The following is a 72089-nucleotide window of genomic DNA, read 5'->3' on the forward strand; positions in this document are numbered from 1 at the left end:
TTAGTTTGAATTGCTTAAGCTTGTTTTTTAGATTGATGGATGGTTAGATTATGATGGAATGTGTGTTGTTGAGGTACATCGATCTCAATTTACTGTTAGTGTTGACGTGTTGTTGGTTTCTGTTACGAAGTGTTCACTTATTGGGGAAAGAGTTGAAACTAGAGAGAATTTGAAGAATAGTTGGTATTTGTTCTAATTTTCAGCTCATTGATGTTAGTGCAATTGAGTTTTTTTCTCTTTAGTTGATTAGTTGGTCCTAGACTCCTAGAGTTTGTGTCCACTATTAATACTTGAATGGATGGACCATTTCTACTTTTCGAGAGATGGGGACTCTGGCTAGTGAATATCATTGCTCATTGGAATGGTTGAAAATACTAAGTTTATTTTGAGTACTAAACTTTTTTAAGTTAATTTTTTAAAAAAAATCTTTTTGAGTGAACTGTAATAAAGCAAGACGTTGGACTTGTATCTAGGCTTGGTATGAATCTGCATAGCAAAGTGAACTAGTTAATTCTAACGTGGTAGGTAGTCGTTTGGCATCTATGCTAATGTCAGGCACCAGTCAGGCCAAGGTGCTTAAGATGCCAATTTAGTGAAAGTTGGTGTGGCTTGTCGTCAGATGCATTGCCTTGGTGCTCCAAGTTTTATTGTGTAATGTTTGTTGTGTTTGTGGAACCGACAGAAGTTTCTTGTGCTTTTACAAGGTAATGTATAACCAAATACTGATTTTCCTAAGGGTCTAAGCTGTCATCTTTTATTATTTTATAGAATTCATCATTTAAAAACTTGGATATCCTATGGCTGAGTTGGATAAGTGTGGTAATTCTATGAAGAAGGCAATGAAAATCTGGTTTCATTTGGTGCTAGGGAGAGGATAATTCTTGATAAATGTGGTTGGCTACTTAATTAGGATAATGGTGGGATGAGAAATGTCCTTTGGTGTGGAACATTGAAAGCATTGTATGACTGCTGAACCCCTGGTAGGATAGAGTGTAATCATTAGAAATACAACAAGGAATATTAGATTCAGCTTAGTTAAACTCTCTTCCCCATCTAGCTAGGACATCATCTTTTGTAGTATGTATTTATCCAACAATACTTAAGCTTGTAGTTAAATTGGTATACTCTTCCTTGAATTGTGTTTAAACAAATTTTCAGGCAAGAAGGGCATTGAGAGCCTTGGAAGGAGTCATGCGGCTGCAGGCTCTTGTTCGTGGCCGCCAAGTGAGAAAACAAACAGCTGTGACATTGAGGTGCATGCAGGCACTTGTTCGTGTTCAGGCCCGTGTAAAAGCAGGCGTGCTCACATGTTTGTAGAGGGTTAGGCTGTACAGAAATTGCTGAGTGATTGTCGCAACAAGGAAGATATGTTGAAACAAGTTGAGGTATGGTCGCTGACTTCTGTAATGTGGAACGATGTATTCTCTTTCCAATGTGCTTGCTACTATGCAAATTTCTTAGAGTTGCATTCAAATTTGTAATAATAACATTGTTATCTTCAGGAAGGATGGTGTGATAGTCAAGGAACTTTGCATGAAATTAGAACAAAGGTACAAATGAGGCAAGAAGGAGCTGTTAAGAATTTCTATGTAAATCATTTTGTTGCCGAATGCCTCTCCAACAAGAATGGGGCGGTTCTTGATTAATTTTCCACTTATTACAAGCACATGTCCATATTTGAAAAACATATGAATTGTTTAAAACTTATTTTCTGGAACATTTCTTGGGACCTGCTGAAGACATGATTCTTAATTTCTTATTCTATTCAAAATTCCTGACATTGACATGGTGCGAATTATTAGTGGACAGGTACGTGTATTTAGTTGGATCTTGCATATGATGTACACAGCTTGCATAATGGAAGAACTTTACTCAAATGAGCTTGTTGAAGCGGAAAAAGATTGCAAGCGCCTACTGTGATCGAACTCGTATAACGTGTGCCAACAGTAATAAGTGCTCATATTAAATCGAAAAGACTATCTTGGCTGTTGTACATGCAAAAAGGTAAAGTAAAGTTAGGTGAGCTTCATAGGTCCTTACACTTTGTGATTTTCTACATATAATCAATTACTTTGTGATGCTTCGAACCTTGGGATATTATTCTATTGGTTATTATTGTTTTAGTGGTTCTGAAAAAAGAAATTTATGTGGATGACTTGTTATTATGTGTTTCTTTTTTGGCATTAAAGAACAACTCAAATGATTTTTGATAATGAATATGGAAATAAATTGTTGAATGGGGAAATAAATCAGGCAACTTGATATCTGCTTATGAATAAACTTATAAGTCCGGAGATGATTAAATTGTTTTTATGTAGCTTGTAAGTATTAGCATACTCATAAATGCATTTATAAGACCTAAAATGAAAAAAAAGAGGGAGGTGGCATTTATTGATAAGTATTGGCCTATTCTATCTCTTAGATGTTTCTGAATTGATTCGAGTTTACAATACTCTATAGTCTATCCTTCCAGTACATATATTTATATGTTGTTTCAATTGATTTTTAATATAGGATAGCCAAGTGGATAGATTGAAGTCTTAGATTTTTATCTTAAGCTGCACTCAAAGAAGGTACTACGGTCTTCATTTTTCCCAGCCATGGATTTTGTATTCCCAAGGCTTATCGGTTATCAATTTAGTAATGTACATATGATTAAGATCAAGTAAGTTGACTATTTCTTGTGATATTTTATCGCTCATATGGCTCATATTTCCTAAAGTTAATTATTTGTGTTTTAAGTTCATAATCTGGTGAGGGGCAATGCTGATTTTATTGGCAAGACTGAATACTATCATAGATTGTAGTCAATGGTGTGTAGACATTAATTAATGGTTTTACGGGTCAGAAAGAGAATTTTTTCCTGACGTAGAAGAAGACTTAAATGCGTCAAACATGGATGTGATACCTTCTACAACTATCATTAAGCAATTGGCAACACAATTGAGTAAGTGTTTCTCCCTCTTTAGACGTCAAGTCATGTGTCCGTTTAATTATATGTAGGAGATTTTGCATTGTGTCTTATTGTATGTTCCGTGTAAAAGTATACTATGCTGCCTTGGTACTCGATCTCTATCAAGAAAAGAAAAGAGGGTGTCTCTAAGATCTGGCGATTCTATAAGTTAATAGTTTTGTTTTTCCGTTTCGTTTGTTTGATGATCCGCAAAGTCTAATTCAATGAAAGATCTCCTGGCATCATCTAGAAATTCTTCACCTGTCAGAGAGAGGGCAAGGTTAAGTTTTTCTGCAGTGAAATCTCTAGTGCTTCGTGAGAAGGAGGATAAGTCAACATCTGACTTTCGTGATGATGACAAGCTCCTGCTATTAAACTAGTCTTTATTTGATCCTGGTAAGCATAATGTAATGTAAGCATAAACCAGTCTTTCTAGCTAGTTGTAAGCATAATGTAATGTACTTTTTTGCTTGAAAAATTGAAGTACTTGGTGTTTACAAGTGATTTGTATTGTATTTTTCGCTTAGAAAATTGAAGTACTTGGTGTTTACAAGTGACTTGATAATTTTGAGTGATGGAATGAATGTTTTATTCTTAAATGGGATTGACGGCGTGATTGTGTATTTTATGGAATGAATTGTTTTTTAAAAGAGTTGTATCTTGAATAATAATAATTGGTTGCTATACATTCACCGGGATCGGTGGATGTATAGCAAATTTTTTTTTTTTTCTAAAATATATTTTGTGACGCCAAAACGACGTCACAAAATTTGTGACGCTTTAACATTTTGTGGCGTCATTTTGGCGTGCCACAAATATTAAATGATGCCATTTTGGCGTTACTAATTTGTGACGTCAAAATGGCGTCACAAAATTAATTGACGCCAAATTGTGACACCATATTTGTGACGCCAAAATGGTGTCACTAAAATTATTTGTGACGCCATTTTGGCGTCACAAAAAAGCTGTTTTGGTGTAGTGTTAGGCAGTGAAACACTTCATTGTACACACTATATTTAAACATAGTGGCTTTTTAAGGCAGTTCATTAACCAGTAAAGAAATATTTTTTCTCATCTCTGAAACCTGTGATGACCTTCATAATTGGCAATATTGCGGGTTGTTCTTGTTGGTATACGTGGGGTTTTCCAAATTCATATTGGAAAGAGGCACCACCACTTTAGTTTAGGAATTAATTTCCACACGGTTAAGGTTTTGGTTTCCTATTCTAAATAAGATTCCAATTTGATACCCACAACCTCTATAAATATGAGACCGATTTGTGGGATTTTTTATGCTCAAGTTTGTGAATTCTTCGGGATTCGTTTGTGAGTGATTATACTCTATTTGTTTATCTCTTTATTAGTAAAGTTCTTCTCTTTTGCTTCGTGGATTAAGCTAGCGCCAAACCACATAAATCTAGTTTTCACTTCTATTGGTTATTTGCTTTGCATTGGTAAGTATTTTAATTAATTTATTTTTGTCGATTTCTATCACCACATTCAATCTTCTTTGTCTAATTGTCACGCTTCCATATTTGTTTACGTAACAAATTGGTATCAGAGCCAAGGTTCTACCTAGGGCTTCTTTTGTTGGTTTATTGATTGTTTTGTGGTATATGAAAGTTTGATGAAGTATGGTGACGGATCCTCCATCGGGTACTACTTTTACGACGTCTAAAGAGAAATCACCTCCTACGACTTTGAATATTAACCATGCAAGAATTGATGTGGAGAAATTTGATGGATCTAACATTTTTAGTATGTCACGTTGTGAAGTTATAGATGCACTATGCCAACAAGACTTGGATGATGTGTTAGACGAAAAACCATCGGATATAGAGGAGAGTGTTTGGGCTAAGAAAAATAGGCGAGCTTGTGGTATCATAAGATCGTGTTTGGCTAGGGATGTGAAGTACCTTGTTCTCAATGAGACTTCGGCCAAGGAAAACTGGAGAATCCTTGAAGAGAAGTACTTAGATAAGACAATAGAAGGTCATGTCTTTATGAAATCAAAGTTGTATGATATGAGAAAGAAAGAAGGTGTTTCATTGTCCCAACATATGAACGAGTTTAACAAGTTACTTACCAACTTGTTGAACATTGAAGAAGAAACGAAGGATGAAGACAAAGCTTTCCATTTGTTGAGATCTCTTCCCAAGGAGGAGTATGGGCATATAAAAACCAGCATTATGTTCGGGAAGAAAGCTTTGAACTATTCTGAGGTGCAATCTGCGTTGACAAGTTGGGATGTGATGATCAACAATGAAAAGGAGTCAAGAGAGTCGACAAGCACTACTTTTGTGGTAAGAGGGAGGTCTAATGACCGCCCAAACTCTGGTGGTGGAATAAGTAAATCTCGTTCCAAGTCAAGAGGGCGAAATCTAGCCCGTGATGAGTGTGCTTTTTGTCATGAGGTTGGACATTGGAAAAAGGACTGCAAGAAGTTGAAATACAAGCAGAAAGATACTGAGCAGAAACAGTCCAATGTCAACATTGCTCAAGAAGGTAATGATTCTGAAAGTTCAAATTTCTCTTTTCCTGTTACAACGAGTATTTGTTTCATTGATTCCAATCATTGGATTTTGGATACGGGTGCTACCTATCATGTTTGTCCCGTAATGGAGTGGTTTACAAGTTTCAAGGAGCTTGAAAGTGGTGATGTGTTGATGGGGAATGATGAACCCTATCGCATTATGGGGATGGGTAATATTCATCTCAAGATGTATGATGAAACGGTTAAGGAAATAAAGGATGTTCGATATGTTCCCGCTTTGAAGAAGAATCTTATCTCTGTTGGTACTTTAGAAGCTAAGGGCTACAAGGTAGTCATTGATAGGGGTGTTCTAAAGATAGTTTCTAGAGCAATGGTTATCATGAAAGGCATATGTCAGAATAACTTGTACTATTTGAAGGGTGGTACAGTTAGTGGAGAAGTAAAGCATTCTTGAGCATCTCGTGAGCAGTTGCTAAGGAGGCCACCAGATTATGGCATATGCGTCTTGCACATACAGGTGAGAAATCCATGCAAACATTAATGAAGTAAGGACTATTGAAAGGTGCTAAGACCTGTAAGTTGGATTTTTGTGAGCATTGTGTTCTGGGCAAGCATACAAGGGTAAAGTTTGGCACCGTTATCCACCGTATGCGTGGAACCCTTGATTATGTTCATTCGGATGTTTGGGGTCCTTCTAGGAATGCATCTCTTGGAGGGAACAAACATTATTATGTGACCTTTGTTAATGATTACTCTAGGCGTTTGTGGGTATATACCATGAGAAACAAGGATGACGTCCTAGATATCTTTGTGAAGTGGAAGAAGTTGATTGAAACTCAAACTGGCAGAAAGATCAAATGACTCTGAACTGATAATGGTGGTGAATATACGAGTGATCCGTTCTTGCAAGTATGTCAGAATGAGGGAATAGAGAGGCACTTTACAGTGAAAGGTACGCCGCAATAGAATGGGGTAGTTGAGCGCATGAATCGTACTATAATGGAGAAAGTGCGGTGTATGTTGTCCAATGCTGGATTGGGCAAAGCGTGTTGGGCTGAGGCTGTGAGTTATGCATGCCACCTTATTAACAGGTTACCTTCGGCTGCAATTGGAGATAAAACTCTTATGGAGGTTTGGTCTGGTAAACCTACTCAGGATTATGATTCCCTTCACGTGTTTGGGTGTCCTACTTACTTTCATGTCAAAGATGGTAAGTTGGATCCTAGAGAAAAAAAAGTTATCTTTGTGGGTCTGAAAAGTGGAGTTAAAGGTTATAAGCTATGGGATCCGAAAGATAAGAAATCTGTTTTGAGCAAAGATGTGAGATTTGATGAGGCTTCTATGTTGAAGTCTACTGACTCTCAGCAGGTAGAGAGTATGGCCAAAGAGGTATTGCAGCAGGTGGAGATTGATGCGTCTTCACCTAGTCCAGATGGTTCTGTATCTAGTAGATTGGCAACAATGGGTAGTCAGTCAGTTGATGTTCTAGTTGAAGACACAGAAATAGTGAATACAGGTGATGGAACAAATGATGATGCAGAGAATATAGCTCCATTAGAGGAGAGATTAATGTTGGTCCTTTGGCTCCGGTTCATGAGCTTATTGCAACTGGTAAATCTAAAAGGAATGTTCCCCCATTGTATTGGCTAAACGATTATGTTACATATGCACTTCCCTTTATTGAAAGTCTTGATGAAGATGTTCTTTCCTCATATTATGGAGCAATCCAGTACTCAAAGTCAGAAAGGTGGAAGACAACTATGGATGAGGAGATGCAAGACTAAGATTGATAAGCTTAAACAGCTTTTGTCCTTAGAATTTGAGATGAAAGACTTGATTGAAGCTAAGAAGATTATTGGCATGGAGATTCAGAGAGATAGAGCAAAAGGCAGGGTTTGTTTGTCTCAAAAGACATATTTGAAGAAGGTACTACAAAAGTTTGGTATTGATGGGAACACTAAGTCTATGAGTACACCTCTTGTCCCTCATTTTAAACTTAGTGCTACTATGTCTCCGAGTTCCAATGAGGAGCGTGAGTACATGACTCATGTTCCATATGCGACTGTTGTTGGTAGTTTGATATATGCGATGGTGTGTACTAGGCCAGACATTTCACAAGTTGTTAGTGTTGTTAGTAAATATATGCATAACCCTGGGAAGAAACACTGGCAAGCTGTGAAATGGATTCTACGGTACATTATTGGTACTGTAGATATTGGTTTGATGTTTGAGAGGGATACTAGTTAGCTTTGTGTGGGTTATGTGGACTTTGACTATGCAGGTGATTTAGATAAGCGTCGGTCTACTACTGGGTATGTATTTACTTTAGCTGGTGCTCCGGTAAGTTGGAGGTCTATTTTGCAGTCTACAGTTGCATTGTCTACGACAGAGACAAAATATATGGCGGTGACTGAGGCTATGAAAGAGGTTATTTGGTTGCAGGGTTTGTTAGATGACTTGGGTATTGTGCAAGGTCAGCTCGAGATTCACTGTGATAGCATGAGTGCTATATATTTGGCCAAGAACCAAGTTCATCATGCCCGTACGAAGCACATTGATGTGCGTTTTAACTTTGTCAGAGAAATTTTAGAGGAGGGTGATATCTTACTCACTAAGATAGACACCAAGGAGAACCCAGTTGATATATTAACCAAAATGGTTTCTGGAATCAAATTTCAACATTGTTTGAATTTGATTCATATCCTTCATTTGAGATGATTTGGCTCTTAGGGGCATTGGTGAATTACGGTCGGCTTGATCCTTTAACGAGGGTACGTAGGTAGCCACTATGTAGTATAGTTGTGTTTAGTCCTTTGGGACATTTGTTATTTGTTTGGTCCTTCGAACATTTGTACATTGAAAAGGGGATTTGTTATTCGGTTCCAGCTGATATATTAACCAAAATGGTTTCTGGAATCAAATTTTAACATTGTTTGAATTTGATTCATATCCTTCATTTGAGATGATTTGGCTCTTAGGGGCATTGGTGAACTACGGTCGGCTTGATCCTTTAACGAGGGTACGTAGGCAGCCACTATGTAGTACAGTTGTGTTTGGTCCTTTGGGACATTTGTTATTTGTTTGGTCCTTCAAACATTTGTACATTGAAAAGGGGATTTGTTATTCGGTTGATCGGCTCAGATTTGGATAAATCTTCACCGAGGTGGAGAATTGTTGGTATACGCGAGGTTTTCCAAATTCATATTGGAAAGAGGCACTACCACTTTAGTTTAGGAATTAATTTCCATATTGGAATACCACACCACACCACACGGTTAAGGTTTTGGTTTCCTATTCTAAATAGGATTCCAATTTGATACCCACGACCTCTATAAATACGAGACCGGTTTGTGGGATTTGTTATGCTCAAGTTTGTGAGAGAGAGTTTGTGAATTCTTCGGGATTCGTTTGTAAGTGATTGTACTATATTTGTTTATCTCTTGATTAGTAAAGTTCTTATCTTTTGCTTGGTGGATTAGGCTAACGCCAAACTACGTAAATCTCGTCTCCATTTCTATTGGTTATTTGCTTTGTATTGGTAAATATTTTAATTAAATTGTTTTTGTCGATTTCTATCACCACATTCAATCTTCTTTGTCCAATTGTCACGCTTCCACATTCGTTTACGTAACAGTTCTAACATAACAACATCAAGAAATCACACAAGTATTCTTTATAGAAAACACAATTAAATACTACTAGATAACAACTACTCTAGAATTGCTAAGATTGTGCAATACCATGACCAGTACATTTTAGAAAGATAAACATGACCCGAGGTTTGTGTTTGTAGAGGTCCATAATTATGCATGTGGAATTCGTACTGATTTGAAAAGAAGTGATTGATGTCTATCGTGTGAATTGTTTTAGAACATTGTAAGCTTTTGCAGTACGTGTTTAACCATCCCTCTTTCTTGATCTTTTATTACAATGAAATATGTACTCATCGCTTATAGGGCATTTCCCATTTAATTTGTCAATGCAAAGCTACGGCCTCTCTGATGCATATTTTTAAGGTATTCCTTTTAAATGCCTTAGTAATCTTAGAACAACCGGCAGACCTTGAGTTACAAAGGCATGATTTCTATTAAGGTCATAAAGAGGAGATTGATGCTTGGTACTTGAAAGATCTATTGAACTTCAAGGTTTTTCATGGATTTGATAGGCAATAGCAGGTAAAGTCTCTAGCTAAAGTTTGTTCCAATATATACACAATGCAAGTTGTCGAACAAGGATTTCAGGAACTTTGTGCCTCCTCTACTGAATCAGCTCCTAATTTTTTAAGCTTGAGTAGAGTAGTATGTTCTACTGTTAGATGGGGCTGATTAAGAATGCAATTGCAATGTTGAAATGTAACGGGCGCAAAGGAATATATGCTGTTGTTTTTCCGTTCCGGTATTCTTGGTTAGAGCTGTACTACATGTGATCCTATTTACATGAATGAAAATGTTTAAAATTTATTTTTTGAAACATGATAATGCTATAGCTTAATTACAAATAATTACAAGTCTTCTAACAAAAAAAATTATTTCATTTAACGGCACCCGTTTAGTGAACAGGTACGAAATCTAGAAAATACATGAAATCTTGAGACATTATGGAATATCAGCACCCATTGAAAGGGAGGGAGATGATTCTAACCGATAGAGCTAACGAAGGAGTAAGGGTCAGGGGGAATTAAAACTTCTACATCTCCTTCTAGCATCCTAATCACCTTTTTCATGGAAGGTCTTAAAGATGGGTCCTCCTGAATACACCATAGAGCAACCATGACAAGCCTCTCCCAACTCTTACCATCATATTTGCTTCTTCGTCATTCAACACCAAAAAATGTAGTTCTTTATGTACATAACATTCATATGCCAATTCTGACAATACATCTATATCTTCATCCCCAACTTCTACTTCGACATTTTTTCTACAACATATGATCTCTAGTGACATGATCCCAAAACTATAAACATCCACCTTAGCTGTGATTGGCATGGTCTTGAACCACTCAGGAGCAACATACCCTCTGGCTCCCCGGATACCTGTCACAGCCCGAATTTCTAAACAATAACAAAGTGAATATTTGAAATATAAATATCTCAAACATCACTAGGTTCACTTGTTTAAAAACTCAGACTATGACGGAGGATACTACACATACAAACCCTAATAGCCATGTCATAAAAGAAACAACTTAAAATAAAATAATCCCGATAATTATCCGCAACTTCTTTATTAAGATAACATCCTTCCAATAGGAATCAGACCTAAAAGAAAACTAACGGACTGCTCCAGGCAAAAATCCCAATCACACGCCGCGGTTCCACTGTCTTCCACCTATGTTCCCAAGAACACACCCACGTTGCCAAAACAAAGCAAACATGGGTCAGCAAAATGGAATTTGCTGGTATGAGTAGACTAACTACATATAAACATTTAGAACTTTACTTATCCAACTAACACTTTAAATCTATCATAACCTAATCATTCTCAGCTTGGAAGACAGGTAGTTCCGTCATCTCAACCGGCATAGTTTCTTCCCAAGCAAAACTTCCATTTTATTAACTTATTCTAATAACTCCTTTTAATATCTAAATAATTGAATTACACTTACCGATGTCCCACATATAAGGGTAGGGACGGCGTCCTCCTACAAAATATTATTAAGTCCTACCCTCCCCAGCAAAAGAAAGTTAGAACTTGTATATAACATATGTAGATATCCTATATGGATTCAAAAGTAAGCCCAAACACACTCGCATAATCAAATCAATTTCTCTTGTCAATTAATCAATTACTTTTCTTATACACCCACCCTTTAGTACCTACTCCACGATTTGCACTCCACACATTTGCCAAATCACACATTCATGTGTGCCTCTCTCCCACCAAATACCACAATATCATAGCCATCTCTGGGCTTTCATACACATATTTCACAGCCTCTTTGGGCACAAAAACTCAGGTCATTCATGGCACATTCAATGAACACCTTAGGTCATTCCCGCCACATTCAAAGAATACCTATCATATTACTAACGGGCCATTCATGGCACATTCAATGAATGCCCTGGGTCATTCCTGCCACATTCAAGGAATACCCAATCCTACATTCTCGTACACTCAAGGAATATAACTAACCCAAGGCTTAATACCTTAGTTCCTCTTTAGTAGCGGTCCAAACCATCGGTCATTCATGGCACATTCAATGAATACCGTGTCATTCATGGCAGACATTCAATGAATCCCCTTATACAACGCTTAACGGGCCATTTATGGCACATTCAATAAATGCCCACCTAACATATGACTTCATCGGTCATAAACTCAATTCTAAAACTTGGTGTGGAGAGTTCTAAAAGGGTGCGGTAAGTTTTGTTTACGCATTATTGTACTTTATTGCATAGATTATTTCAGAGAACGTAGGAATATCTTGATTCAATTAATTTTGGTTTACGCATTATTAATTTCATGGATGTATAAGTGTCGTAACGTTGTGTATCGTAAAAGACTGAAAAATCACAAAGCAGTAAATACATGTACACAAGTATATTTAGGAAGGTCTTAGCCTAAAGTCAAACACGTTAATAGTCCTAGACTTATCCTATTAAACCGAATCATAATTTTAGGTAAAAGTCAAATTTTGGGTCAACTGGTCAAAATCAACAGTCAACTCTGGTCAACAGTCAACATTGGTCAACCCGGCCTAAACTCCAAAAATCCAAAAGCCCAAAGCCTAAGGCCCATAGTCTAAAGTTAAGTCCAAAAAATAAATAAAAACCAAACAAAACATATAAGCCCATCACGATTTGGCCCAAGCCCAAATCGTGGTTCACTGTTCATCTCCTTCCTCATCCAACTTCCAGCCACCACCGACCACCACAACAGCCACCACCGGCCACCTCTAAACAAAAGGAACCCAGCGGTTTTCATCCCCACAAAAACCCCCACCTACCTATACCATCAAATCATGATTCTATTATACTGTAAAAATTCGAATCGACGCCATTAAAGGTTTATTCACGCTTCAATCATCCTCTCTCCAGCACCCAATCCACCACCAACACATCCCCAACCCAACAACACAACATAACCTCACAACAAAACTAATCAAAACCTTAGTCCCAACAATCAAGACGCAGGGACGGTTTGGTGCTTATTTGTCGCCATTGAAGCTCCTCCGGGCTTCAAGAGCTCCCCGCGACACCAACAACCCATCTAACACCAATTAGAACACTAATAGTTCCAACATCACCACAAATCAAAAAAATAAAATATAATTCAAACACAAAACAGGAAGGACGATTTGGTGCTTTGGTGCTGATGGCGACGCCATTAACCACCGGTGTCAAGATGTCAAGGCTTCGACAGTTTAACTTTTCAACTTTACCCGTGTTTTACATACTGTGGTACTGCGACATTCGTATTTATCAGTCGACACCATTAACGGGGTTTACACTATCTCAATTCTGGAAAACAGTATTACTGGGATGAATAGCATAAACAAATATAACAAAAAAAAAACTTCAGACTACTCACCGTTTTAAAACCGAACAACTTCCCGAAAGCAAAAAATCCCCAAAGACTGAAGTCGACTGTCGCGCGAAACTGGAAGATCTTTCTTGTTCAAACCCTTTTTTCTTCTTTTTGTAAAACTCTTCCTCTTTTTTTTTTTTTATAAACCCTTGCTGTGTTTTTCTCCCAGAACTCTCGTGAGAAAACTCTATTTTTTCTAGTTGTTTAAAACCTCCTCGAAAAACAAGGGTTTTAAACCTATCTACTTACTTACGGACTTTTATCCGAAACTACTAGATATCCTATCTTTGTTTTATCTATTTACATTATTATTATTATTATTAATATAAATATTATTAGAGGAAAAGCAATTAAAAGACAGGGTGTTATAATACCTGTATTAGTTCTAGTCTGATTACTCTTCAAAAGCTTGGCCAATCCAAAGTCAGATATTCTTGCCGCATAAGAGTCATCTAGAAGTATGTTTTGAGGTTTTATGTCACAATGGATAATTTGGGTGACGCATGCTTCATGTAGGTATTCCAATCCTCTAGCAATCCCAAGTGCAATTTGAGTTCTTTGGAACCAGCTGAGCCTTGAACTTTCGAATAGGAAGCTTTCTAAGGATCCATTTTTCATGAACTCGTATACTAGAATCTGGTGCGCCTCCTCATCACAGAAGCCTAGTAGTTGGACTAGGTTCTTGTGATTGGTTTTCCCAATTGCACTCACTTCTGATTTGAATTCCTTGTCGTTTCTTTCTACTACCTTCTCCAACCTCTTAACAGCAACAAAATTTCTAGAATCTGATTTTAGCTTTCCTTTATAAACTGTGGAGAAGGCGCCTTTACCTAGTTCTTCATTGTACCCGTTCGTTACTTCTTCTAGCTCTTTGTAAGTAAATGATCGTAGGTTTACTCCAAGTGTACAGGGATCTTGCAGTCTTATATTTTGCTTTTTTTGTCGTGAACAATAGAAAACCAGCAAAAGAAATAGTAGGTTGAGAAGAGCAGAACCGCCCAAAACTATTATCACCGGCGGGAACCATTTGTTTTCTTTTTCCATTCTTTTCATCCGAGACTACTGAAGGAACCTGCTGTTTGGAAGAATTACCTACTTTAATAAGAGCCCTTCCACTAGAACCGGGAATCTTCTACCATGTGAAAGTGGGAACTTCTTCAACCAGCAAGTCCCCTCACCGATAATTGCCGCAGCACAGAAACAGTCATTCAGGCAAGTTTCTCTGCACCAATCTTCACTGGCGCCAATTAACCTTTCGTAATCACTGAATGGCCAATTTGTGTTAGGAACACTTTGCATTTCGAAACCATCGGTTCTCGTCCTTATATCATTTTTCTCACAACTCTGTGACACGAAGTTTTGCTTGCATCCTGCGAATTTATTTTGCGGATCTATGTAGTCATACCCAGGTGGGCATGCACTGGTTTATTCTGCAATAACTGTTAAACCCGCAAAGTCCACTGCCAAACTCCCCAAAGTCAGCTGCACAAATGTTTTCTGGTAGCGACCATGCTGATGAATACCAAGACTCAGGCCATCTTTGCTTGGGGATGTTCTTGGGTAGGTGTATTGCCTTATAACCCCATCAAAATCGAAGGTGGCTCTTTGGTAGTAGTCTCTTGTTGAATCTTGTATCTCAGATGACAGATTAATGATGGTCCCATTTGTTTGAGCTTGATATATGTACCCAGATTGGTTGAATACCAATCGCTGACCTTTATTTACAGTGTCACTTACCCAATAAGCACCATTTCTACCTTCCGTAAGACGAGCAATAGTGTACATAACAAGTTTCCCATCAACTTGTTGGCTAAACTTAGGATGTCCATTCTGCCCCAAACCCGGAGTGATTAATGAACAAGTCTTTGTTAGGAATTTTTCTCGCCCTCTCGAATCACGAGCATGGACCTCCGCCGCCATTACGGGAAGATTCCTTTCGTCTTTGCAAGTCTTGAATCTCTACCCATGGGGCATACTTTCTAGAGAATTGTGGCGTACGAGCAGAAGCCGGCAAGCAGAAAGGAAGAATGGAAAAGGGCGAAGTAAGATGGGAAGCGGGGAAATACACGGGACAAGGGTAAATAACCCGTGTTCTTGTCTACTGAAGGCACATTTAATATTATTCTCCAGTGCACTCAAAGTTGACCATGATTTTTGAAATGATCCTTCCAGGAAATGAAAAAAGCTTCATCGACTGGATCTTTTATTCAATTTCATCTAGGTGGAGCCGTGGAGGTCATCACTGATGAACCTTCGAAATCCGTCCGAAACCCGAAAAAAAAACCCGCACCGAACCCTGCTCGAGCCCGACAAAACCCGAATCGGAACCCAGACCGAAATACATAGAGTCGTGTTTGGTCACACTATTTAAACCCGGACCGACCCAAACTATACCCGATAATTTGGCCCTAAACCCGTTAAAAAGGTTAGAAAGCCCAAAATCATATCCGGACCGAATCCAAACCCAAAATCCGATTATAGAGGATAAAAATTTCCAACCAAAACCCGAACCCAAACCCAAAATCCGATTATAGAGGGTAAAAATTCCCAACCAAAACCCGAACCCAAACCAGACCATAATTCCTAACAGTTCTAAATTTCATTTATTATCTATTTATCTTCAACAAACTTTGGTCTTTTGCTCATTACTATTTACTTTTGGTCTTCAAGACAAATTACTTTTGACCGTACCCTTACTACTTTTTTCCCTCTTCCCTCCAACACTTTCCCAAAAACAAGACAACCCAATCACACGTTCTTGGTGAAGAGATTAGTGGGTTTGATGGTCTTCTTAAGTTCAGATTCAATTTCGAAAATTTGCAAAGACTTCCTTAAATATCTCTTTCTAAATATGGTCAGCAATTTAAAGAAATCAACAGTCGATTCACACCACCACAAAGTTCTAAACTCCTAAAAGCCATCAATCTTATTGTCAAATCAACATGTTGGATTCACACTACCTGTGAAAGTTTGAAACTCCCAAAAAGCCATCAATCTTATTGAGTTATTGTTTTGGAATTATTGCCTTGTTTGGTCTACTTTTGTCTTTTTCGCTTCAAAAAAATGCAATCACGTGTGTGTCTTTGAATCTTTTGATATTTGTTGGGTGGTTTTACGATGTTAAAGTTAAACAGATCAAATCTAATAAAAGAAGATGGCTTTTGATTAATTGGATGAAAAAGATGTTTTTCTTGAGATCTTGAGATCTAATAGCTGAAAATGACGTTCCTGATGAAGAGATCTAATATTCTTTTATTTCATATATTTCGGGTTTTATCATACCCGAAATCCGAACCCGAGCCCGACAGGTATCCGAAATATAGGGTTAGAATAGGATTTGGTAACATGTATCCAACAAATACCCAAATCCGAACCCGACCTGCAAAAAATAGGGTCGGTCCTGAGTAACCCGATACCCGTTCAAAACCCAAAAAATCGGGTTCAGGCCTGGTCTGGACATCCCTAGCTAAACTCAAATCTCCCAAGTGTGTAGTCATTCTCTGTTAGCCGAGAGGAGAGTTTATAGCCAGGCTCTAGTGTTTGGGTAAAAAGGCAAGAGGGTGTCAGTTGGATTATCAAAGCTTGCCCATACAACCGTGGAATCTGTGGTAGTCAGCACCAAATTTCCTGTGTTGAGTATTGCAGCACTGGCTACTTGGCTGTTATCCGTTAGTTGAGGTTTCCAGATCTCTGTTCCATTTTGGGTGCTCAGGAAAAGCACACCATTTGATGTTAACTGAATTTTAGCTCCTCGCTCCACAGGCTTTCCTTCGTTTGCAGTCCAAACTATGGTTTTGACTGGTACTGGTATTTTGGCATACCATATTGCCAGCAAAAACTGACCTTGTTGGGGATGGAAACCAAAAGCAAATTCACCTGACTGAGACGTCCAGTGTGGATTATCGTCAAGGTTAGATAGAGAAGAGCCCAAGGTTATGTTTTTATAAGGTGATTGAGCTGATGTTAAGAGCGCAAGATGCAGAAATATTATTAGGAAGAAAATACTATGTAGAAAAGAAGCCATGGACCAAAGCCAGCAGGCTATTTGGAAGCTAAACTACTTAAGAGGATAATACAATAAAAATAAATGCGAACAAGTTTAGAAAGGGTTGCTAAATTAGAGTTGAAAATGAGGAGAGACGAGAACAAAGTTTGGGACACTTAATAAGGGAAGGGCCCCCTGCATGGATGCTTTCAAGGACTAGATCTGCTATATATAAGCTGAAGCAGAATCGCAACATTTCTTCAAATGCATGAGGACGAGAATATAAAGGCTTGTTTTTCTTCCTTGAGTTTTCTTAGCGCCAATTCAACGTTTCTATCAAGTCTTTGTACACGTTTCTTTAGAACGGATCAGCTTGTGTTAGAACTGGAAGTAGCTTAGAAATTATTATTGTAAAAAAGTCAGTATGATTTTCCAACCGCCCATGAATTTAGGCCACTTAAGAAGTTTGCTTGGACTGAACTCTCATGAATAAATGCTCAATTGAACCTTCCATTGTCATATATAATAGAAGACTCAGCTAAGCTAATTCTTGAACCAATTTATCATTGTTGACTGAATGGTTCCCCTGCAGTAAATTTTCAACACGTTAACGTCCTTTGCATTGGTGGACTGCTAATGAAAGAACTAGCTACAAGTCTTTCAATATTTTATTGGAGGAAAAAGTTATATCCATGTATTGTCATTCATTTTTGTTCTCCAACTACTTGTGTACTTGTGATGGTACTTAGAATTGATGTTTTAGAACCTAAATCAGGTCTCCAAGTCTTGAGGTCAATAGGGCGGTCATGCCTTTAATTCCAAACATCTTTTGAAATGGATTGATTACATTTCAGAGCGTGTAAACTACCAAATTGAGAAACTAGATGATGCTACAGGTGTTCGTTTGCAGCAAGTTAGGCAATGCTAGGCTTGCGGTACCTTGCAGCTGAGACCCTTGGTTACATGATGCAGTTCAGGTGGAAGTTGTTAAGTTCAATCCAGGGTCATCCTTAAACCCAATTCGCATAGATCCTCACTCTTATTTCATCTTGCATAGGACCTAGGGGCGCAACAAACTAACTTCTACTCTGCCAATGTGTCCAATTCAACTTTAAATTAAAACGGGTTGTGACGACACTCTTAGGAAATCCGAAGGTATACATGTCATTTTAGGATTTTGGTAAACTTTATATTATGTTGCCCTACGCGGCAACGCCCTTAAAGGGATACGATAACTTGCATCCAATAAGAAGGCGACGATCCAGCAATTAGTTTGGCTAGGTTGTGATTGCCATTTTTTGGTCGGTATTAAGTGAGGTGGCATGTTTTCCGCAAGCGTCAACAGTAGTATTTGGTTCTTAATAATGATATGCCTACCCTAAGGATATCTAAGTAATGCTGGATTTCCAAAAATGCATTAGTGTTACGCTTCACGCAGTTTTAGGGTGGGGGTTATTATCTATCTAATAAAACACAACTGTGTGGGGCCCGAAGGCCCAAATTCTTTTTCAGCAATTTATGACTTGGCAGAAACAACGATGCTACTTTCATCCATAGCGTCTGGATCCATGAGATTAGATTTTCTTTTCTAATCTCTCTTCCAACATCTGCCCTGACCGCCGCATCAGTCCCTCCCACTCCCACTCCCACCCCTACAGTCTCCCTCTATAGTCTACCTCCAATACGAGTTCTTGCCATTTTCCTTTCCTGTAAACCCAAGTCCAAAATAAGGGGAATCAACTTATAAGCTCCTTAATATTATATGTTGATCCAGGAACTGAAGTAACTCACTAATGAACTGCGCTCCGATGTATCTTTAACGTCTCCAAGACTGGTAGCTACCTCGGTTCAAGGCTCGGCGTGGTTGAACTCACTGTGGCTCTTCATTATGTCTTCAATGTTCCACAAGACAAGTTTCTTTTTGGAATTTGCTTTGTAGGTGAGATTTCTAGAATTCATTCCGAGCATCCTGAACGTATCAAGGCAATGCCTTGCGAACGGTGAGGAGGATGTTGCTGCAATTGCTTTTGAAATTTTTGATGAGCTAATTGAATCTCTTGCAGTTTGTTCAAGTCAAAATTTGGAATCTAATACACGCCATCAGGTTGGAAATGTCAAATGCATCAATTCTCTTTTATCTATGAATTGATTATTTCAACAGTATTAATTTTATAGCTATGCTCATGTCCCACAATCTCTGTTCTCTGCTTCCACATCAGGCTATTCATATAATCTCATGGCTTGCAAAGTTATGTGCCCTTCACTTGTAGAAGCAACTGAAGGAGTTGAATTGGATGATCTTGCAGCAGATCGAGCCGCTGCTGAAGTCATCGATACAATGGCTATAAACCTTCCCAAGCTTGTCTTTCCACCAGTTTTGGAGTTTGCTTCATTGAGCAGTCAAAATGTGAACCCCGCCGGCGGCTTTAGGTGTTGTTTCAGAAGGTTGTTTTTAACTGATGAAAGAAAAAATGGAACCCATCCTTCATATCATTTTGGGAACTCTAAGGTATCAAGAACAAATGGTAAGAGGAGCAGCATCATTTGCATTAGGCTAATTTCTTCGAGCATTTGTAAACTGAAATTACATCTCACTATGAAATCATTCTTCCATGCATTTTAAATGCCCTTGAGGATGTGTCCGATGAAGTGAAGGTAAGTATTGGATGGAGGTTAAATGCTTCATGGTTTATTTATGTACACCACATGCATAATGGTATTACCCGCTTCTACGGGAAAAATCATATTATGCACTAATTTGCATTTTGTGATAACATGGGTGAGGAAATACTTCCTTTTCTTGATCCCTTGATGGGGAGATTACTCCACAAACACTCTTAATAGCTCGAAATTTACAGGGGAGACATGCATGGTATACTTGCCATCTGATTTTTGCTTTTTTGTGATAAGTTTTAAACTTTTAATTTTTAAATACCGGTTTAGTGTTTTTGATTTTAAGTAATTTTTTCTTCTAAAACGCGATGATGCTTACCACGATCTACAATTGGTTCTCAGCCAGCTGCGCAGTGAGAACAAGCCTTTGTTCCATATGCTGAAAGGGTTTTGGAGCTGATGAAAAATTTTATGGTGCTCACAAATGATGAGGACCTTTGTTCACGAGCTAGGGCTACTGATATTGGATCAACACTTGCAGCGTTCGAGATTGAAGCAATACGAACATGGTGGCATGTGAGGGAAGGGGAGGGAATGTATGAAGATGAGTTTGCTAAGGCGAATAAAGTTGTCGGCATGGTAGGCATGACAACTTGATGAGCTATTCCTGTTTTGATGGTCAATATATTGTGAAAAATGCCACTATTTTTCGTGTTTGAAATATTTTCTTCAAATGGTAGTTGCATCAGGCATCAGCTTTTTCATATTGTTACTATTGGATTTATATAGGGGTTCTGGTTCTAGTCATTTCTCTGAATGAAAGGGGACTAGGAGGTGCTTTTTAAGTGAATACCTTGAAGTGTACTAGGGCAGTATGCGATATTTAGTGCTTTATGTCACAATATCTAATCATCCATGATCTTATTATGAATATTTTCTTGATGTTCTGCACAAAGAATGAATTTGGACTTGATTTGTTTAGGAGTAGTTTTACCCAATAAAAGGCAAGTTTTTCTTGAATGGTTACATTTTAAAGTGCAGGGGATCATGTTTTCTTCGTAAGTGGAAGTTTTTTCTTGTGATTATTCTTTGAAACAAAGGTTGAGTAGGTGCTTCTCTAGAAGTTAAAGTGCAGGGGGATGAAAGTTGCCCATTTATCCAAGATAACATAAGATCATTACTAGCAAATTGGTGGTAACAGAACCATTTCAAGCGATCATTTTTATTGGTGTCTCTGTGATTATACAAGTTTTGATAAGAATTCCAAAACTTATGGTATATTATTGTAGTATATTGATTTCTTACTATGAGTTTGTCTTAATCGGATGTTAAAAGGATGTTAAAAGTGTCATGCCAATTTTGGGGTTGGATTAGAAGGGTTGGATTAATAAGAATGTTTAGTATAATGGTGGTGGTTATTGTATCATGGATTCTATGTTATTTCGACCAATTGAAGAATAAGAATAAAATTGATCTTTAGTGTAAGGGGATGTTTTCAAGAATAAGAAAATTTGTGGATGCAAGTATAATTATTTTTTTGTTGATTTGGGAAATGAAGTAAGTGAAGATAGAATAAAATGGATGGTTGGCTTTGATTATTTGAGAGTGAGAGAGGTAAAATGGGTGGACTATGAATTGATTGGCAAATGGGGAAGGAGAAGGAGAGGGCATAATAGGAAGAAAAACAATGTTCAGTTTTTGAATTACTTTTGTTTATCTTAAATGTAGTTTTAGCAAAAAAATTACAAAGAAAATTAAGATGGAATCGAGAATGTTTAGTATAATGGTGGTGGTTATTGTATCATGGATTCACTTTGATCTTTAGTGAAATGTATGATCAAGAGCATGCGGTACACTGAAAAAGAACCTTAAATATAGAAAAACGAGTTAAGATGGAATCGCGTTCACTTTGCAGGAAATGTATGATCAAGAGCATGTCTGAAAAGAACCCATATAAGACCCGTAGCATGTCGGCCAAGAAGTAGCGCCCTTGGCGACGCCATCGCGGGCCGCAAGGCACGGGCATACCCTAGTCCAAAACAAATTGTATCTCTTGAATTTTGAGGGAGGATGTACATTTTCTAACTCATCGCTGCATCACGGTCTTAAATGAATAACCTCTGGATTGTAGAGTGGACTCTTTATCTAGCATCATTTTAAGCAATTTAAATATGCCAAAAAGTCTGAGCCAAACCTGACACATTGTAACCTGTTTGAGTCAAGTTCGATCATTCCACTTTGCGAAGTTAAATCATGCCTTCCCTCTGCACTCAAATTTTTTGAAACAATAAGAGCATGAAGATTTGATCCAAACCAAAGTGAGCTAGCAAATTCACATCTAAAAGTAGATGTGCTCTTGAGTTTCACCAAGTGAAGTGCGCCAGAAAACTGTATTGCTATACCTGAAACGGCTGAAAGTCTTTGAAATGCCAATAAATCCCCTCCAGAGGATGACAGTATGACAAATTGCAAGCAATATTTCCAAAGGAAGAACCTCATTCTATATGGCAATTGTAATTTCAAGTTCGCTTAAAAGATGATGTGAAGTGAGTGATTCTCCAGTGCGTTTAAAAAAGAGATTAAGACAAGGCCATGCCTATCATTATAGTTAGTTTTAACTTTTGCAGCCACTTTTGCTCAAGCTCCCCAAAATAGTGTCTTCATCAAATCTTCTAGCCAGTACGTTGAACTGAACAAATTATATGAACAAGTTTAAAGGCCGCGTTGTTACAAAGCATTCCAGTTCCATTGTTTTGTAGATTGGTCTATGAAGTCATCAACCTTCGCGGGTGACCAATTTGCATTTCGAGCACTAGCCAGCACAACTGAAATAACGTACTCCAGCCCTCCGGGTATCCACCTATCTTCTCAAGCACTAACAGAGTACTCATTTGCAATCCTCTATAGAAGTCCATTGTAAATGATGTCTATTAGATAGGAGTGTTGCTTCCACATGATAGATGCACAATTTCTGGAAGTAGCTTAATTAGAGAATTTGAACTTAGATAACATCTAGCCTTCATTTGCTTAGTCTAAAGAGAACTCGGAAATTAGAAGTTCCCAAGCTTTCTTCTTAATTACCAAGTAACTTATGTTGGAAATGTGAATGAATTTGTGTCCTCATGGGTTTGAACCCATGACCTTTTGTATCTACTACACTCTAATGTGGGGGGTTTTAGTCTCACATTGGTTACTAAACTTAAGACTCTTAAGTTTATATTGGTTGTGTCCTTATGGAGGGATAGCGTAGAGATATAAGGAGGAGGTGCAAGACACAAGGCCTCCTTGGTTTGGGGGCTCGGGGAGGTGGGAGCTCCAGGAAAACCTTAGTGCACGCCACACGCCGCCAGGTGCAAATCCACCCAATTGGGCTTCGCGTGGGTGCGAGTACTGGGCTTGATTCGAGTCAAACAATAAGGCAATATCCTGGGAGACGTACGCTTGAGGCTAAGGAAATTGTGCCGAGCACAATCCTCAGCTTATTACTGTTTTTCGATACTAGATTCATACAACTTATAGTCAATTATTTATTGTTATAATTTAAGTTCCACCTATACATAGGAACTATAATCCAGTATTTCATGCTCGTCAAAGCATATAGAATTGGATTATCTTTTTGTTCACGAGGAAGTTTCTAACCAAGAGCTTGCCCAGCAATAACATCAGAAACATTCGTTCCATGTTAGCATATAATCTACTACATAAATTTACTCATTTGGGAAAACAGAGTCTCTAACTCTCTATATACTGAATTTCGTGTTATAACCTGACCAACGAAATGAGTTCTTTGCTGAGTTAATTATACTACTCTGAAATTCTGAATCACTGATAGAGTGATAGTACAGTGTTTACATTGACCGTTTGCATTGGACCCCAAAACTCACGGCCAGCCCTGTTGGAGTGCTCCACTGTCCACTGTACCACACCATGGCACTTAAAACGTGTGGAAATCCATAAAATGACACTCTAGAAAATGATTACTGATTTTGAAGTAATTTGCGGGGAAATGAGGGAGAAGAAAATGAGGTTGAAGAAATGTTTAACACGTTGACTAGCGTGGGAACGGGGAAGAGAAACCTAAAAAGGACACTGCCAATGAGCCAATGCCGGTCGTGTACCATAAATGAATAATATAAGTTATTGTGGGACTGTGGGTCCTTTTTTTTTTTGGTGGTTCACTTTCTCCTGCCTTCACCAACACGTATATATGACGATATGATCGTCACTGGTGTCGACACCTACAACAAACATCTTTCATTGGTCCAGCGTGGAGTGCTGTAATGGCGGCGTTCAGCAACATTATTGACGGACTCAAAACTAGCAACTTGGTCAATACCAAACACCACGCTTGATATTTTAGAGAAAAAATAAAAAATTGAAAAAGATGTTTTTTTAATGCAGCCTCATGAGTCATGACTTCGCTAGTTTCCGAACTGGAGTCCACAGTGAAATGAATTTTTTTTTGTTTGTTTGAAGCTAAATTTTTATTAAACCAAACGATAGTTACATATGCCAAGAACATCATAGAACAGTGAAATGATTTTAGTTTTGATCAAGTAGGCCTCTCAACTCTTTTTAGGGGGGAATTAGTGAATTACTATGAAGCAAAGACCAAAATATAGTCGATATTTCTGAATATTGCAATATATTTCAGTTTTTTAGGTATCTGATATGGATATATTATGATATATCGGATGGATATATATATATATATATATTTTGTATATGATATATATCGATTTTTTCTGATATATCGATATATATTTACTGATATATTCGATATATATAGATTGTTGCCTTTGACCAATTTTAGATTATTTTTTATTAATACATTAACGATATTTTTGATGTATCGATATACAAAACAAAATTTTGACCGGTCAACAAAATGATATATCCACCGATACATATCAGGCTCTTGGGGGTCCAATATATTGTCCGACATCAAAATATTTGGCCTTGTTATGAAGTCTTGCTAACTATGGGTCTCTTTAGAAGTTTTCCTTTAAAATTGGAATTGAAAATATAATTCCAATACTTGACAATTTCAAATAGTTAAAATTTATGAATATATGAAAATCTTAAGTTTCTGTCCTCTATAGAAATTTACAATTCCTTAATTTTAGAGATTTTGGGTTTCCCTTTCGGTGCAGAAAAAATTGCCAAACAAAGTGATTTTTTATTTTCGGAAATATATTCTGAATTCCGCTCTAAAATCCTGGTTAAGTTGATGCAAATTTTTTCCAAATTGGTCCTCTTTAATAGTGGCACTTTTCCAATAATTTTGGCGAGCTAAATTTTAAAAAAACTTTTGTTGAAGTTACAACGTTTCTACAAATTTTAATGTCTTCCATTATCTCAAGGCTTGAACAATACTAATTGTTTTGGTTGTTAGTTAGCAGTGACAAACTCACTTGTCCAATTCATCTATTTTTTTTCTTGTCTCCTACAGTCTTATTTTTGTAATATTTAGTTTTGTATAGGTAAAATTTTATATATGTAAATAAAAATTGAAAGAATAGAAAAAATCACCTCTTCTATTAACCTCTCACATCTCACGTTTATATATAGTTCAATTTTGAACAATATTTGAAATTCCTATGAATATTTTGTGTGTTTGTTTTTGTGAAATGAAACGGATATAACATTTCTATCTAAATTGAGACGAAGTTTTCTAGAATTTTAAACGGAAATCTATTTTTTCGAGCTATCATAATTTTGACAATTTTGAAATCTTGAACTGTGTCTACGAATTTCATCTCAATACGGCAATCTATTCACCTTCACAACAACAATAAGTAAATTAATTTCAAAATATCAATATTTATCAGGAAATAAAAAAAAAAAAAAAAGGATCCTACAATTGACACCCCTCAAATTGTGTTGGGCAGACCCTTGTCCAATTTGGGTCTGTACTTATGTTGGGCACTACACAAACTCTCGTACACCTTCCACCCAATTCACCAAGAACCGAGAAACAGGTTCCAACCAATTTTAGCCTTCATGTCTTTCTTTTTTTTTCGACCACTTTCTAACCGCATTCACCAAATTATCACCGAATTTTGTATTGATATTTGTATAAAATTTCAAACATTTGTAGAATTTTTGAGTAAAATTTGAAATTAAAATAGCTATTGAGACCAATTTACATGAAACTTTGGTACGAAATTTGGTAACCCTAAACTAGTTGTTGATTCACAATTACACAAAATAAAATGAAAAATAACAAATTTAAATTTAAAACTAAACATTATTTGAAATTTACAAATGTTTGATTATAATAATTCTTATTTATCTTGTTTATGTAAACCCTAATTTTGGGTTTTAAATGTAGAGAGAGAAGGGCTATAAGAAGTTGCAAACATGTTAACTTGATATATTTGAGGGTGGCCAACATAAAACATGTTTTTTAGGTCAACCACAAATATGTATATATAGGGGAATGATCAATATACCATGGTCTATACTATGACCCACGATTTCACCTACAAGACGAACTAGAATATAATTTTTTGTGTGGATATGTCTAACAAACCATGAAAATCACCTCCACAAAATTTTAGCTCATTTGATGATGTTTAATAATGTCAAAAGATGATTGCAAACTTGAAAAATTTGGGCCGTTAAAAAAAATTTAAAGTTCTCAACAATTTTTAAATAGATTAGAGATTTCTAAATAAGCCGAATTTTTGTAAAAAATATATTCAAAGTTAGGAGATTATATCCACAAAATATTAACTTTTAACTCATTTTGTAAATAAACATGATATAAACCATGGTATAAAAATCCATAGTAAACGGATCTCTCCATATATATATATATTGTCTATCCAACACGAAATGGAAGGTGCCCGTAAGAAAAAATAAAATAAAATAAAGATGCCCTTAATTGTTTAGTTAAAAAACAGTATATCGTTAAAGTAACACGTGCACCACATAAACAAGATTACTAGTGAAAAAAATTAAAGAATTACTCACACCAAGATAATCATGGATTAGTTTAATAGTCATATTCGTAAATCTGATTGATATATTTATAAAAGTCAGCTATGTTCCTAAAACTTGGTCGACCTAATTTTCTTAAACAAAACTAAAATTATTGAATCCCAAAAAAACAAATTAATTATTAAAAAAAAAAAATGAATGAGGTGGGTTCCTTGTAATGAACGTATCTTGTGGGATTAGGTTCGGAAGTAGGTTCGGTTGAGGAGACTTCGAGCAGATAAGAACGACCCGACCCATCTACTCCATTCCATTCAGACCAACACAACAGAACACAGACCCCATCATCCACTCCATTCCACTACAAGTACAAGAGCCCACACCTCATCTCCCTCTTCATACCTCTTTTCCTTCCTCAATCTAGTATACTCCACAATCTCTCAAGCTGGCGATCGATAATCAAGAATCCATTGTTAGAGAAATCAAGCTGCACAAGAATAGAAGAATCATGGTATTTTTTTCATTCTTTATTTTGGTACATTTTTTTTTGTCAGGAAAACTAGTTTGTTCTCTTTTGCTGATGTTGTCCCTATTTGTTATAGGGAGCTGGTGGTCCAGAAGAAGAAGAGCATGATGATATGAGGTGGCCACCATGGTTACTTCCTTTACTGAAAACTCCATTCTTTGTTCAATGCAAGTATCACACTGATTCTCACAAGAGTGAATGCAATATGTATTGCTTGGATTGTATGAATGGTGCTCTTTGTTCACTCTGTCTTGCTTATCACAAAGACCATAGAGCTATTCAGGTTTTTAAAGTAGCACCTTTTTTTTCCCGTGTTTTTTTTCACTAAAATGAAATCTTGTTTCAGTTGTTAATAATGTGTTGTTGATGAAATTTTGCAGATAAGGAGGTCATCATATCATGATGTGATTAGGGTTAATGAGATTCAGAAAGTGCTGGATATAACTCATGTCCAGACGTATGTTATCAATAGTGCAAGAGTTGTTTTCTTGAATGAAAGGCCTCAACCTAGGCCTGGTAAAGGTGTCACCAATACTTGTCAAGTTTGTGAACGTAGTCTTCTTGATTCTTTCAAGTTCTGTTCTCTTGGCTGCAAGGTAACATCTTAAATCTTTTAAGTCTTTTAAGTCATTAAGATTTGTGTCAATGGAAAAAAAAAGACTAAATTTTGACTAACTGTTGTATTTGGAATTTCAGATTGTGGGTACTTCTAAGAATGGCAAAATAAAGAAGATGAAAAGATCAAGAATGAGTGGTTCAGATTCTGAGGAATCATACACTCACAGCAGCAATAGCCATGGATATGAATTGAAGAACAACCTACAAAGCTTCACTCCTTCAACGCCTCCTCCAACTGTGGTAAATTACAGAACAGCCAAAAGAAGAAAGGGAATTCCACATAGGTCCCCAATGGGAGGACTTCTTTTAGAATACTGAAATATACTCTATTTACCATCGTACGCCTTACTGTCAGTCTAATATGACAATGCCCTCCCTTCTCCACTCGTATTTACATTTCAGTCCTTCCTTCTACACTCGAGCTGTTCACGAGGCCGGTGTTTGGAATTTCAAAGCTCTGCCCCAGTGTATATAGAGGGCGTAGAAAAGAAGCAAAGTTAGGTTTTCAAGCTTACTTGAGACTAATATACATCTTTTGATAGTGTTAAATGTAAATACATGTATACATAGTGTATGTACTGGTATTGGTTGAGTAGAGAGTACATTAGCAGAAAACAACAATGTAATAAAGTATGTCTATATACGTGGAAGCAATAAAAGATCCATCTGTAGGGTAAATCTGCAGTGATTATATATTTTCCTAATTTGGTTAATGTTTTGTACTACTTTTCGCATCTAGTTAGAGTTTGGAGCATCCACTTTTTCTTTCTTTCTAGCCAAGTTGCAGGAAAGTTGAGAACAAACTACCGTTGATCAGACTGTACACGTGTAGGAATTGGAATTAGTCTAGAAGGTGGGTGTAGCCGCCATAAACGACGACTTTATGGCGTTTTACTCGTGGGTATGTGAAACAAGTCGTGGCATGATATGAGATGATTGAGGACGGCAAGTGTTGGGCCCACACTGTAGTTGCATTTTTTAGCAGTTCTGACTATATTGAGTGGTTCAAGACGTCCGCGCCGTCTGGGTCACTTTAGACGGTTATGTAAAACATTAAGTGGAACTGTGGAACCAAAACAAAAATGTTTCTTTTGCAAATTTTTTTTTAATGACAAATGAAAGACTGAGCCACTGTGGGTGGTCGGTCGGTCAAACGGAGAAAGGTCAGAAGTCAAAAGCAGATTACTATCCAAATCTGGGAAAATATTGAGACATGAACCTCGGTCCTCGGTAAGGGACTAGCCCACAGGTGTAGCTAACGATAATAATGGGTGTGCTCCTGCCAGGCGGGCCTCCATCACATTAGTGATATGTGGATATGTATATTTAATGAAAATTAGAGTGAATATTGGCCTAAACTCATTTTTATTTAGAAAAGGGTAGATACAGACTCAACTAGGGAGGAGGTATTTGAAGAAGTTTTTTATTTTATTTTCTTGAAAAACTTCGTTACTCTATTAAAAGATAAGGGGAGGACACACGGTCAGTTCACTTAAGGATTGTTGTTTAGCGCAGATGGATAATCCATTGGCTTTTCTATTACATATTTCAGGACAATATCTAGAAATAAAAAAAGCAAAAGAAACTCTCATAATTCTACTATTATCCACCGCTGGTCTCCATTGCCAGTTGGAAGAAGCTTCACTATCCTCCAAAATGTTGTGTAGAGATGTAGAGTCTCCATCTAGGATCATACAATTGTAGCTTTTTGTATCTCATAGTTTGCAGCCAATTCCACCGCCAGCAACTTTACATGTCCTTTGGATAGAGCCTTATGTGCTTGAGAATTACCTCCTCGGCTCCTCCTCGCAACCGCAGCACATACAACATTAGTCATGACTTTGTTGTAAACAGAAGTATAGTTAATCTTAATCCACCCAGGAAGAGGTTTAATCCATTCCTCCTCCGACTAGGTATAGCTAAACAGCTGTCAACAGAGGACTGTTGGCTAACAAGCCAATCGCCCCAACTACTTGCAGCTTGCTCTTACAACAACAGTACTCTATATTATCTCAAATACATGAACCGTACTCGTTGGGGACCAATTTTCTGTCATTTCTATCGATTAATGGAGGCTGCAAAGAAATTAAATGGGCCCAAGACACTCTTGCACTAACATTCTTCTAAGTTTTAACAGAGCTGTTACAAACCGTTGGTGCCTCCAACTTTCTTCAAACGAAATAGTTAACCTATGACAAAAATATACTTTGTTCACCCATAAAAAGGCAGTTTGCTCTTCATCCGGAAGGTACCTTTGTAATCGATTGTACCTAAAGAAGCCATAGCAAAAGAAGAAAATCTAATGTTGAGTAGTTGCGTGGACCAAGCTTAACTTGTCAATCCATGGGAGTCGACAGTACCTAGTTTTAACATGTGGAGAGGCAACTTTTTGGGTGACAGATACTTTTATATCTTTTGCATTTTCATTCAGTCGATACACAAGTTAATGCAAATGCCAAATATATGATATTGACATATATTATTGACTAATTATCGAAAAAAAAGACATATTATTCACCAGTACCACCGGTTCTTTGGAGTCGAACAATACATCCTTGTCAACTTTACGGATTGGTGGTCGTGGCAGTGAGAGCTGGTACAGAAACAAAAGGGGCAGCTCTAGAAGTGGGGGATGAATATAGATCAATGGATGTCACTAATTCTATTTTAAAGGTTAATGTAGTACTCATCACTTTCTTCTCGTCCAGTCACCCTTAAGTTTTGTATTATTATTTCAAAATGTGCTCCATCATTCATATATGCTTTTCTGATACCCATCTATTTGCTTTTGCTACGCACAATTGCACGAACAACAACTCCTCCAAGTAGGTGCAGAATGTATGTACCTTTCGAATCGATAAATAAAACTAATTTCTTATCAAAAAGAAAGGAAAACAAACAGAAACCCAAAAAAAACCTCATCCAAAGCCAATGAAATCCCATGAAAATTTAGTTGCTTCATGATTTGTGCAGGTCCCACACTACCATGAATTGGCTAAGCTCTGACGTCGTTTACTTACTGGGGCTTATCTGATAAAGCCAGTCTCTTTCATGGCCACCATGACTGATGACACCTTACATATACCTTAACGAACCTCTCTACTCATCTAGTCATCTCTCCCAATTGTTTCCCCCACCATGTCATTCAGTCATTGTACCACTTCTAGTCTATATTGATTTAATTTAATATTTTATATTCAATGCTACAGTTCTGTGACTTTCTTTTTCTATCTTTATTTCCTTTCGGGTAGTCACACCTTGACACCTATAGGTTAGTTTTTAGTGTCTCTTTCTAGTGCTTTAGTTTTTTAAAGATCGATCCTCTGTCTCACTGCAATACCAACTGTGCAAGACAAGGTCCTTCTGGACAAAGGCGACAAGGAGTGGTGGTGTTCAAGACCATCATATCTGTTTGTTAAAAGAGTTGAACATCTAGAGCTAACCTACTATTTGACCAAAAAGAATAGCAAACGTACGAAAGGATTACTCCCTGATGTATTCTATGCTCTTAGGATTACACCCTGTTCTACCTTCATTTTGCAATACGATCTTTAAGCAAAAATATCAAGCACATGAACAACAATCTTATTTCCTTAAATTGCATATATAGACCTCCCGATCTCACTAGCCCATTCATCCTTGTCATAGTTTAGTATTGAGAGTTGAGATTTGAGACAGTAAGTAAAACACAGTTCATATTTCCTGCTTCAAAAACTGTTTTACAACCACTTAACCACGGGTAACTATTGCTGGGTATAATGAACTCCGCCATCATCTCCAGGGGAGCTTTCTTGCCCTGTTGTAAATGTCTTCATATCTTCCTGTCAACTCATGACAAAGAGTCACCAATGTACCAGCTCTTTCCCTCTTGATCACTTCATCCACTCCACCTATTAACCCTCTGTTCGCAAACAGTACAAGAACATTTCTATTCCCGAAAACTCCATCAATTCCTTATAGCCTGAATCCAGAATGTTTTGCTCATACATTTAAATTTGATTCGATTGTAAAATTTTGAGGACCAGTCAGAATCTTTAGTGGCAATACTGCTCCCACCAGTAGTTGTGTAAACAATAACATAATTTGCACCTCCAGAGGACACAGGGACACATCTATTTTTTCTGTGTGATCCCGAATTTCTTGCTTTACTAGTTCCTAGTATTGAAGCATCATAAAACTTATCATGTTCTTTATGCCCGTTTGGCAACCATTGTAAATAGAAATAATTATGTTTTTGAAATCAATTCTAACATGAAAGAAATGATACCAAAGTACAGAACAACCATATACAAATCAATTATTGATCTTGTGAACAAATAAAAAATGGAAAGAGAAATTACCAAAAACCAAAAAGAATTAAAATATGATAACTGATTTCGAGCGGAAAGATCCATTATTTTTGTTTCTCATTCTTTAAACTTATTTTTTTTTGTTTATGTTTTAATAGATTATCTCATTTTGAGAATGTAATAATAAAAGAAATTTTACCAAACAACATTTTTTATCCAAAATCAATTATGAAACTCATAATACATTATTTACCATAAATGGATTATCACAATTGTTGCCAAACGATCTTACACAAAATTAGAGAATAGATAGTTTTATTCAGAAAATTTTCATAGTTAGTGAGAAATACCTTTCATCTAAGGCAGGAGAGCAAATTCCTATGGAATCACCTATCATCTCACTTTGTAAAACGGAATCGTATTGGGTGGCTTCTGATGTGGTACTTAAATACAATAGATAATAGTAGGATTTCACATTTTCACAAACATTATATACTCAACATTTAGCCATATACTCAACATGCTCAACATTATTTTGCAGCTACAAGAAAGCGCAGAATCACCTTAGGAAGGATCATTCTAAGATTGTTAAGGAAATCATGACGAGAAAGTAGGACTACTACCTATACTTTTTTAGCTTCGAATGTAGCATGGTCAGTGTGCTATCTTAAGTATGTTAGGGTTAAAGCTTGTAGTTATGGTTGTCTTTGTGTACCTCCTTTTAATGACCTAACTATTAGAGAGGATTCGTAAGGTTTAACTTTTTGCAATATAACATGTGGGGGTCTGCCTTTACCCCAGCTTATTTGGAAAAAAAAACATTTAGCCACAACCAGCTTGAGCATCTAACCATTAATTACTATCTGAAAGAAAAAACTCATAACAAGTAATCGTACATCAATTGCAAGGTGGACTTCCAAGAATGCCAATGAAGAGGATGGTCCACTAGTTTTTGTGGAATCACCTTTCGAGATGCTTGCACTTGAAGATTCAGTAGACAAAGATAAACAGAGTTGGATGCCATAGAAGTAGCTTTTCTCAATAAGAACGTTCACCATAGTGCTCATGGAAGATCTTCTTTTGGCCTTCTCTTGAGTACAACATTATGCAATCTCTCTCTATATATATTATAGCTCTCCCCTCATCAATTGAGGGAGAGTTTTGAGAGTGTCCACGTGGGCAAAACTAATTACGATAAAATAGGGAGAGCTAATTAATTGAAATCAGGAGCCAAAAAATTGATCTACTCTTTTTGTGCCGGTCTTTCTCCACTAACGAAAAGAGGTAAACCCCAACAAAAACCCCAAACTCTCTCACAAAGTCAAAAAAAAAAAAAAAAAACCGGAAAATTGTCGAACTCAATAGACAATCAATTCCCCACCCGACTAATAACATATTACGAGAAAAGATGGCAATTCACATATTCCTTCTCTTTTCTCTAGAAATTGATTTCTATCTCTTCTCAATCCTTAATGTTTAATAGATTTTGAAAGGCAAAGGGTTTTGCTTTAGTGTAGTTGAATCCATACAATTTCTCCAGTCGATGAATGATCTCAAATTAATTGTTACTTTTTCTTCTTCGATATGTGTTTTTAGGACCTGCGTTTGGATAGTGGATTTTTGGTGTTGTATATGGAAGGAGAGAAGAGAAACAAGGAAACACTGAAAAGACAGAAGAGTTTGTCTTTGCAGGTGCACAAGAAGGTCATGTATCGGATAAAGAAAGAGAAGAAGAGTCTGCGAAAACTAAGAAGAGTCAATCAAAATTAAAACGAAAATCCAAGGTCCTCTTTCTTCTCCGCTAACTCATTCAAAACCCCAAAACCTCTTACTTCTCCTCTCACTCATTCACACGCTGAGTCGTTGTTAGACCAATTAATAATGAATTGAAGACGGCCTCCTGGATTGGTCCTTTGATCACATAGTTGTAAGATACAAGGTCTGGTTTCAATTTAGCTTTCTATAGCCCCTTGAGGATCTCTTCTGCTTTCCAACAATCTCCGCCACGTGCATACATGTGAACCCGTATGCTAAGACTGCTAGGAGGATGGCACTTCTTGCCGAGGTGGAGTGTGTTAAGGCTAAGAAGGAGAAGCTTGACAAGAAAAGGAAGGTTATATCCAAGGTATATCACATCTCAGTATTCATTTTAAATATTAAATGTCATGTGTACTAATTTTAAATTGTATATTACACTGTGTGAGTGCTTGGCATGTTTGTTTGGTTTTATAATCTTTTTTCCATTTTATTTTTGATCAAATCACTATCTTAATATGAAGGCACCATTTATGGAGATATTGAAATGTCTTACAGCTAGGTACTCATGCTGATTCATAGCAATATATTGAGAGCTGGCAACGAACAGATGGTTTCTCAACTTTAGAGTTGAGGAAGTGCAGAATACGATACCAACTTATTGAAGTGGTCTGCGTATAGGAGAGAATAAAGCAAACAGTCGAGGTAGGTATGGTCTTTTTTCTCATTTGTCTAAGAAACTTATTAAGGTGTGGTTTTGACTTCTGTTGGATAGTTGGAGTGTTTTGAAGTTTTGTTGTTTTAGGAAATCCATCGTGGATAGAAATTAAAACGTATATTGAAAAATGACATGAAACGAAAAATAAATGATGGACCTCGGTGCTCCAAAGATTTACCTTTATTAGCCGTAGATACCCAAAAAATGTCTTGCATAACTCTTTGAAATGTTAAAAAATAAATTGCATGTATATTCATTACTCATATTGAGAAGGTATTAAGTTGAACATTGATCTAATAAGGATCAACTTTTTATGACAATTGGGATTTTTTTTGGATAAATCCCCTTTACGCGGTTTTTTGTTTCTCTTTTTGGGAAATGGACAACTTAAGCAGTCGTCACACTGTGATCGACATTTTTTTTAGATGCTTCTAACTTGCACTTGGTCTCTTACACTTCAACCAATTTTTTTGATAACTTGGTAACTCTAATTTTGGACTGGTTAAAAACTCAGATTGACTATATAGACCTGTGGCATCTATTGATATCTTCATGTTTTCACTGGTTAAACTAAATTTATAACTTCCTGTGGATTCATCCTGCGACGTGCATGTGAATTTTTATACTGTTTCGGTCTAATCATCCAAATTGACATCCTTAATTTCATATTCCTACGAACCCGTTATATGAGATTGCTACGAACCCGTTTGTAGCAAATTATTTTTTACTCTATAATGTATTGCAGTGTCACGGTGTTACCCCCATGATGATTGTGTTGAAACATACAAAAAGAAGAATTACAATCGATTGTATAGATTCAAATAGATCATATTGGGCAGACTCAGCCATTACAAATTATATAGTCAAAGAGTTGTAATGAAACATAGGATAAAATGTCATACATATTTGTTTTTTATTTGAAATATGTTTGATGCCAACAGCAGGACGTCGATAAAATTTTCTTTATTTTTTACTTTCACAAATTATTCATTAGGATGTTTGTCCTCTGATGCATATGTCATCAGATAAGAGTTGTGTATATCTGAGCATTTGGCTTCAGACCACCTGCAACCATTTCCTTTAGAACTTCATTAGCTCATGAGAAATCCCCGCCACGACATAGTCCATAAATTATTATACTGTAAGTCACCATTGTGCACCTTACTTTCTTCCTCTTCATCTCATCAAGAAGCTGGAAGTCCTTATCCATACTATTCTCTCGACAGTTCCCTTTGACCAATGAGGATGAATCATTAAACGGTGTAGGAACTTTTACCTACACAAAGTAGAAATCTGGGATTAGTTTGGGTGTACCTATGATTGCTCGGCTCACCCCAGTCATCCCATCCTTGAAGAAGTACAACACTAGACATGAAACTCATAATAAACACCACCCTAGAATAAGGACCTTCCTAAGATGGTAGTCCCTATGCCAGTGATCCTACAACCCAAGAAGGTAAAGCCCGTGGTCTGTGCTTCCGAGACCGTGTTGTGCTTTGTGATTGCACTTGGTCCTCTTACAAGGCAATGCACATGGCATTTTGCAGCAGGAATTAACACAAACAGAAACAACGTTAGTTTTGTGTCTCTAACCTAGCTTTACACCTCCGAAAGCTGATTCAACTTCATTTGCTTGAGATTTTTTCAAGAGAAGCTTCAGATTTGGAAATACATATTCGTTAGAGCTTTGAAATAATCTCGAATAGATATTAATTAGAACAACGAAGAAGTGGACAAATGAAGTAAGGTAGAATCTTTGTTGTCGAAAAATCGGATGCAAGATTAACAAAGTTACTCACCACCATGAGGTGTAGAACTTGAATATCTTTGGGAAGTACTTGAAAGAACTTGAGCCTTGAAAACCGTGCATCCCTCATATCCTATAATAAATCATTTCAGATAAAAGAATAATAGAAGAATATGCATAACATTCATACTTTCGAATTGAAAATAAAAAATAATCTAAAATAGTTATGCTCACATAAAAAGAAGCACTATGCCTCGGTCCGCTATCTCGAAGTCGTGAGAAAATTTTCTCCAAACGGATCTTTCTATACGTTCTCTTGCCTCCATAGCACCCTTCTCGCATCATCACGCTCCGAGCCTCTGCGGTTGCTATCTTGATGCGCTCGCCTCGAGTGCGGATTCGTAGAAGCCTTCTCACCTAATGAATTCTCTTGAGCCTCTGCACATGCTTTCTCTAATCTTTCACGAGCCTCCTCGCCATTGCTCTTTGACGAAGCTTCAGTAGCTCTCTCCATAGCAGCCCTTTTCGCCCTTTCATGAGCCTCAATATCGCCCTCTCTCGTGAGCTTAGCGAGTTGCCCTTTCAACAGCCATTCTATCTTTTCTCTTCCCCCTCGTATATCCTCTTCTAATTTTCTCAAACGGTCTTTTTCCCCGCTCTCTTTCTTTTACCTTCTTCCTTTTTTCTCTTTCTTCCTTTCCAGCCAGTTCCATTAAGTTTCGTCTCTTTCCTTTCTATGTCTTGGTGCGCCTTTTTTGATTTGATTGTTTTATATTCCTCACCAATCGGCTGAATTACTTTTCGATTCATACCATTCTCAACACACGGCCCTCCCCGGAAGCTTCTTTGATGCTTTTCTTTCTCTCCTTACAATCCGAGCAACCGAAGTTTTTCGTTGAACACCTCTTATCTTTCTCTTTTGTAACTGTCTCTTCAAGTGTTCTTTTTTCTTCTCGTGCCATCTAACTTGGGATTTGGTACAGCCATCTTATTATTCTCACAATCATCATATTCGGGGAATCCTCGGCTTAAGCATGCTCCCTTTAATCGCTCATTTGCATCCCGTTTCTCGTGGACGAGTTCAACTACTTTCAAAACATTCCTGTTCTCTCTGTGTTCAGAGGCATGTTGAGAAAAGTGTGTAGCTTAGGCTGAACATGAAGTCGGCATTAGAAAGTTAAGAGAGATCAAGGCTTAATTGCTTATGAAACGTGCTTATAAATTATTGAATAATGATGATGACTTTGTTTAATTCATAAAGGTCAAGTATGCCTAGAGATAGTCAATTCCATGAGGTATTTATATGTGAAATCATGTGAAACTATGATTAGAGCTATACAAATTTAGATTTTCATGGAAAAACTTAAATTTGTTCTTGAGAGATGGTTGAATCCTCTACATAAGACAAAGGGAAGGAAATCTTAACATAGCAAGTGGTTTATTCTACATTTGTTTGTGTGCAATAGGAGCATAATTCTTAACTAAAAATGTCGTGTCTCCGGAGTGTCCTTGCCGTGTCTCAGTCGTACCCGTGCAACATAGGAGCATATGCTTAGTGGATTTTGGTTATAGGAGTTTTAATGTATTGGGCTCTTTCTTATTGTCAAAAGTTTATTGCAAATTCTAAGGTATTGTTTATCAGAGAGCTCGAGGAACTTGTAGAGACTACCCTAGTATTATACAAAGTTATATAGGCCTTTCTGAACAGAAATGTTTAAGTGCTTTACAAGTTGTAATTCATCGCAAACCGCGACAACCAAACACCCCATGATTTTATCGACACGCACTCACGCACGCACGCACACGCACACACACAGATGCCTAGAATAAACACATAAATTTTAAAAAGATGAATAAATTACAGGATTAAGTGGAGTATCTACACCCTTGCCTTCATGCCGCCCACATTTATCCAACCAGATGGGTGGATGAAAATCAGTAAGGCTAGGTAAAAGGGACACTGCGCAAGCAATCTCCTAATAATTAAGGTTTCAAATCAACCCACGAATTTGAGATACCTCATAGAGGGAAGACACATAAAAGTGTTTGAATTCGGGATGCCAAGAATGAGGTATGATAATCAACTAACAAAATATAATAAGAGCCTACTACTGTTTAGGCAAACCAAATAAGGAGTTCATGGATGTCATTGCACAAGACAACCGACCTACCATAACATTTTACTGATTAGAACCTGGTTATATTATTAAACTTCATTCCCATATTGTTAAGAAAATAAAAAACCATAAATTAATTACAGGTGAAAACTGATAGACAGTTGCACCTTCAGTCGACTCAACTACGACAGACAAATATGAAGATGGAGATACTTCAGGTCAGTTCATCTTATCTATTTCCTTTGCTCGAGACTAGGTATCTCTTTCAGATTCATCAAGTAGGAAATTTGCAGGCACATCTTGGATTTGGAATTGCGGTATCTTCTTTGCAACCTCAGGAATTCCCTTTTTTGAGGAGTTGAGAAAGAGGGTCATATATATGGACCTAACTATGGCAGGCCAATAGTCAGAAAGAATTAGCTGAGGTTAGTTTATCTCATATATTTTGTTCTTATAACCATTACTTAAGTCCCAAGTAAATTAATTTCACTACCAAACTGCAATGCTTTGTTTTCTTGATTATGAATTTCTACATTGGGAACTTGCAGTTGCTTGCACTGGTCCTTCATGATGTTAGCTTTGTTAAATTACACGTTACAAGCAAAAAAAAAAAGCTTGAAGATTCTTTCAAACGTGATGGAAGTTTGAAGTCTCAAGAGATTTGGTCATATTGAAGAAAGACAGCACATTTAGCCATTGATCCCACCTCTTAAGCCGATGAACTGCTACGGTTTTGGGTCTCAAGTCAAGTCCTGTCACCAAGGTGGCGGGAAGAGACCCCTAACTTTGTTTTGACATCATTTGATTCAAACTTATCCTGTCAAAAGTACAATAATTCCTGAATGATTCCTGTTATGTGTCATGTTGTCTGTCGAGTTCCAATCCTATTGTTTTATGAGAGTGAAAACCTCCAATTGAAACGAGTGTTTCTCGATTTACCCACCAGAAATACTTTTGTAATGCTTGGTGAAATTAAAATGACATGTAAAGTTTCATGGATCTCACGGTTCTTCCTTTCGAATTTTGCAGGGTCAAATGGTAACATTAGTTGAATATATGCTGCTTCTGTATCATGCATTTCATTAATGGAACTTGCAGAATGAGAATTCAAGAAAAGATTATACGTATACAGCCAACTAGAGACGGACTTCAGAGATCCTCCTTTAATAAGTGGCAGACCCACATTATTACCAGGATAAAATTGGGGCTTATTTATGTTACGACTTCAAAATTCAAATAGTAATTGTGGATTTTGGTGGTCCTAATTCCTAAACAATTGGAAGGCTATAAATGGTGAATCAACATTTGGCACTTACTGTTACATAGTTCCATTACCTACAAATAAAACAGCAGCAAAGACCACGCTTTTCTACAAATTCTAAGTAGAACATTTGATGTTATAGACTTGAGAGCATATGATAAGCGTCAACACTGCAGAGTGTCAAAAGCTGTTACTGATATCAGTTAAACAAATGAAGATTTTCGGTGTTATGGCAAAATGATAAATGAAAGCATCTAGACTTGGAAAAAAAAATGTCACATTCTCTTACTAGGAGTTCATGAATTTGAATTTATACCAATTGACAATGGCTACTACAGGCCATGTTACAAGCATGACTAAAAGAAAATAAAAAACCACATTGTTCAAATCTCTATACAAAATCATATCTCTTCAGGATGAAGAAATGACCACAGAAATGACCACCAAACTGATCAGATAATTTCACCCTAAGCTCGGAAAATCATTAGTGTATGCGAAATGATGATCTAGCACCATGCATATATGCAGCGAAACAGCCAAACCAAAAAAGATACCCTGTTTCGGCAGTAAACTGCTTCAACACAACGAGAGCAATGGTAAAGAACGCACAAAGAAACAGAGGAATTTGATGTTGGGGGAGATGAAACTGAACCAAATAATGGCTGCCTACGTACCCAAGATCTATTCTCTAGGGATCAAGTTTCAACGTAGTTCCTTATGAAAAATAATGTGGTATTTATATAGGTAGAGTAGAAAGTCCTTGTAGCTCAAGTAATCTTGTTGCTTGAGCAATTGTGATAGAATATAACTCTCAACTGATAATTATCTTTTTGATAAGAAATGAATCTGGACATAAATCAATGTACATTAGTGGCAAGCCATGTGGCTAAGGTTCAGCCTTAGACACATGAGTTAATGGGCCTGTACATTGATCCATGATATTGCGAATTGGGCTTTAGCTCTGTCGATTAAACAAATAAAATGGAGACCCCTAATAATGGACGTTTGCCACGTATGTAGGGGTCGAAACACCGCCCCTTCTTTGTCATGCGAACAAAGTTCACATGGCAAAGAAGAGAAGAAAAAGCAAGGAAAAAATGGAATAAGAAAAAAGTGAGCGTAGTGTATAACGAAGTATCATGCGAAAGGAAATGATAGAAAAATGGAATGTCGAGAAAAATGCCTGAATTATTGTGTGTTAAATAATTTTAAACTAACTTATATGAGGCTGCAATGTAATTAATTGATAGAGGGGGAAACAAGAAGTAAAATAGGTGACAAAAAATCGATAAAGAAAACCAATTTTTAATCCGGATTGGCAGATCTAGTATTAATAGAAGTATGGAAAAAACTAGATTCCTTTCAAGAAAGTGGTTGGGATGACAACGATTGAAATATTTAGAAATAAATCTATGAAGAGCGGCAAGCCGACCAGTAAGTCGTTGAATTTCCTTATTGTTTTTGGGTGATGACATATCAATAACGGCGCGTATCTGATCAGGATTAGCCTCAATACCTCTACGAGTCATGAGGTATCCTAGAAATTTTCCAGAAGAGACGCCCAAAAGAACATTTGGCGAGATTGAGTCACATGTTATAATTGTAAAGCCTATAAAAAACAAGTTAAAGATCGGAAAGATGATCACCCGTATCCTTCGATTTAACGACTATATCATCAATATAAGCCTCCATTATTTTTCCCAGCAGATCGGAAAAAATTGTATTGAAGAGTGAAATCCATTTCACCCAGAAGATTTAAACAGACAGACGCCCCCGGTCGAGCCTATGTGGAAGATGACACCTGCCATTACCTCTTACAAGAGTTAGAGATTTTAGGCGGTACACACTTTCGGTCCGACCGAGATTATTTTTCTTTTCGTGTAACCAACCTATCTAGGTCGGTAGTTTGCACTGGGATTGTGGTCTTCCCCGCCGTCGGTCTCGTTTGGGATATTGGTATTCCTTATATTTTTTTCTTCGTGACACCTTCTTTCCCCTGCCCGGTCGGACACATGCGGGATGACAATTTTTCTCAAATTTATGCGAGGTTGGCCTTCCCGTCCGTCGGTCAAGTCTAGGATGAAGGTTTTCCTTATACTTTCTTCCGCGGACTTCTTTCCCTCACCGGTCGGGACTGTCTAGGGATGGCGATTTTCCTCAAATCTGCGAGGTTGGCCTTCCCTGTCAGGTCGGTCCAGTCTGGGATGAAGGTTTTCCTTATACTTTCTTCCATTACGCCTTCTTTTCCTATCTGGTTGAACCTGTCTAGGATGGCAATTTTCCTAAAATCTACGAGGCCGGCCTTCCCTGTCAGGTCGGTCCAGTCTGGGATGAAGGTTTTCCTTATACTTTCTTCCGTGATGCCTTCTTTCGGAGGCGTTTGTATCGCCGTTTGCGGTAGCGGCGGCAGTGGTGCTGCTGCAGTTGGATGTTGAGAATTGATCCTACCACTAGGAGCAACTCGATTGTTCAACGGTTCTTGCATTGCCTGACTTGAATTTCGAGGGTTGCGATTCCTATTGGCAGGAGGAATATGTTGTCTGTTCGGTCTGCTTCTTGTGTTTACCATCTTGATTGTTTTACGTAATAATGGATTCAAAAAACCCACAGACGGCGCCAATTATGTTTCGGCAATAAACTGCTTCAACACAACGAGAGCAATGGTAAAGAACGCACTAAGAAAACAGAGGAATTTGATGTTGGGGAGATGAAAACCGAACCAAATAATGGCTGCCCACATTACCCAAGATCTATTCTCTAGGGATCAAGTTTCAACGTAGTTCCTTATGAAAAATAATGTGGTATTTATATAGGTAGAGTAGAAAGTCCTTGTAGCTCAAGTAATCTTGTTGCTTGAGCAATTGCGGATAGAATATAACTCTCAACCGATAATTATCTTTTTGATAAGAAATGAATCGGACATAAATCAATGTACATTAGTGGCAAGCCATGTGGCTAAGGTTCAGCCTTAGACACATGAGTTAATGGGCCTGTACATTGATCCATGATATTGCGAATTGGGCTTTAGCTCTGTCGATTAAACAAATAAAATGGAGACCCCTAATAATGGACGTTTGCCACGTATGTGGGGGTCAAAACATACTCTAATGCATAATTTTGCTTTGTTGTGATCCATATCTCTTCAAGATGAAGAAATGACCACCAAACTGATCACATAATTTCACCCTAAGCTCGGAAAATCATTAGTGTATGCAAAATGATGATCTAGCACCATGCATATATGCAGCGAAACATCCAAACCAAAAAAGATACCCTAATGCATAATTTTGCTTTGTTGTGATCCATTAAAATGCACAACTTATTCCGTGCTATAGTGCTATAATGGATTAGTTAATTGATATGTATTAGTTATTATATATGGATATGGATTAGTTAATAGATATGGATACGAATTAGTTAATGGATCAACAACATAATTCTTATGCTATACAACTGTTGTCATATTAAAATATATATAAAGACATCAATATTCACAAAGCACACACCATCATTGAAAGGTTTACGAATTCCTTCCACTTTCTTCTACTGAAAGTTCGTTTTTTTTCCTGGACTGAAGGTTTTTCCCTGGTACACCATCTTTGAAAGGACTCCAAATTCTTTCCATTGAAGGTTAGTATTTTTAATCACACAGCAGTGTATTTCTGTAACTGTTGGGAGCATTCGACTAACATCATATAGTTTCAAGGAGCCATTATCGGAGCCAGCAATGAGCTGTTATTTCAATTAAATCAAAATAATGTCGACAGGATTCATAAAGTTAAAAAATCTACAAGCCTTTTTTCTGTTTCGGATAAGAAAACTCTAGAATTTGAACAACAAGGAAGAAAAATTCTAAACATCAACATGTCTACCAAACATTCAACAACGGTTTAAACTATAAACAAAGGAACTAGAAAGCACGGATGCACGCCATAGGTCATGATCTCGATGTGCTACATTTAGATCTCCTATGCAAATTCAACAGGTTATATCATAGTAAGATGATACACCTCATTCAATAGAACGAAGAAGGAGGTCGATACTCGGAAGTAATATAGTAAGGTTGGCTACCGGGGCCAGTAGATTTCCAAAAGTGTACCACAGTGGATTGTGTCTCACGCATTTGCATTTAGCATGATAAAATTCCTCCTTGAGTTGGTCAATAGCCTCAAAAATATAGATATCTCCTTTAAACTAGGGATTTCTGCTTAAACAAAGAGGGTGTCCGAATTATAATGAGTGCTAAACAACAAAATTTCTTATAACTGTTATGTAGATCATTATATAGATCACAAGTTGTTCACAAACCTTTGATGGATGTCTTTTAAGCCAACAGAGCGCTACCACATTGTTCAGTGTTTCTGAAGACCTATAACCAACAACACTTCCATTCTCATGGTTCATGGCAACTATTTCACCATCCAAAGTACCAAAAACCATGAGACTAGGATCAGATGGATGGTACTCAAATTGCCTTGGACGAAATCTTTTAATTTCTTCCCGCCATTCGCTTAACTTTGGCACCGGATCAATAGACGGCCATGCCGAAGAACCCACTTTAGCAAAGAGAAATTGACATGGAGAAGAAATATTGACTTTACTTAAGAGGAAATTGTGACTTTACATTGGAACATTGTCTCGACCGGCCTATAAATGATCCTTTCTCACGCCGCAATATACTAACAAGATTCTCCTTGCTCTGCGGGTTGTAAGGTAAGCATTCATAGTAATGAACACGATAACTTTGGCCAGCTCTCTCTATCTCAGATCGGTTATGGACAAGTTGTCCAAAACTTCCAAACGAGGCAAAGATGCTACCATGTATTCTCTGTAGTGTTTCTCAAAACAAATTGGAGAAGGATGATGTGGCACATATTTCTTTGAAGCAGCATCTGCATCACCTACAGTTTGTCTTGAATTGAATGGGCTAGCCAAAACCGATCCTTCTGCAGGAAAGAACATGCTGGAGTTTTCCTGCTGTTTCGATCCCCACCTACATGGCAAACGTCCATTAGTAGGGGTCTCTATTTTATTCATTTAATCAACAGGGCTAAAACCCAATTCGCAATATCATGGATCAATGTACAGGCCCATTAACTCATGTGTCTAAGGCTGAACCTTAGTCACATGGCTTGCCACTAATGTACGTTGATTTATATCCAGATTCATTTCTTATCAAAAAGATAATTATCAGTTGAGAGTTATATTCTATCACAATTGCTCAAGCAACAAGATTACTTGAGCTACAAGGACTTTCTACTCTACCTATATAAATACCACATTATTTTTCATAAGGAACTACGTGGAAACTTGATCCCTAGATAATAGATCTTGGGTACGTAGGCAGCTATTATTTGGTTCAGTTTCATCTCCCCAAACATCAAATTCCTCTGTTTCTTAGTGCGTTCGTTACCATTGCTCTCGTTGTGTTGAAGCAGTTTACTGCTGAAACATAATTGGCGCCGTCTGTGGGTTTTTCGAATCCATTATCACGTAAAACAATCAAGATGGTAAGCATAAGAAGCAGACCAAATAGTCGACATATTCCTCCTACTAATAATACTTGCAACCCTCGAAATTCAAATCGGCCAATGCAAGAACCATTGAATAATCAAGTTGATCCTAGTGGTAGGATCAATTCTCAACATCCGACTGTAGCAGCACAACCGCCACTGCCTCCGCCATCGGAAAAGGCCGTACAACCGCTGGCACCAACCCTAACAGCCTTGCAACAAGAAAATCGTCAAGTCAGTAATCCTCCATACGGTCCGCCGTCTATCCATGTCAATCCTTCAGTTGACATGGATATGGACGTGGACATTACTCTCACGCCAACTAGCGGAAAAGGTGATAGTAACAGCCAATTCACCCCTAATACGGTTGAGCGGGAGTTACGACGAGTCAAAAATTTAAATAGGAACTCGAGAAGGAAGCGGCAAAGAGGCAAAGGCGGTGGGCGATGTTGCAAATTCAACAACATCAAGGCGACCACGGGGATGCGGGCCATTCCAGGTGTATGGGACCGTCTTTGACGATCCACTTCGGCCGTCCTCAAGCAAAGTGCTATTTCTCAAGCACAATCAACCAGTGCACGCTCTAGGAATAATGACCCTATTACCCGATTTATGGAGAGAATCGATTGGCGGGGATAACTACTACCCTAGATATATGCGATCTCAAAGGAAGATTTACCTCCGAGAAGCAATTTTAGGGAAGACCGCCATCCGAGATATGTCCGACACGACTGGGAAGGCGGGCATCCCAGACAAGAGCAACAAAACATGGAGAAGTGGTATAATTATTCCGACCACCCGACCAAGGGTGACTACCGGCCTAGACAGCCGGGTTCTGGTGGATAGACAAAGACAATCACCGGTCGGAGCTGATCGTGGGTACCTTAAAGATCTCTAACTCCAATAAGAGATATTGGAAGGTATCTTTCTCCACATGGGCACGACCGGGGGCGTCCAGTTGTTCGAGCCAATACTTTAACTCTGACAGAATAACAGTTGAAAGAGTGGATTGCAAAAGAACTTAACGATAGAGAGTCAAGGGATGTAAGAATGAAAAACTTAACAATCAATGATGGAGTACTTGACAAGTTTTCGCTCGACATTCAAGAAGCTTGCCACCATCCCGGCTTCAAACAACCCGATTTTGAACTTTATGATGATTCGGAAGGAAATCATGGCTTGCATGTTCTATCGTTCAAAAATAAGTTGGTGTTATGGGGTGGAGATGATTCGCTCATATGTAAGCTCTTTCCATCGACTCTAAAGGGAGAAGCATTACGCTGGTTTAGTGAATTGCCTTCAAGATCAATTCACCAATTCAATGAACTAGAAAATCAGTTTGTTAATCGGTTCCGCCACAATTGCAAGACGCCAAAGGATGTCGACTCACTTTTGAACATCAAGCAACAACGTGATCTAAAAGTTACGACTTTTGTTACTAGGTTCAAAGGCAGCAGCCAGATGTTCCGAAGTTTTCGATGGGATGCTTCTTTTCGCCTTTTAAAGAAGCATTATATTATGAAAGAGACGAAGTTCAATTTCATTGTAAGGGATCTTTACCACTCTCTAATTAAAGATGTCCCTAAAACTTCGATACGATCGTATGTTAGGGGTGAACAACACATCCAGATCGAGGAGAACCTATCGGCTTAAAAGCAGAAGAAGGGACAAAGATATTCGAGTAAAGATTTTTCCAAAGCAAGAATTTTAAGCGAAGCAAGGACGGTCGGATCAACAACATAACGATGGAAAAAGACAATCAAAAGTAAGTCAATTTCAATCGCGGATGGAAAAACTCTACCGAGCTAAAACCGACCCGGGCCAATGCCAAATACTGCTATATATGAGAAGTTGAAAAGTGGGAATCTTCTTTTCGCCTTTATCCACTTCGAAGATACCAAAGCGACAAGGGACAAAGCCTTGTGGTGTAAATTCCATAATGACTATGGCCATGAGACAGAACTTTGTCGCTCTCTCCGCGGTCGGATTCATAAATTATTGGAGAAAGGACTTTTAAACGAATATCTTACGAAAAATTCTCAATAGGCAGTTGTTGCAACTTATGAGCATGTCATTAATGTTTCCCATTCTCATGTTGATTCTCTTTCCAAAAGTCAGAGTAAGAATCAAAAGCATTTGAAAGTTAGTTATGTTGGTGAATTTAACCGTATCAACAAAGTCGATTTTGTCAAAGGAATCCGGGCCGAGAGACGAAGAAGAGCCCCTCCGATTCACTGATGATGATCTCCTTGGTGTATATCACCCTCACTATGACGCAGTTATAATTTCTGTGTCTATAGGTGCTTCTCGTGTTCAACGGGTAATGATCAACACAGGGGCCACTTCCAACGTCATTTTCAGTGGATGTTATTCTCAGATGCAACTTCGCAAGGGTATGATCATCGCCGAAGACAATCCTATCATCGGTTTTGAAGGGACAACGTCTTCAGCGGTTGGAAGAATTACCTTACCAATCAAATTAATGAACAAAGAAGTTGAGCTCGATTTCTTATTGATGGATCGCTCCCACTATAACGCTAATTTTTGGGCGAGATGGATACATTCCATGGGGGTCAGTAGTCTCCACATTTCACCAGTGTGTCAAGTTCCCATTATCCGGGCATATTTGCAAGGTTCAGAAGTGACCGGTATCTGCCCATTCTGTCATGACAAAGCAATGGATAACTATAAAAATCTGAAGTTCGAGGTAATACGATCCTTGCAAGTATAAGTGCCTAAGTTATATACTAACCGGCGGCCCTCCATCTATAATATATTGAGACTCATGTGCAAGGGCCACTTCTGATGGATCGACTTTTTGAAGTGCAAGTAGGAGATTCAGCAGAAGAAACCACTTTTATTTCCATTTGAACTTTCGAAGTAGAACAAAAAGAGTTGGTTTCCGTTACAAATAATAAATGTTTATCTTCGCGCTTTGGAAAATTGAGGAAATGCCGGAATAGACCCTTCTTTTGCCTCGTCATAAACTTGACATTGATCCAAGTTTCAGGCCGGGCTTAAAAAAACCAAGAAGAATATTTTGATCGGAAGCTCAAAGTTAAAGAGGAGATTGATAAGCTACTCGCGGTTAACTTTATAATGATGAGTTACTTACCCAAAATGGCTTGCTAATGTCGCCGCAGCGTTAAAAAAGAACGGACAAATTAGAATTTGTATTGACTTTACAAACCTTAACGCAGCTTGTCCGATTCATCCGTATCCATTGCCACGAATTTCCGAACTAGTGGATGCCACTTCGGGATTCCAACGCTTATCTTTCATGGATGCTTCTTCAGGGTACTACCAAATCTCTTTGAATGTGGATGACCAAGAGTTCACCGCTTTCATTACTGACCAAGGCATTTTCTGCTACACTGTTATGCCTTTTGGTCTGAAAAATGCCGGTGCAACCTACAAAAGCTTGTCAATACAATTTTTTCCGATCTGCTGGGGATAATAATGGAGGCTTATATTGATGATATAGTCATTAAATCGAAGCTTACTGGTGATCATCTTTCCGATCTTCAACTTGTTTTTGATAGGCTTAACAAGTATAACATGAGACTCAATCCCTCCATATGTTCTTTTGGCCTCTCTTCTGGAAAATTTCTGGGATACCTCATGACTCGTAGAGGTATTGAGGCTAATCGATCGATCAGATACGCGCCGTTATTGATATGCCATCACCAAAAATAAGAAGAAAATTCAACGGCTTCGGGTCGGCTTTCGCTTCCTTCATAGATTTATTTCTAAATATTTCGATCGTTGCCATCCCTTCTTCCATACTTTAAAGGGGGCGCAACTTGGAACATTGATTGTGAGATGGCATTGCAACAACTGAAGAAATACTTGGTCACCCTCCTATATTGACAAGTCCTTCAACGGGTCAACCGATTGGCATGTACCTAGCAGCTACAACTCGCCGTTAGTGCCGTTTTTCACAATGATGGTAGACCCGTCTTTTTATCGAAGAAGACATTAACCTTTGAGTCTTGTTATTCAAAGATGGAAAAATGGCACTTGCATTGGTTCATGCCGCTCGTCGGTTAAAACCATACTTCCAGGGGAGGTTGGTCAGAGTTTATACTGAATATCCCTTACGCAAGATCTTTCGTAATGCATAGGAATCAAGCAGATTAGCCGAATGGGAAATTTATCTTAGTGCATATAGCATTGTCTTTGAAAGTCGTACTGCTGAAAAAGGTCATGCTCTAGCTTCTTTGATAGCTGATTTTCTAATTGATGATTCTCCTATTGACAATTTCTTGCGCCAAGAAGAATCTATGGAAGACATTCTGCTACCAATAACTGGGGGCGACGAAGACCAACTTGCAAACGCAATTCCTAATCCCATTGACCTATGGATTGTTTATTCAGATGGCTCCCATAATAAACTGGTCCGAATTGGATACGCTTTTGTTAAACCGGCGGAGAGAAGATTGAGAAATCTGTGTGACTTGGCTTCGCTTCTTCAAATAACTTAAACCGAAAGTATGAGGCTGCCGTTTGTGCCTTGAGAAAACTTTGAAACCGGGGCACGAAAAGCTCGGTTATACACGGATTCTCGCTTTGTGGCCAATCAGCCATGGTCTTTTTGAAGCAAGAGATGACCGTGATGGCGGCTTATCTTGGTTTGATACATAGCCTTGCTCGACAATTTGATAGCATCTCTATCACTCAAAGACCCCGAAATGACATACGCCATGCTGATTCATTGGCTTATCTCTCCCGTTAGGTTTTTAAGAGTCAAGACACATCACCGTGGAGTTCCGAAAGAGCCAAGCATTGACTTTTACCGAAAAAGAATTGCATGACTTGTATGTACATGAAAGCAATTACTTGTTTTGTTTTGTACGCTAACAGTTTAAATACGACTCCACGATAATCGCACCGATCATGACTCGGAAGCGAAAAGGGAGAAGGAAAATTCACAACATGACCATATTTTGATCTTCCATTAGAATCTGTAGATCCATTTGTTCCTCCCTGAATTTGCTCCCAAAACAGATAGTGAGTTGGTACATGAAGCGATGATAGTCCCGGTTCCCGATATGATACTATCGAGCCGTTGATGATCTCCGACGCGCAAGATTACGCCTTCCTTATATCCACTACTTGTAAAGTTTCTTCACTTCCGCCGTAACCAAAACTCGCTGAAATAATCAAACGCTGATGCATGGAAATTTTTGGTGATTGGCATCGACGGAAGTTTGCAATTATATCGCAAGAAAGGCTCGGACTTAAACCTTATGTTGCGATGCCTCAAAACAGGAAGGACTTCAAATTTTGGAAGAGATTCACTCCGGCTTATGCGGGAAGCCACCCAAGGGACTAAGTTTAGCTCATAAGGCTATGACACGGCTATTGGTGGCCAAAGATGCAACAGGATGCAAAAAACACCTATCGAGAGGTGTGAGCCATGCCAAAAGCTAACGCACAATATGAGTAAAATCCTCGTTACTGAGTTGCATCCCATGCTAAGCCCATGGCCATTTGCCAAGTGGGGTTTAGACATTATCGCCCTTTACCTAAAGCTTCGTGTAGTATAATTCCTTCTTGTGGCAACCGACATTTTACCAAATAGGTAAAAGCAAAGCCTTTGGTCCAAATCCATGCTTCCAACGCCAAAATGTTTTATGGAGAAGTATTGTTTGTCGTTTTGGCATCCCCGGCACTTGTATCGGATAATGGTAAACAATTTGATCTTCGAAGAAATTGCGTGGCTCAGGCTAATTTGAAGATACGGCATAACTTCTCCACACCTTATCATCCAAGAAGTTAATGGGCAGCCGAAGCCACCAATAAGGTGATTTTGGCCAACCTAAAGAGGCGCTTTGACCGGCCAAAGGAAATTGGGTCAAGGAGTTACCAGCCTTCTTGGTTGGGCTTTATAGACAACGCCAAAATATTCAACCGCATTATCACCTTTTAACCTTTGCCACGGGCCTTACCTACAAAACTGATTTCCAAGACATCTCGCCCAGTCGGCCATTTGAAACAGTTCCAATGACGCTACTTTGGCTCAAAAGCTCTTATTGATGAGGTTCGCTCGAGGGACTAAATAATGGCTTATTAAGTATCAAAGTCGACATGAAACGGAATTAACGACAAGAAGATCCGTCCTAAGTCTTTTTGTTATCAAGATCGGGTTCTTCAGAGAAACCCAAAGCTTATAGAATCAGGAAAGTTTGGAGAAAATTGGCACGGACCCTACATCATAGATCGCCCAAAGATCTATGGGTCATATTTCCTCCGTACTATTTCGGAAGAATGATAGAGAAGCCATGGAATGCTTACTTACCACCGCAAGTTTTACCGTTAGGAAATTTTTTGCATTTTACATTACTCCATCAATAACAAATCTATCCATCTATGTAGTTCGTTATATTTTATCCATCAATAAAGACATTCAACTTCCATTCTCTTAGTTTGGTTGTCATTTTACATTACTCTATTCTTCTCGTACTTTTCGCTCAACAATGTCATTCATTAACGTTCATTCCAGTAAAGGTCATCCATATTATGCCTTTTCGGGTCCAAGTAAGTCGCATTCATGCCTACTTGACGGAAACCGAGTCAATAAGATGGTTATTCTTGCTTCGAACAATTATTGCAATACTCCCACAATACAATATCCGTGCTAATTCCACTACTAAGGGCATGGCGTTGTGTTTTAGTTTGGTCCTGCGGGGGTGATTTGACTTTAAACGCAGGATAACTCCAACAGTTTGTCGCCTTGCTTCACGTTGGGTACAAATATTTTAACACCTGAATAGCTAGGTTCATTGAGGATCGATCATGTCCCCTTTGCCTTTCAATAACTTTCTCCAATGGTTCTATAGTGGGAGTTTTTTCTCTCTACATGGGGGGCCTCGCTCTTTTACATTCATAAATCAACAACACTAAGTTTTATACGGTATGTTATCCGACATCGCGAATGATATTCAATAGCCAACATACTTTATTTTTATTTTCATAAAAAGAATTTTTAGCTCTACGGTATTACATACCACTTAATCACATGATCATTGGCTTCGGGGAAATCCAATGGTTTCTTCCCAACTTTTCGTGATATACAATCTGTACAAATCTTTTGTAATTCATCTTCTCATGTTCTAGTTCATCTCCGTTTCTATTAAAGTCTCGTCATTGTCTTACGGACGATTCACGATGTGCCATTTACCACGTGATCTTGGCCGAGCCCGCTTCGTTTAAACTGTCATTCGCTTGTTATTTTTTCTACCCTTTTTGCGACGCTTAAGTTCCCGATCTTTTGGTCGCCAAAAGTGACTTCAATTCTATCACATCTGCTTTTAAAGTGTTTGTGTTCCTCCATTATCTCACATGCTTTCCCAAATTCTTCGCAGACGATCTCTCCCTTTACTTCTTCCGTCTTTCGGTTAAGTTTTTGTTTTCATCTTCTAACTCTCGATGGTTCCGCTTTTAACGCTTTGTTTGCCTCTTCCAATTTTTAATGAGTATCTTCACTTTCTATTTCTTCTAAGGCATTGACTTCATTCTCGAACGATATTTTTCTTAGCGACTTTTTCATGAATTTTCTTTGGCCCATTACTACCTTTTTTTAACCTCATGGGCGAAAAATATTCGATTTCATCATTTTTCAGACTTAAACACAAGTTTGCAATAACCGATAAAAATAATACTATCATACCCGGTTTATACTATCGAAAATCATTGACATTGCTCATTATATTCTCCGATGTTCTCCGTGATTCGGGTCACATTTTTGATATTTTTCGAGCCTTTCCATTGGCATAATCCGGCGATCCCTTCACTTTGTCTTCCAAGCTTGAACATCTCTCGCTTCATCTGCAATTTTCATCGGTTTAGTGTTTGACACAAATTTCTTTTACCGTCCCTAACACAATAGTAAAATCAACGGTCAACTTACGCTTAACATATTCTCGTGGTTTTCCTCCATGAGTAGTATTACCCGACGGCGGTACTTGCTAGTGGTTGTTGGATTCTTTGTTCCCGTGATTTTGTTTTGCAGTTTATTTTCTTTCACCGACTTTGTGTTCTTTCACAGACTATCTTTTGTAAGTATCACGCGTTCGTTCTTTTCCTCGCCATTCTTTTCCGTGTATACCAAACCAAAGCTAGATATTACATCTCACCACACTTTTATATATCTATGTTTTCTACCGGTACATACCTTTTCCTCTTGATGTCGCTGCATGTATTATATTTTGCGTCGGGATGTTTTGTGCATTGTAGTCGTCCCCTCGGGCATCATACATTGTAACGCTAGTTGTCTCTCTTGGTCTCCGTTCCCCGCGTTTTCTTGTAGCACATCTTCTTTTGTACAATTCGCTTTTTTTGCTTGGCAAACAAAGACTAGTTCTCGGTGTTAACTCCGTTCCATCTTCTTTTTTTTCACTATCGCCGCCGCCTTCAAATATTACATTTTCGAGACTCTTTACTCTTCTTCGCCATTTCACTATGTGTCTCCTTGGACCCATATCGGGCGTTGTTCAATACCCCATAATGTCGGAAATCAACGATATCATCAAAGTAGCTCGATCTACCAATCTTTCAGCAGAGCATTCATGAAAGAAGAAACGAAGATTGTTCTCCCACTTCCTTGTCCAATTCAATGTCCGGCAGTTGTACTTTCGCGTTCTCCTCGTTAGACAATAACACACTGTTAGTCAACGGTTTTTACTCAGTAAAGTACAATTTTCTATACTTATGTTTTGGCTTACCTCGAAATTTGTTCGGCACTTTAAACTTTGTCGGATTCCACTTCCCCTTTGCAAGTCGTACGTAAATCTATCCCATCCGTGTATATTTTTGGGACCCTTTAAAACTTCGCTTTGAATCCTTTGAATTCAACTTCAAATTTTATGTACCCTTTTCGGCGTAAGATGGCTTTCGGTCGTATCCAACGCTGAATATTTCTTGAGCCCCAACCTTCTGTTAAATTCATTTTGTAAACGGTAGCGCCTCGAAAAGATCAACCGTGAACGATATGGTAGTTGTCGGTGCTATTTTGCCACCACTCTAATAATTGTGCAATTTCTTTTTTTCAACGGAATTGCATTCCCGCAATTTAATTGTGTGTGTAAGCCATTACTACTTCATCTTCTTCGACTTTTCGCTTCAAATTCATACACTTCATCAATCTCAAATTTTTCGAAGTCCTAGTATTTTCTCAGATTTCCTTGCTTTACCATCGACGCGGTTCCGTAGTAGTGTGACTACACCTTCTTTCCACCTCACCAAGTTCCGCGATCGTCATCGAAGTTTTTCTCGCCGAGTGTTTTTTTGTCCAGATAGTACCGGTAGTTTCTACCTGAAAAAGAAAATAAACCGGGTCGGATAGGTAAAAATCTGTCGATAACCTCGAAAATCGGGTTCACCTGAGTCCACAAGGACGAACCAAGCCAACTCGATGGGACATGTGTACGGCGTGCCCTTCCTTAGAGGGCGCTTTCATCAGATCTTGTTTGTTGTTAACTCTTCCGAAAGTACACCGAACCGCTTTATGTAACAGAAGATTCTTATGCCCCTTCCTTTGTGGGAGCCGCGTATCATGTTTTGTTTCAAAACTTAAAACCGCTTTTTGGTTATCGGCGCCACGGGCCATCTCTCGCATGTCCGAAGTTTCGATTTCTTTTTTTTCTTTCTTTCTTTCTTTTTCCATCCTAACGACGCGACCACAAAACCCGACAAATCCAATCGTGTTTTTTCGTTATTCCGATTGGTACCGCTGCCGGGTTGTGTTACAGATGGAGTTCTTCGCCCGATATTACTCCCAAAACCGGCAAATTTTAGGCGGTTTGTAATGGAACCTGCCAGGGGTGACACGGTTGGGTTTCTTCAGTTGGGATGAAGAAGATGAGAAGAAGGGTTCCCGAAAACAAGAGGACCGTAAAACTTAATGCATAATCGTGCTAACCTTTTAAGCCGACACCAACTTTTGTTTTTCTCGGATTATCACTTTCGTAACTTTTTCTCTCTAAAGGTTCACAATGAGAACAGGAAGTTGGATGGTTTCTTTAGTGATAGATGTGTGATGATCAGCGATACATCGTTAACAACAATTACCGATGCTGCTAGACCAAAGATCTTCCGCTATTGAATTTTTAGTCAACTTTCGGCGGTATGAAAGGGAAAAAAATAGATGGTGAAGAGCCGATGGTGAGAGAACATACTTGGCTAGTCAAAGCCAAGATGGAACAAGCTTCAAAACTTCTCTTGCCGCCCTGCTTACGTTGGATGAACGTAAAGTATTTTTATGGAGCTGGATATACGCTGCCCCAAAGACTTATATAGGATAACGCGCGGGTTTTCCAAAGGCTGGTGGAATTCTTTCTCCAACTGGACTTCATCTCTACTCTCAATTTTATCTCATTCAAACATTTGAGTCCACACTAACATAGGGACATGACATAGAAGTCCAAGATATGATGTTATACTAGAAAAGCTACAAACAATACTTTCAAAGCCATACAAGAGATTAGTTCTTGCCTGTTTAATTTTAGTTACTTTTTTCGACCGGAAAGATTAACCATGATCCTTGCCTCAAGTAGTGCTCTTACGTCTTACAATGTCACCCATTTAGAGTCCCCAAAAAGAGCAATATTTGCGAAGTCTCTTTTTATTCATTATGAACCAGAGAACCTAATAGTAAACATCCGCAAGGAACATCAAACAAATAGATCAAGAGAGGAAAAAATAAGTCATGAACACATTAAAATACATTAAAGATATCATCAAGCATAAGAGTATAAGTTTTCTCCTTAAAAACGAATCCCAATTTTTTATGTTATTACCTTTCAAGTCATCATATGAAAGACTATTGACAACTATTTTAAAAGCCCGGCCATTAAAGTTTACAAGTAAATCAAGCAAATGAATTTCAATATAGATACACACAAATTCATCCTAATAAGTCTACAAATTGTTTTGTTCTAATGTACCATTATGGCTATGTGGAATAGCATCCTAGGTTTCCATCCCCAAAGTCCTATATACCAAAAAGGAACAGTCAATCAAAGAGTGGTGAAGTGGTCTACTTTTAGTTTATTTCCATTGCTTCATTAGTTTGCAACTTCTTTACATAGCATCGTAAACAATTTGTTGGAAAGTCTTTATATTTACCTAGTAAGTTTTAGTAAATATTATATTATTAAAGTATGAAAATCGATACTAACTTCCAATTAATTGCAGTCTATATACAATAGAGTTCCAAAAGAGAGGCTTGCCCCATGCTCATATCTTGTCTGTTTTTGGAGAACTTCAAAGAAGCCTTCCACCCCCTTCACAAGTCAACGAGTTATATCTGCGAATTGCCCGACCTGGCGACAAAGTTGCATATAATGCGGTTATGGAATTCATGATTCACGGTCCATGTGGCGGTCTAAACCAGATTCTCCTTGCATGGTAAAACCCGATGATGGGAATCAAAATGCTCTAGGCACTATCCTAAACCATTCTCAGAGCAGAGACAACAATTGATGAAAATGACTTCACGGTCTATGAGGAGAGACAATGGTCGAATTGCAAAAAAGATCGAATAACTCTTGATAACAAATGGGTCATTCCACACAATGTGGACTTGATTGTGAAGTTTCAAGCCCACATAAATGTTGAACAACGCAACAAAGCAAGGTCAATCAAGTACCTATTCAAGTATATTAACAAAGGGAAAGGATAGAGCATCTGCTGATGATTGTTGAGAATGTAGTAACCCACAATGGTGGTAAAGGAACAAATTGTCGGGGATGTTGATGAAATATCAAACTTCTTAGACTGCCGATTTCTTTCTTCTTAAGGAGTTTGGAGGCTTTTAAATTTTTGATATACAAACAGAAATCCGAAAGGTCGAAAGGTTGCCATTCCATCTTGAAGGTCAGAATATGGTATACTACAAATGGAAAAGATGATCCAAAAGTAGTAGTGCAAGGCCGTGTGAAAAAGCGTCCGTAACAAAGTTTACAAATGGTTCAAGGCAAATGAAGAGTATGAATTAGCGAGGACACTTACGTATGTTGATTTCCCCAACTAAATTTGTTTGGAAAAAAAAGTATAATAAGTGGACTCTCTACTTAAAAGCGAGGAATATCAGTTGGATGAGTTTACTCATCTATCCTACATCAGGTGAAAGGTTCTACTTAAGAATGTTGCTTAATATTGTTAAAGGGCTTAGGAGTTATGAAGATATTACCATTATAGTTAATGGAACCCCACATCCAACTTTTAAAGCAAATATGTCGGGTAATCTTTCAACTACTTCAATTGTCCATCTACTACTAACAACTTTTTGTAATATATTAAAGTCTAGGAGATTGATAGCACTCAGAAACAGTTGAGATCGAGGCCTCTCTATATTTCACATATAGTATGGACAATCTATGCCTAATCCTCTAGAGAGTACTAAAATCCTACTAGAACCTTTAAGGAATCCATTTGTTACTAAACTCATGCAAACCCTCAACAAAAAAGCTTTAACTTAACAAATCAAGTAGTAACATCACAGATTTAGTATGCAAGTTCAATACTGCACCATGAGGTGCCCAACATTTGAATGAAGAAAGTATGAAGTGGCCAACCTCCATAACCGCCCTTTGTCAATGAAGCTGCATTAATCTGTAGACATAAATACATAATATACTTATGAATCTTAGTGAGTACATAGAAAGGAAATTATAAATGCAAACCAATTTTCTTATTCAAACCTTAGCTCCCCAAAGCACCAGCTTTCCATGGCACAAGTTGTGCGACATATGCTTTGACCAAAGAAAACCATCATATAAGGTATTGTTCTTATTGCCCGTAAAATAAAGGGTACACCTAAATGATCATTACTTAATAAAAAATTTATATCAATAACACTATCCGGATTAACACATAGGACCTATTTGATTCAATACATTCCTGTGGATAATATAGGTTTTTTGAGAATACACCATTTATTCATTCATGTGTGGTTGAACGAAAGTAAGTTAGGAAATATTCTCAATTTTTTTTTTTTTTTTTAAGATCCCAAGTTAAAGCCAAGTGCACTTCAATTTTTATCATAGGAGAAGTACAACAATCCGATTTCAAAATATTTTATACTCACAAGACATTGATTGCAATGAGGACATTAGTCCATAATCTTTCATTGCCTGAGATGTGGCATTCCTGAAGAGTCTACTTTAAGTCCTGTTAATTTATTTCTTAATATCAAGTTTTTCATTTTATATTATGTAATCCTTCATTTTTGGATTACAGGCATACGGTTTGCTAGAGGAGGGGACGGTGAATGGAATGATGCTATGAAGCAAGCAAGCTTGTGGGCAAATCCGAATTTTTTAAGAGAACTTTTGTCACTTTAATCTTGCCGTGAGGTTACATCTCCAGATATACTTTTTTGAAAATCATCAAAAAGCCTTGGTGAAGATATTTTGTTTAAGCTTCTGAAAAAACCAACCACAACCAAAGTCTCCAAGCTAAGTGATGACCGGATAAAGAATGATACTCTTTGCGAGAGATTGAGAATATCATGGTTAAGTAGGGGAAAACACTTACGATATTGAAGGTTTTCCTAAATTCAATATTTCTTCACAAGCATCCTATGGTAACAAATTGATTGCTGAAGAATTGATTACAACTGCTTAGGAGTTGCACAACGAACATATCAAACTCTATAACGGTCTTCTCAACAATGAACAGAAAAAATATTTACAACTATGTAACCGCAGCGAGACGCGGTTGAGGGGGCTAATTTTTTTTTTTTGTTGGGAAGTGGGGAACTGGGAAAACATATCTCTACAAGACTATCATTTCAAAACTCCGTTCTGAAGTAAAATTGTTCTTCTGCAGTTGCTTCCCGGGAATAGCATCACTTCTTTTACCGTGGGGACTAAACCTGACACATTCAAGGTTTAAAATTATGATACCTACAGATGAGACCACAAGTTGTGACATTTCTCATGGTTCAAAACTACACAAGCTTATTTCAAAAGCTGACCTTATTGTTAAAGGGGACCGAAGCTCCAATGACTCATAGGCACGGCTTTGAGGCCGTTGACCGTGCTCTGAAAGACTTATTGAAATCGGATACTAGAGATTTTGGTGGAAAGACATTTCTCATGGGTGGAGATTTTAGACAAATTTTGCCAGTCATACCAAGAGGTAAAAGAATTGATGTTGTTAAAAGCTTCGATTAACAAATCAAAACTTTGAAAAACCGCCAAGTTTTTCACTTCGAGTGAAAACATGAGACTCAAGAGTGACGTGATGGACTATGACACTATTAGTTCTATAGATGAGTTTAGCAAATGGGTTCTAGATTTAGGAGATGGGAACCTACCTGCAAAGGCGATGAACGAAGAAATAGAGCCGACTTGGATCAAAATACCTGATGACTTACTCATTTCAGAAAGTGACAACTCAGTTGAAGATATCATCAACACCATTTATCCAGATTTGGTCAATAAGTATACAGAAGTTAAGTACTTGAAAGAGAGGAGTATTCTAGCACCGAAGAATGACACGGTAGACGAAATAAATTCTGCAGTTGTTTCAAAAATTCCTGGAGATTTAAAAAGCTACTTAAGTGCAGACTCTCTATGTCTAATCCTTGGAAAGTGCGCAGAACAAGATGTTCTGTATCCAACAAAATTTTAAAAAACTTTTGAATTTTCGAAGTACCAAACCACAATCTGAAGCTTAAAAGCGTGGAATCCCTATTATCTTTATGCGAAATATGAATCAAAGTGAAGGACCGTAATGGTACTAGACTCACAAAGACAAATATTGCTCCAAAAAGTCATAGAAGCAACAATTATTACTGGAACAAAGATAGAAGAACCGGTTTTATTCCCGAATGATTATGTCTCCAAGTGACACAAAATGGCCTTTTCGTCTTGAGGAGGAAACAGATTTTCTGTCAAAGTTTGTTTATTATGACTATAAACAAAAGTCAAGGTCGGACTTTTGATAAGGTTGGTGTTTATTTACCAAGACCAATTTTCACACATGGCCGGAGTTATATGTTGTCGCCTTCATGAACCACCTCAAGAAAGGGATTGAAATTCCTAATAAAAAAGGCGAAAATGAACCCGAAGGGGTGCACAAAGAACATCGTGTATAAAGAAGTTTTCAATTCAATATGAACATATCAACTCAAGGTATGTCCTAATATAGCTATTTTACATTCAAGATGAATCACATACAAGATTAAAATAAAAACAAGTTAAATAAATATATATTAATTTCTTGCATAATACAATGGCATGGCGGCAGATCTCACTGGAATTAGATTGATTGTCTCTTCTATGAAGTCTAGGATACGATTTGTAAAAAGTGTTTACTTTAATCTAAACAGGTCCATCGGCGTTGGATATGGTGGTGCTGCAAGTGACCATCTAGGTGAAGTTGTCTTGGCTTTTTGTGGTGGTTCCGAAGGAATTATGTTGTTTTTCAGGAGCTAGAAGTCAGAGAAAGGGTTGCAAGGATGCCAACCACGGCTTTTGGAGAGTTGAAGTTAGTTCTAACTATTTGTTCGTGACTATCGCGAGTTTGAATAGTTAATTTTTCCAACAATTATATTGTAAACCCTTATTGTAGCCGTTGTATTGTTGTAACGATTTGTTATTTCAAGTTGGAAGCCAATGCCCCTTGCTTAACAATTTAAGAAAATGGTAAAACTAATTTCTAAGATACATGGGACCACATAGAATATATAAGTAAAGATGGAAAATGGATGTTACCTCGTACCAAATTCGAAAACATTCTCTTCCTCAATAGTAGAACCCTCCCCTTGCGGTAAATGTAATCTAATAGGTACCGAGAAAAAAGAAAGAAGATGGAATGTAAATGAAATCAAGAAACCAAAAATCAGTGACAACGTATCATGCTCTCTCCCCGATAAGGTCATGTCACTATCTACAATGAAAACAAACCTTCCGGAAAAGTGTTGCCCCTCTTTACAAGTAACCTAAAACCCCTAACTCATGGTGGTCTTAACCGGCCAGATACAAGATGCATATGAATTTTTGCAAGTGCATATGCCGCAGCCAAGGATGATGGCTTCAACTTCCTCATCATTGACCTACAAAGATGTACCACCACTAATTTAACTTCTACAAAGTACATATGCCGCAAAGAAAGTAGTAGTGGTACTTTTACGCTTCTTTACCGAACGTAATGTTGAATTCTGCTCTAATTGAAGTAATAACAAGCGATGATTACATAATGTCGAACTCAACAACCTCCAAATTCTTATTCAACTGGCAAATAAAACCAAAATGGTTCCACTACTTTTTGTTTTATTATTTTCTCCCTTTCATGTTGCAAAGGATAAAAGCACAGTTCTAAAGCAAAGAGCAAGAAAACATTCTAATCAACTTACTTTTTATAGCTCGAAAGATAGTTAAGGACAGGGCCAGTTATTATGGTTTCTAGATAATCAAAGAACTCAAAAGAGTACTTCAATAACTTGACCAGTACTCAACTCCAGCCTTGCCCAATCCAATTTAGACATCAAGAACTATGTTTTCAAGGTGCTATGCATATCCAAATAAAGAAACTTAAATTTAACTAGGTAATGAGACAATTTTCTAAACTAATCTACTTGGTTTTACCTTTCCGTGTCTCGAGAATCTTGAATTTCCACGGCACCGACAGACCACAAGAGTTGGTCCAAGACGTCCCAAAGGTAGCAAACCACCATCATACACACATACCGCAGTGCTCCCAAAGGTTTACTTTAAATATCGGATGCATACACTAGCTGACCACTTACATTCGCACCGGTAAGGACTAATGCACTCCTCAAACCACGGGCAATGGCTCAAAAAATTTAGAATCACGGGACACAAACTCCTATCTTTGTCAATCCTCGGGTTCAATGATTTCTCAAGTATACTAGATTAATGGTAAACCTTAAGTAATTACTAAGTAGAGTCTTTTCACACACTATGAGCAAAATATTAGTGTGCCATGTAGTGACACACTCTTATTAGAGTAGCAACCCCACAAGTACATGAGGCGATATACTGAGGCGTGAAAACCGACCCGTGAGCTGACAAATTAGTTTTTTCACGCGTGGTCAAAATGATGGGTTCACACAATTGCTCAATTTTAGTTACATTTACAGCGATAGTCCAAGTTTACCATCTTATACAAGGTTACCATATTTTTCCTTAATTCATAGCTCTGGCGGCGACAAATGATCTATCCTCCGATTGTAACTTCAAGCAAGAACTACTCTTCACTGTCGAACAGCCAAGTAGCGGGTCTAAGGCAAGAAACATTACACTCAATATAGTATATCTGCGATATAAAGGGACTCAGTGAACATCATATATATATCTTGTATATATGATGCATCGATATTGTATTTAATGTGACATAATGTTGAGTTTGCGAAATCGGTACTTACTTGTTTTTATGCCGCTTCTTTATCTCGCTCACTTGATTTTTTAATGTTTGTTTATTTTATTAGTTACTCTAACCAATAACCTAGCTCTCTAATCGTAATAAATTTGTTCATCTTAAACAAGTTAGTCAACAATGCACATCACTCCTGTAAGTGAGTTTTTATTTAAATTTCTTATCGATTTTGGAATTTTTAGCCCAATGCAATGCTAGAAAAGCCAAGGAATCCAACCCACTGTCAACTTCAAGTGCAAAGATGAACCGATGACCATCCACCAGAAATCAAAGTCACATTTGTTAACGGAGTTGAGCAAGTTTTGATGCTGCCAACACATCTACACGAGCATTAGATAGATGATTTTGGAGAAGGGGCAGTATTTAGAGACCGAAAGCAAATGTATCGTGGATAATAATGAGACTTGGCCTGTTATGATTCTTGAAGAAAAGATTAATCGAGCTTTCCTCGAATCATAATTGTTAGGCACTTATTTGTTACATAGGGATTAGGCATCAATTCGGTATCCGGGTCCGTTGGTTGTAATACAATTTACTCTCATGTTCACATTATGTTTGAAATAATCGATAACCGATTAATTAAGCATAATTTATACTAATTGTTCGGGTTCAAAGTGTCGGGCCCTTTTATTTTGGACATAATGTCTTTATTATCGGTTCTAGGTCTTTTACTATGCCTTGAATGATTTCTTTAGGTATTACAATTGTAAGTCAGTCCTAAATTACAATTGAATCGTGAGTTTTTCCAGATATCTATCACTCAATTTTCCAGATATCTATCGCCGCGGTTCTTAGACAATTAGAAGTCTTAAACAATTAAAACTCTAAAACTAACACAACACTTCACAGTCTTAGAAGTATTAGAACTCTATTACTACCTACGGATGTTTATCCAAAAACAACTATAAATCACAACCAAAACCATACTCCACTAATCTACAAAGCTTCTCTCCTCAAATTAACAAAGGTATTATTAGAAAAACAAAACTATAAATATAAATCCTAATGATTAATCAAAATATTTTGACAGTTTCTAAATTCTTCTATTGTATATTGCGTGGTTATTCTATAATTCAAGTTAAGCAATCATACAGTGTACAACATATTCCTCTAATTAACAAAATTTATAAAGTAACATGTTCCTCTTTTGTTTCTTCAACTTTTGTTTATGTAACTTCTATGTAACTTTATTTAGGATAGGATATGTAACTTATTTTAAATTTCTAATAGACTTTGTATCATACCTAGATTTAATTACACGCTTAAGCCACAATTGCAAGTGTAGATTGTAGTAAAAATAATATCTCATAACTAGAAAATAACAAGGATAAATTTTACATACCCGTTCAAAGCATCGAATTCGTAATCCTTTGGGAGAGACACACTTGCTACCTCCCCACGATCGCAAAGTGCCCCCAATGTGCTCTCAAACCGCCAATAAAGGATAGGTGAGAATAGTATCAAATTAAGCCCTATAACTTTCTTACCCTCAGGAAGAGGAACCAGATCCCGGGTCTGTGTCCACTATAATGCTGATCACTTTTCTGCCATTGCTTGCTGCCAATGAGGTATAATGGATGCCTCACAATCACCTTTTTCAGATAGTAGTTTCAAGAAAGGATTATGAACGACTGAAAGAAAGGATCTGAAGTTCAGAGTCAAGGTCTCAAATTAAGGGAGCAAAACGTGCAAGAACTTGATGTTCCCTTACAGTATTTCTCCAAACACTTACCCCTGTTATATGATAGGGGGACCAGAAGGATCAGCATCCAAAGGAGCAATACTCAAAAGAGTATCTTTGGCATTTCTCGATATTCTTTGTTATCTTATGCCTACACAGGCCTTTAATTTTTGACATTTAATCATTAAAAAAAAATGACTAGACCGCCTAGAGGTCGTCTAGACCCGCCTAATCAGTCGACCTAGACCCGTCGAATCGGTCCACAAATTTTTAAATGATTTGGGCATAGGCAAGTCGGTTGGACACCGCTAGCCAAGAGACCACCTAGACCAATTTTAAGAACAAATGACCTTAGTAGTTTTCGTCACTCTTACAAACCGTGTGTGTGGTAAAAAAAGAAATATCAAATTAAGGCCCAATCGAACGTGTCGATCCAGTTGTAATATGACAGCTGTAAAAGCTTACTAGCTTCGCTTCAAAGCAAAACCGTGAAACACATATAAATACCCTCGTGTTAGAACCGATCAGATTGGGTGGCACATCGATGCAGCCTTTGAAGGTACATCGGGTGTAAAAGGAGTCACATCAATCCCAGTTGCAGTTCTGAAGGCGGTGAGTTTTATCACAAGATCGGCAAGGCAAGACAAGACACGGTCTCTAGTACCATCACCGGGTAAACTCCTACTCCTCGCCTTCCCATACCTATGCCAATCGATGATGATTCAAATATAATTAGCTCAATCTCTTCGGTGATGATGCCGTGATCTCAATCTAGTTTCACTACTTTCCCTATGGTCAAGCTGTTTAACTCCTTAGCACAAGCACTAAACAATAATAATACCTTTTTGAACTGGACGTGAATCTTATGCCAGTCATCAAACTTCAAGATGGCGGTGCCCAAGTGTCTATTTGTGAATTATTACGCAATAATTTCTCAATCAATATATATTGATATTTTTTTGTTAAGGAACTAATTCACAATGTTATAATATTGTTTCGCAGGCATTACACTATGGAAAATAAATACACGGGACTTGCCGAGCTCAACCAAAAAACAGACAAGTGTATAGTGAAAGCACGTGTCAGCAGATTGTGGTTCCCTTTTAATTCGTTGAACAGAAAACAAACTTTTGGAATAGACATGCTTCTCATTGATGAAAAGGTCAGAAATATACATTTAATTAATAATCACTTTTTTTTACTTAATAATTTAATTTTGTAATCATAGGGAGATCAAATCCATGCCAAGGTACAGACAGACCTAAAAAGACAAATTTAGAGAAAAACTGGAAGAGGGAAAAATTTATACTTTTGAGAAATTTGAAGTGGACAAAGAAGACAAGAGTTACCGTCCTGTACGATTTAATTGCAAAATTTTGTTTACAAAAGCAACTATAGTAACTCCTACCAATGAAGATGACAAGAGTATTGAAAATTACAAGTTCACTTTTGTTGAATTCAAAAATTCCTTTGCAAATGAAAGATGCCTCAGCATGTGACTTGAAAGGTATTTTATAAACTTATTATCTGTTGTATATTTTAATAATGCATATTCGAATGATCTAACAATATTTGTAATACAGATATCATAACAATTTTGAAAAAAATTGGTAATAAAAAACCACAAGGTTTCAGAGAAATTACTTTGGTAGACGAAAGGTAAACATTAATTCATAAGTACACAATTTTTTTCTTCTATTATTAAATTGTATTTGACAATTTGAGATAATTAATTGGGGTTATGAGAAGACCGTGGCTTTATGGGGAGAAATGTCCGATACAATTGCTAATATAAGCAATAAGGAAGAAAATGTTATTGTCATTCTGACATCCCTATTTCTCAAAAAGATTGGAAGTAAGTTTAAGCTTTAACATCATCTTTGTATTAGTTTCCAAAATAATTCTTATCATACTAAACTATTTCCAATTTAATAGTGCAATTCCAAGTATGTGTCTCATCAAAGAACAAAGCTTTACATAAATTTGGATTTAAAATATGTTCATGAAATGAGAAAAAGGTAATTTATGATCAGTTTTATTTACAAAATTTTCAATTATTCATATTTTCTATAATGATTCTCTTTTTCAATTGTGAAGATTTGAAGACCCCCGAAAAAAATTGGAATAGAAGAAACATTAAACGAAGAACCAATTTCATTAGAGGAAAAAATGAGCAAGGACAGGATAACAATAGAAGAACTCATAAGATATGGGATGGAACCAACAAATCAGGTTAGCCATTTACTATTACATTATTTGTCATATATTTTCAATATCATATGATTTATATAGTTAGTTTTGTAATCTATGACTTTTACAGGAAAGGTCTTCACATGCAGAGGAAAATTTGTTAAGTTGTTAGGGACCAACTGGTACTACGAAACTTGTGTTAAATGTACTATAAAACACGTTGATAGTGGTTCAGAACATACATGCACAGATTGTGGAGCCAAATATTTAAGACCAAAAAAAAAGGTAAGTCTTCCAACAAATGTCTAATAAAAAGGATATTGAGTACAAATATTCTAAATGTTTTAATTTACGATACCTTTTTAAAACTACGGGTTGAGGATGAAACTGAAATGATCAAGCTTTTAAGTAGCTTTTGGTAACAAAGCAGAAGATATTGTGAAAGTACCAATTGCAAAAGTTCTTGATTTAGAGAAAAAGGCAAGTAAAGCATAAACACATTTAATTTTATTTCAATATTAAATTATTATTAACTATTTATTATATAATTTGCAGGGTCAAGATTTTGATGACATTCGAAAAGAACTTGAAAAAAATACTGGTAGTCATTGGATATTTCAAGTCAAACTCAATAAATATAGTATGCATGAAAAGTTTCCATCATTTACCATAACAAATATGGTATCTGAAGATAATAAAGATGTTGAATCAATGACAGAAAATGCAAAGGTATGTTCAAATTTTATTAGAATTCCTCTTCTGAATATTTTATTTACTATTTTTAAGAAAATAAATAACCAATATATTGTTATGTTAAAATGAAGCAGCAGATTTCCAAAGAAATTACTGAAGAAATTCGACCATCAAAGAAAGCTAAAAAAATAAAGAGTAAAGTGATGAGGACAGCAGAGTATCAAGCAAATGAAGAATCTTTTGGAGAGGAATAAATAATTCTCAGTAGTTGAATAATTGTTTTTCTTTTATTAGGATTTTATCTTAATCATTAAGATATTATAATACATTCATTACTTTTTTGATAATAATGTCAGAGTCGAGATCATTATATAGAATGAAGATAATGCAGCTCAGACTCCGATCCCATTATGATAAGTAGCATACATCTTTGACAATAAAGATGTGTTATCTATCACACATAAACCTTGGAAAATTATGATATAAATATTCAATATCAAATAATCCAAAAAATAATCCAAACAATGCTCAAACAATATTTGCCATATAAAAAAGGAAAGAATGTCAATAAGTAGCTTTTTTATTGTTAAATCTATCTTTTACCAATTGATAACCTCTAATTTTGATATCTATCTAATTTAGATTAGTATTAATTAATAAGACTTCTAATCAAAGTGAAATATCTAATTTTGATATCTATCTAATTTAGATAAGTATTAATTAATAAAACTTCTAATCAAAGTACAAGTCCAACCAAAAATAAGAGCTACAAAGCAAAGGTACCAAGAATTTTTTTTTTCTGTGAATTAATAATTATTATTGTACTAAGATTATAGTATTATAAGATTATAATTTTCTATCAATAGCTACTAAGATTATTTAAAATACTGCAGGTAAACCACATGGATACCATAGATGTGGACGCAACTAATTGCGGATCAATAAATGCTGGAATGATGATTAGTGAAACATTAAATGATGCGTGGAATACAATTGAGCAAAATAGACTCTGTTACTACAAGAAAAACCAGAATACTATTTCTTATGAAGACTACATGGGATTGACAGATAAGGTAAGTTGACGGTGGTATAAGGATTTCAAATAAATAATTAAGTTAGTCTATAAATTATGATTAAAATTGGCAAGAAATAATGCAGTCAATACACCACTACTTTACATTATTCAATGATACTTGAACAAGAAAAAAATCGATATTGACTTCACAAATCATTATATTTGGAACAAGAAAACAAAGATATGTCAAATGTTTTTAAACAATTTTTTTTTTTTTTATATAGTTTAATTTTTATATAAAAGATGAGTTACTTGTCGTAGTATTCTAAGGATGGCTTCTTCATCGGGATAACTCATAAGTGAGTCCCCTATTGGGGTACAGTCAACTATGAAAGATAAGAAATTCATTCCTCTCATAGATGCAGTTGCCTCTTATAAACATGCATGTACAGTAAAAGTCTTATTCAGTTCACCAGCTAAACATAATGACGTAACAAAATTACCGCATTAGCATTATGTTTGTCAATCCCAGGTATGGAAGTCACCACTCTGAGAAATGAATCCATCCTCTCCACTAATTGCTCCCTCTTTTGAAACAACATATCACATTTTTCAGATACTCCTTATACAGTAAGAAAACGAAAAATTAGGTTAACCCACTAACCTCAACTTTCAATTTAGAGATAGCATCCCGCCGCTTACAAACCTGCAATACAAGTTTTCATTTGGGAATTTTAGGTGAATAATTAGTAATAAAGATTCATTTACAATAAAAACATCAAGGGACACCATCTTACATGTATATAATAACCGAATGAGATAATAATTGAAAGCTAGCAACTTACAATTGGATGCAGAGCAACTAATGCAAAACAAACACAAAAATCGAGTCATTGAGATAAAGAAGATGTTGAGTCTCAAGCCCCGCTATACAAGTTTCCTAATAAATTATTTATCAAGCGGAATAAACTCTCTAATTCCAACATGTTTACATGCTTGGGATTTTCAAACTACAAACCATGTCCACAGATCTGCACCATTCCTCAATATATAGCTTCACAAATGACAAATCCTATAGTTTGTACCTAAATTGTTGACTGATTGTAAGTTTTATAAGAAACTAGCATTTTTCCTATATTTCCTAATGAATGCATCCTTTTCGTGGTTTGATGCTTCCTTAACAATGGGAACTGGATGGGTCAGCTCTTGGAGCATAGTAGGGAACAAAGGAGACAAATGAGTAGGGCAGCAGCTAGGACGCTTTAGAGTTACAAATGCTAAAGAAGTAGAAACATAAGCAGCCGAAGTGGTAGTAAAGCTAGCTGGATGATACCGGAGGAACAAAATTTGCTTTTGAGGGAGTGCGTGGAGGTCATTACGGCTTTTAATGAACCAAGATGTAAATGGGCACTGGAAGCCCTTAAAAACTCCATTCAGTATTTAGTTTCAATAATTTTAGTCTTTTTAGATGTGTGAGTAGAGACTTTAATAGGGATCGCTACTGGGCCGACCGGGCTTAACCATCGCCTAGGGAGATATGATCTTTCAAAGTGTATGCTTGAAGTGAGTCTAATTTATAGGATTAACTATTATTACACCTTAATTAGATGAGCTAATTAGGATTCCCACTAGATGGGAAATTAGAGTCTCTTCCCAAGTACACTGAAAAAACCGAATTTGATTTTTAGAAGCAAATGATTGCAATGTAACACACTAGCAAAACGATGAACAACACGACATACCTGTATTTAGATCAACGTTTATGTAATATTTAGAATAAATAATTAAATCACATTGCAAACATGAAATAGAAGTAAAAACTTGGAATTTGTCCATTTCACTATGCAAATATTAAAGCATAATAACTTAAGAATCAAGCAGAATTAAAAAGTTTTATGGTTTACAGACATATCAACAGTATAAAGAAACTCCACTAACCAGAATTGCTCATCTTTTTTAACCCATGCATCGTTCCATCCGTGAACGAAATCCAACAAGAGAACAACTTGAACAAGCAGAAACATTCCTGAGCCAAATTTCGATGCCGATTCTGCATTTATAGAAACTAACAGTAAGCCACAATCCAAGCAATATAACATACTTGAATGCATACTCTAACTAAAGTGGTAACAGAAAAGTCAATTTGTAACAGAATATATATAAGAGAAATAGAGGTTGTCTCATGTAATTCCTGCCACAAGTTTTTAGTGTGCAACTTCTAACAAATGTTTGTTCTTATCGAAACTTACAATTCAAATGCTTGATTTAGTCTGACTCATTGTAAGGTCATTAGTGTGCAGTAGAACTTGGACATTATAAATTCAGAATATATATCCAATGATATTTACTTATCTTCATGTATAGTTCCTGTATAATTTATAATTTAGATATGCATAGAGAACACTAACATTTTCTTATGATGACACTGATGTTGTCTTCAAGAATCAAAAACCACTCTGAAGAATTTTGTACTCTACATACAAGATAAGTCAAGAAGTAAAGTTAAGAAATGCTATTTTGAATTACTGTAATTTTAGAGTGTGATAGATCTCCTTTTCCGATTATTGCTACGGTGTTTTGTTACGCATTTAAAAAAGTTAAACGTCGAGAAGTAAAGTTAAGGGATGCTTTAAGAAGTGATATGCAATTCAAACTAAAAGAGGGTGCCCTGGTGGAGGTTGCACAGGTAAGATCACACGCCTTCTCACAAACTGATATTATCATATTTATGACGAATGCCATTTTGCAAGATAATCCTCCATTTACATCGCCGCGAATTGACAGACCGAAGTTGAACGGAAGCAAGACTAGGGGCCTCACCTGTACAAATATCAAGTGCCTCATCCCCAATTCGACGCGACCGAATATATATGAAAATGCATACGACACACACTTAGACTCAATTAGTCGATGTATCTATGTACATAAGTACCATGCCCCGTGGTCGGGGTGAACCGAAGGAGCTCTTTACTCAGAGCTGGCATGTTTATGTTTCTTATATGTTTAGAATTTTTGTGATTGTGATTCATAAGTCTTCGTAGAGCATGCATTGAGCCGTAAGACAATTCCTATTTCAGATATTGATGGGACTAGGATTTCAATTTTTCCAAAAACATTTCATCTGGGAGTGCAATGTGTGAAGCTTGGTATAACTCTAGAACACCACCTGTGTCCTTTTGATATCCTTCAAGTGTATTCTTAAATACCATCACTTTCCAGTTTATTTCTCACACGGATTTGAAATACTTCTGGATCCTCTGTGAGCAAAGGAACGCCAGAAGCATTTTATAAATCAACGCTGAAAAAGGTTCTTGCGCAGCAAAATGTGAATGATCAGAATAATCGGTTCTATTACGTTAGTCAACTTCCCCGTACATGGTTGTTCAACCAAGTAAGGCCAGATCCTCTTTTTTCTCTCTTTTATCACCAACCTTCTTCACCATTAACAACTATATAATATTAGTGTGGTTACATAAACAACGAGTTAACTCTTCGATTAAGAGCATGGCATCTAAATCATTTTTGAAGACAAAGCAAATCTATGTGCGATATGAATATTTGAGCTATTTTTTTTTTATGAAAGTACAGAATCAGCATAATAGCGATCGAGCCGTGTATGCCATCCAAGCACCCTTCCCAGAGATCAAGCATAGTGCCATGAAAGGGTGTCCGGGTGACTCGTTGTTTGTAGGGAAACAAGTTACGATCTATCATACATTATTATTAGTCATAGACTTATATCCATAAAAAAGATATAGTTATTGGTTTATAGCACTTTTCAAGGATAACCCAACAAAAAGAGAGTGAGAGTTTAATGCAAACCTTAAGGAGAAAATAGAGCGATGTTGGAACTAACAATTCCCAGAAGAGCAATTGTGACATCCACTTGCCTAGAAAGCAATATCTACAAAAGCCCAGTATCAGTTCACAAAAAATACAAAGGAAATCTACAAGAGAGACAAAAATTAGAAATAATCACTTCAGTGGCTTAATTTCAATGCAAGTCACAAAACCAAAACTAATCTGTTCTTATAATCTATCTG

The 72089-nt window shown here is 37.2% G+C and overlaps 1 protein-coding gene, 1 long non-coding RNA gene and 2 pseudogenes across 4 annotated transcripts in view; 3 read left to right on the plus strand and 1 right to left on the minus strand.

Moving 5' to 3' along the window:
* LOC147524553 (protein IQ-DOMAIN 6-like) overlaps positions 1-2996 on the plus strand; it is a 3448-nt pseudogene extending 452 nt beyond the window's left edge. Inside the window, exons 3-4 of the transcript XR_015197005.1 lie at positions 1159-1385; positions 1503-2996. The product of XR_015197005.1 is annotated as a protein IQ-DOMAIN 6-like (transcript). The remainder of the gene's footprint in view (positions 1-1158; positions 1386-1502) is intronic.
* A 6888-nt stretch (positions 2997-9884) lies between these two features.
* Positions 9885-17459, minus strand: LOC147524554 (G-type lectin S-receptor-like serine/threonine-protein kinase LECRK3; annotated as a pseudogene).
* Positions 17460-26693: 9234 nt separating this feature from the next.
* On the plus strand, positions 26694-28362 carry LOC147524555 (protein RGF1 INDUCIBLE TRANSCRIPTION FACTOR 1-like). Of its 2 annotated transcripts, none has more exons than XM_086603748.1 (4): positions 26694-27025; positions 27117-27323; positions 27421-27636; positions 27737-28362. In XM_086603748.1, the coding sequence occupies exons 1-4, from the start codon at positions 27023-27025 to the stop codon at positions 27974-27976; spliced, it is 666 nt and encodes a 221-aa protein (XP_086459874.1). In that variant the 5' UTR covers positions 26694-27022; the 3' UTR covers positions 27977-28362. The 2 variants fall into 2 exon arrangements, with proteins under 2 accessions (XP_086459874.1, XP_086459869.1); XM_086603743.1 differs by having other exon boundaries at positions 26827-27025; positions 27117-27332.
* A 10034-nt stretch (positions 28363-38396) lies between these two features.
* On the plus strand, positions 38397-39660 carry LOC147524556 (uncharacterized). Its single transcript, XR_015197006.1, has 3 exons — positions 38397-38502; positions 38578-38709; positions 39314-39660. It is a non-coding gene; the product is annotated as an uncharacterized LOC147524556 (long non-coding RNA).
* Positions 39661-72089: the final 32429 nt, after the last annotated feature.

The sequence above is a fragment of the Coptis chinensis genome, chromosome 1, assembly GCF_015680905.1.
Source record: "Coptis chinensis isolate HL-2020 chromosome 1, ASM1568090v1, whole genome shotgun sequence".
Classification (NCBI taxonomy): Eukaryota; Viridiplantae; Streptophyta; class Magnoliopsida; order Ranunculales; family Ranunculaceae; genus Coptis; species Coptis chinensis.

What these genes read in the sequence shown, in the direction of transcription:
- LOC147524555 (XM_086603743.1), top strand. An exon ending in GAGCTATTCAGGTTTTTAAA is followed by an intron (nt 27,333 to 27,420) that starts GTAGCACCTTTT and finishes GAAATTTTGCAG; the next exon opens with ATAAGGAGGTCATCATATCA. An exon ending in TCTGTTCTCTTGGCTGCAAG is followed by an intron (nt 27,637 to 27,736) that starts GTAACATCTTAA and finishes TTGGAATTTCAG; the next exon opens with ATTGTGGGTACTTCTAAGAA.